The 72089-nt window shown below is 39.4% G+C and overlaps 1 long non-coding RNA gene across 1 annotated transcript; it reads right to left on the reverse strand.

Moving 5' to 3' along the window:
* Positions 1-2027: 2027 nt before the first annotated feature.
* LOC121254554 lies at positions 2028-26953 on the reverse strand. Its single transcript, XR_005938662.1, has 3 exons — positions 26943-26953; positions 17624-17634; positions 2028-2166 (listed from the first exon to the last, which is right to left on the reverse strand). It is a non-coding gene; the product is annotated as an uncharacterized LOC121254554 (long non-coding RNA).
* Positions 26954-72089: the final 45136 nt, after the last annotated feature.

Below are 72089 nucleotides of genomic sequence, written 5' to 3' on the forward strand. Positions count from 1 at the left end.
TAGTCGTATGGTCCATTTCAAAAATAACTCTATATTACTGTTCTGGAAAAGACTTTCAGGTCTAAAAGATTGAAGGGGTGACATTTTTTCCAAGCCCAACGTCACTGCACTTGACATTAGACTGCTTAAATATTAAGACATTTATTTGGCTAATTATTAGAGTAGTCGAGCAATAAATATATTTACAGGTTTATTTATTGATGTATTAAACATATCAGGATATATATTTCACATCAACTTGCATAAAAAGTTATCAATACTTTAACATTAATGGGATGAGATGAAAAATTATGAGAATTGTGAGAAATTGTGAGAGATGAGAACTTGCGAGAATTTTGTGAATAGTTATAAAATGATTTGAGTTAATATGTTTTATTGAATAATTTTTGGAAATAAGAGAGAAAAAATTAAATAATTTTGAATAATTTTGAGTTAATATGTTTTATTATAAAGTTAAAAAATTATTAGAATATAATTTTGAATATAATTTTTATTTTGAAACCGCCTGCTATTGTATGATTTTCGCCAAGCGGGGCTTGGTCCTAGTCTCGCCTTGGGCGGGGCGGAGTGGTTTCTCCCTTCCCTTTTTGGCTTCTGGTGCTTAGGTCTCTTGCTTCTTTTCCGTTCTTGCTAACGTCCCTCCCACGTTTGTGGTTTAATGTAGTCAGCTAACATTTTTTCTAACTCTCCACTACTTGTCATCTCATTGATTCGCCTTTTCAAAGCCAGCTACGTTTGGATAGCCAACATACCTCAACACTTTCCAAGTATTCTCGTATTATTGGAAATACTCCACATGCGAAACTTAATGAACCAACTTCATACCAAAATCTTTTAAAAAATCACTATAATATTTATCACTATTATATATAAATTAAAATTAAAATCTATAATATTTATCACTATTAAATATAAATAAAAAATAAAATCACTATAATATTTATCACTATTAAATATAAATAAAAAATAAAATCACTATAATATTTATTACTATTATATATAAAAAAATCATCATTAAAAAAAAATAAATCATTGATGGGACCCACATCTTTTTCAATTATCTATTTAAAAATCAACAACTCAACATACTTCATACATCCAAACAACTTAAAATATTCTCAATGAGACTCACAAACTCACTTCAATCTCTACTCATAACTATTCACAAATATTCTCAACACTTCTCAAATATTCTCACCATCTAAACGTAGTGAAAATACCTGTAGTTTGGTGATACCTATAGTAGCGTTGGTTCTTGCATGGGGGCAGCCCTCTTCCTTATATAAAAATAAAAATAAATATTACGTGAATGATATTAATAAATCTCAAAAATGGTACAGGGATGGATTATATAAAGATGCTGGAGTAGTGCTAGCCCGAATTTAGAGGAAGGTAATTTTTTTTTTTCGTTCATTTTTTATATCCCGACGTCATATTTAAGATGTAAAGTGTAAACAAATATATTATAAAATATTTCCTATTTAGTTTTGTTTACTTAATAAATATAGAGAAATGAGACAAAGCATTATTGTAGAGAAAATATATATCTTTTTTTCATAAATTAAGAAAAATGCTCTTTCGTTAAAATTACTTTTTGTGTATTTTATTTTATATTTTATTTCTATTTAATAGTTAAAGAAATGACTTCTAATGCAACTGTTTGTTCTTCTAATTCTTCTAATAATTAAAAATATTTAAAATAAAATATAAAAAATAAAAATATCAAATACCGTAAAAGGAATGCCCTAGCATTGTCCTTTTCTGTAATGGATCACACGGCCAACATGGTCTGCCTTTGGGTGAAAGTCATTTTAGAACTGTAGAATACACTAGATTTGTTTTTTGAGAATACCTGCAAATCGATCGATCTGCTCTTCTTCAATAAACAGCCTTCCAATAATTGAGCACCACGTATGCATTTTATTTTACTTAGTTTGGGTTTGCCTACACCCGATGAGACCCCATACACCCGTCCCTCACTTCTTCGTCTTCCCCTCATCCCCTTCATCCCATTCCAAAACGATCTCAACAACCCCCACACTCATCCCGGAGGTAACTCGACCCCATGACGGAACTCGAATCTCGACCCCACACTCATCTCATCGGCAACTCGACCCCCGACGAAGCTCGACCCAGACGGTGGCATGGAGGAAAATCGATTTACTTCTCCGCCGCGTCTCTTCCGGTCCTCTTCTTTCCCAACACCGTATACAATCCCATCACACCATCACAGCTCCCTCTCCATGAAATCGGCGACCTTGCTTGATTTCGTTGGACCCTTCGGCTTCATCTGTCTCTTCCAGAGTCGATAGGATCTTTTTTTTTTTTTTTGTCTTTGTTTCTCCTTACTTTTTGCGTGTGATTAAGTATTTGTTTTTGCTGCCTTAAGGTGGTGGACTGGTGGCAGCGGATGCTGGTGGTGGTGGTGGGTATTACTCTGTTTCGGGTATATTAAAACAGAGGCTTTTTCTTTTGGTTTACAGCGGTGGTGCACTGGCAGTGGCTGGGTTGTGCTGCGGAGGAGGAAGTGCTCGGTTTCAGTTTGCTTACTGGACGGCTGGTTGTTAGAAGAGCATCTGTGGCATTGTTAGACAGATGAAAGTTATTGCCGTCACTGGGTTGCCGTGTGGGTTGAAAACGTGGAGGAGAAGTGGTTGCAAAGGTGCAATTGGTGGCTGTGGACTGGAGCAACTAGATGGTTTTCCAATTGGTTTTGGTGCCACTGGTTGTTGGTAGTGAGGATGAGGTGTTTCGTGGTGGACTGTGCGACGAGAACCACTCAAATGCAATGGCTGGTCTCCATGGTGTAGGGCTGAGGTTTAGGCTGTGGGTTCGGTTTCGGTCTCGGTTGGGCGGGGTGATCTCGGCACGTTTGTTTCCGTCCGGGGTTGTTGTGCTGCCAGATGGGGGCGGCGTTGCTGTTTATAGAGGGGAACAAGGTGGTAGCAGTTTCTCGAGGGGCTGGGCATTTTGGTTTATGTTTCAGATTTGGTCGGATTTGGGCTCTATACAGTGATTCAAGTCGTGCGTAGATGAAGTGAACTATTTTGCTGTGTTTTGCAATTTCTGAGGTGGCATCCTATTATTGGAGGGTTGTTATTCTTTGAAAATCAGATCGACTGCTTAGAAGCGGCTCTGTTATTTTTTTAGTTCATCTCAATTAAATTAATTACATTATTATAATTATTTTAAATTTTTACATAAAATAAAAAAATAATTCAATTTTTTTATATCTTAAAATAAAAATAATATTAAATAAATATATTTTAATAATATTTTATTTAATTTTTAATTTTTACCTTAAATCAAGTACTCAATTCAAAAAAACAAATTAGGCACTATTCTCTAAAAGGACCAATATGAGACATGCGCACTAGAAATGACCACATGGTCTGTCTCGTTCGTACCGCTTGATGTGAAAAAGCTTACTCAGCCCTCTCCTTCTTGGATTCATCCGAATGAGAATAATGTCCAGATCCCATCATTCACCGTAAGACAGACCATGTTATAATCGTACGGTACATTTCGAAAAGAACAATGCTACAGTCCTGCCATAGTCGTACGGGAAATGCACGTGGTGAAAACAGCTGTATACTACTGTTCAGGAAAAGATTTTTAGATCAAGATTCGTTACGTTTTATGATTTTAATATGTATTGGAAGAAAATAGTAAAATAATATTTTGGGTCTGAATATTATTTTTTTAAATTTAAAAAAATATCATTTATAATTATTTAAAATTTTGAAGATACATAATCTAATGTAAACTAATTTAGAAAGTTATTATACAAATATGAAGATGTATAAGCCATAAGCTATTGCAATTGCAAAATTTTGAATCTGCATAATCTAATGTAAACTAATTTAGAGGGATATTATGTAAATATGAAAATGAATTTGAAGATTCTTAAGCTATATATTATCATGGTTGATATGACATGAACAAAATTAAAAATTAAGTTTAAATTTAAATTATATTACAAATCAAATTCAACGAAATAAATGATAATAGGGTCCAGAGTATATCTTCATATGACTCATAAATAAAGTTTTACTTTCACTTAACCCGACAGATTAACCTGCCTAAGTATTAGGTCATGGGCATTCAAGCCGATTGAGGGCACACTGCCTACTACATGTGCCAATTAAAATCATGCTACAATTGTAGTTTAAGCATTCGCATAACTATCTCACTTTCCATTATTACTTTTATATCCTAAATCCAACTTTGTGAGCCAAGTCCCATCTTATCATAAACTCAAGTTTGCAAGATAGAAGTTGCTTAAGGGTTCTTTTGGATTCTTGGAAGGGATATTTAATGCCCCAAGTGATCTGACTTGTGACCAAGGAACCAATCCACGTGGAAAATAAGCCATTGGAAGTTGGAGATAAATGCCAGCTGAAACAACCACGTCAGATAAGATAACTCCTACAAGACATAAACATTCAAAAAGGGATAACTCTAGGAATATAGGAGCTATCCGTCCCAATCATCTAGGGATCATAGATGATCCGTAGCGCTAGGAGAAGCAACCATTTTCTGTTACCAACAAATCCTTCTACAAGTAACCCTCAAAAGGTAACGAATTGGGCTCTCACTATTTACATACACTTACTCTCATATACTTCAAAGACTTTGTCATCGGAGTGTCCCCAGGGCATCCAGTGGTGCCTCTCTACTTATCGCAGGTCAACTGTGTGGTAAGTTGTACTAGTGTGAAATACATCGTTTATAGTGGCGTCGTCTGTAGGATCTTCTTTTCCAGACTTCATCGTGATTTTCATATGTCAACTACTCAATGACACATGAACCGCAATCCAGAATCAAGCATGAAGAATGTGGAAGCAAGACTGGTGGAGGCCGAAGAAAGGTTGAAACATGCATTGGAAGTCATGGAGCAACTACAAAAGGAGAACGAAGAGCTGAAGCAACAAATGGACAACCGCCTTCTCTTCAGAATGGACAGGCTGAAGGAGATGCGCACAGCGCAGGACGAGTAAACAATGATGAGTTGGAAAAGAAAAAGGCTGCATGACGAGCTGCGAAGTTTGGTTGACAAATATGAAGAAATGGCGAAGAAGATGGGATGTTCCTCGTCCGTGGAAAAACTATTGACTTGCACAGATCTTCTCGACAGTGAGGAAGTTATGGCCGTGCCTCTGTTGAAAATATTCAAAGTCCCACAAATCTACTTGTATGATGGTCCAAGGATCCTATCGACCACCTCGAGAACTTCAAAGCACACATGACCCTCCGTGGATTCTTTGGAGAAATGGCTTGTCGGGCTTTCCCGCTCACATTGAAAGGGTGGCATGTGGCTGGTTTGGGATGCTGCGCCCCAGGTCCATTGGCAATTTTGAGGAATTGGCAAAGCAGTTCCTCACGCAGTTCATGGCAATTAAGAGGCACTGCAGACCCGCAACCTTTTTGTTGACTATGAAGTAGAAAGAAGGGGAGAGCCTTAAATCCTATATGGCTCGTTTTAACAAAGAGCAACTGACCGCAGAAGATCAAGATGAGAAGCTCACCCTAGCTGCCCTCTTAGAAAGAATATGGCCTCAGAGACCCTTTATGGCATAGATAGATAGGAGGACTCCCTCCACCTTAAGAGAATTTATGGATCGAGCAGACGAAAAGGCATACAAAAGGAGCCATCGTGAGGAGAGGCATGAACGGTATGCCAATCAACGAGATCAACGCCCCCTGATCCATAATAAAACAATGTTCATGAGGGCAGCCGTACGTCCAAGGAAGAGGGATGCTCCCCAGGCAGGAACCAATGCTATTGCAGATACCACCAAACCAGCTCCCACACAACTGAAGATTGCTTTACTTTAAAGAAGCGGATGTAGGAAATGACTGGAAGTGGCGTGCTGGAAAAAATGTTTCCCGACTACATTAAACCACAAAGGGAAGAGGAACGTTGACAAGAACGGAAAAGAAGTAGGAGCCCCAAGCACAAGAAGCAAGAAAGGGAATGGAGAAACCATTCTCCCTGCCCAAGAAGAGACCAGGAGCAAGCCCCACTTGGTGAAATTCGTACAATAACAGGCAACTTTGCGGGGGCGGAGAAGAGCCCATGCCCGCAAGGCCAGATATCATGAAGTATATACAGTGGATAGGCCTTATAAATACCCCAGGCTGGGGACGACCCTGAATATTTCATTTGGGGATGAGGATTGTGAGGGAGTTTTGTACCCCCATGATGATGCCTTCACTAGGATGGGCATTAATCTGGATTGGTGAACGCCCATCACCTACTCCATAGAAAGGATTCTTAGGAGAAGCCGTCCAGCCCATGGGCACCGTCACGCTTCTAGTAACTCTAGGCCAAGGCAGCCATGCCACCACCACAATGATAGACTTCCTTGTGGTGAAGTCTTTGTCTTCCTACAATCCTATATTAGGGAGACCTTCCCTCAATGACTTGAAGGTGGTCACTTCGACTTATCACTTCAAGATGAAGTTCCCAACAAAAGCAGGAGTCGACGAAGTTTGGGGCAAACATATATTGGCATGGGAATGTTACATGCAGGAGTTGAAAACAGGGACACCTATAGTCTACTCGATGAGCAAAATGGGAGAACGCCACCACCCCAAGTCGAAGAGGGGCATGATGTGGAAGCCAAGGACGAAAAAAATTTATTACAAGTAGAAGCAAATGAACCATTGGAGATTAGAAAGTTGTATCTAGACTGTCCAAGCGCCACCACAAGAAACAGGACGTCTCTTGCGCTGGGACATTGGGAGGCCCTGAAGCAAGCAAGTCCGATAGAAAAAGGCAGTAGTTCAGCATGGAGAAGTACACGACCATAGCTGAAGAAATCGACAAACTCTTGGCAATTGGGTTTATAAGAGAAGCACATTACCCAGAATGGCTTTCCAACATTGTTCTCATAAAAAAGACCAAAGGAAAATTGCGAATGTGCATAGATTTCATCGACCTCAACAAATCGTGCCCTAAGGACAGCTTCCTGCTCCCTCAGTTTGACATTATAATACATGTCACAGCAGGACACAAAGTGCTGAGTTTCATGGATGCCTACTCTAGGTATAATCAGATCAAGATGAATAAGGCGGGTGAGGAAAAAATGGTTTTCATAACTGACAGGGGACTCTACAGCGATCGAGTCATGCCTTTCGGATTAAAGAATGCCAGAGCAACATACCAAAGGCTAGTCAGCAGAATGTTCAAGCAACAAATCGGGAAGACCATGGAGGTATATGTCAATGACCTCCTAGTTAAGAGCACGAAAGCTAGCCAACATCTGACAGACCTTAGATAATCCTTCGTCGTGCTACGCAAATACAAACTGCAATTAAATCTGGGAAAATGCGCGTTTGGGGTCAACTTGGGGAAATTCTTGGGAATCTTAGTATCAGAGAGAGGCATCGAAGCCAACACTGAAAAGATAAACGCTATTTTAATCATGGCCCCACCTCGAACCATTAATGACACTCGACAGCTAGCGGGGAAAGTAGCCACCTTAAACAAATTTGTGTTGAAATCATTGGAGAAGTGCCTCCCTTTCTTTCAAGTCTTGAGAAAGGCCCACCCATGGAATGAAGAGTGTGCCCAAACTTTTATGGAGTTGAAAAAGTACCTATCTAGCCCGCCTTTACTGAAGAACCCAACCAAGGCGACACCTTGTATGTGTATTTGGCAGTGTCACCCGATGCTGTCTCTGCTGTCCTGGTTAAAGAAGAAGAGGGGCCAGGCGCCAGTCTACTACACGAGCCGCACCCTAAGGGGCGTCGAGGCCCGATACCCATGAATGGAGATGTTGGCATTCGCACTGGTGGTTGAGCCAGAAGGCTACGACTATATTTCCAAGCCCACCCAGTCAAGGTGCTAACAGAACACCCTCTTGGAAAAATCGTACAAAATCCAATCCCTCAGGGCTTTAGTTGCTTGGTCAATTAAGCTAAGCGAGTTTGAAATCGGCTACATGTCCTAGACTGCATTTAAAGGGCAAGCCATTGTATATTTTATTGTTGAGTTTATGAAATTCCTAGAAGAATTAACACCAATGCCTAACCAACCGTAGACAATCTTCGTAGACAGATTTGCCTACCGAACAGGGGGCACCATTGTGATCCATATCATCAAAAGGAAAGGCCAAGAGTATCACTACATGGTGACACTCGCCTTCAAAACCACCAATAACTAAGTGGAGTACGAAGCCTTGATAGTAGGACTGTCAACAGCCAAAGTCCTGGGGGCCAATCAGGTTGAAGTCGAGGCTGATTTACAAATAGTGGTGAACCAGGTAACTGGAACTTATGCTACCAAGGGGGAGAATTTGAAAAAGTATCTCGAATAGGTCCTTGCGCTTCGCGACCAATTTGTATACTGTTCCATAAAACAAGTACTAAGGGCGGACAACCTAGTAGCGGATAGGCTGGCCAAGATGGCATCAGCAGGAGATGAAGTGAAGCTACCATGGCAAGTGCAAAAAAGGTAGTTGAAGTGCTCGCGATTGGGATCACAGTAAAATATGTAAGTCCTAGGGCACTAGGGTGGGCTAGCAAAATAGCTGATTACCTAGAAACGGGTAAGCTGCCAGAAGGGAAGGAAGCAACAAAAAAAATATGAAGAAAGGCAGCACGATGCACAAAAATCAATGGCATCTTGTACAAAAAGGGTTTCATGAACCCATTAATAAGCTGTATATCACCTGAGGAAGTGCAATACATTATTGCAGAAATACATGAAGGCATCTGCGGCAAACATTCGGGTGGAAAGGCTTTGGCAAGAAAAGCACTTAGAATGGGTTATTACTGGCCAAATTCCCTCAGGGACGCCGAACAGCTTGCTAAAAGGTGCACCTAATGTCAAGCCTATGCCCCAGTCCCACATTGTCCGCAGGAGGAATTGACCTCTATTACCGCTCCATGGCCTTTCGCCCAATCGGGGGTTGACCTAGTTTGTCCATTCTCGTCAGGAAAGGGTGGAGTGAAACATTTAGTAGTGGCAGTAGACAACTTTACTAAATGGGTGAAAGCAGAAGCCCTTACAACTATAACAGCTAAAGCCATCACTAGATTTTTATGGACAAGTATAGTGTGCAGGTTTGAGATCCCTAACACTATAATATCCGACAATGGGAAGCAGTTCGACTCTGAACATTACAGGAAGTGGTGTCAGAGCCTTGGGATCAAAGTGAAATACTCATCCCCAGGGCACCCCTAGGCAAACAGACAAGCCGAATCGACAAATAAGTCTGTACTCAGTATCTTGAAAAAGAAACTTGGCAATCAAAACAGTGAATGAGCAGAAGAACTCCCCGGGGTGTTGTGGGCTTATAGAAACACCCTTCACTCTAGCCTTCGGGAGGGAGGCGGTTGCCCCCGTGGAAGTTGGCTTGCCACATACCGGACAAGCCATTTCAAGCAAGCAGATAATGACAAAGCACTCTACGAGCAACTAGACTTGTTGGAAGAAGCAAGGGTAGAGGCAGAAGTTTAGAACGTCCTCAACAAAAGAAGAGCCAAGCATTACTTCAACAAGCGGGTAAAACCCCGATCATTCAAGGTTGGCGACTTGGTCTTGAGGGAAACAGGCGTCACCATTTAGGACGAAGGAGAACTTGGTCACAGTGGGAAAGGCCTTATGTGGTAGTCGCCAGCAACCGCCCAGGCTCGTAAAGGTTCAAGAACAGCAACAGAAAGGAACTGCAACATCCATGAAATGCTGAACATTTGAAAAGGTTTTACTCATAGAAAGTAGTTGGTTTATGCATTCTTTTTATTTCCAAGACAATTCGCTAGCTGTCAATCATTCCATTATCAAAGTATTTGGAAGCAAATTTTCCATTCTCGATACTTTCCCATTTTCAAACTCTATTTTGAGAAATATGGCATTATTTTCCAATATATGTTCACACAAAATGACAAAGGGCATGGAGGCCAGAAGACTCCACGACCCTCTCAATACTTAGTTGCCAGCAAGACAAGCCCATGCGAAACGATGCAAAATGAAAAAGGGCGTGGAGGCCAGAAGGCCCTAAAACCCTCTCAAATGCTAAGTCGCCAACAAGACAAGCTCTTACGAAATGGTGCAAAACGAAAAATGGGGTAGAGGTAAAAAGACCCCACGACCCTCTCAATACTTAGTTGCCAGTAAGACAAGCTCTTGAGAAACGGTGCGAAATGTGAAAGGGCGTGGAGGCTAGAAGGCCCCACAACCCTTTCAAATACTTAGTCGCCAACAAGAAAATCACTTGCGAAATGATGCGAAACGAAAAAGGGCTTGGAGGCCAGAAGGCCCAACGACCCTCTCAAACACTTAGTCGCCAGCAAGACAAGCTATTGCGAAACAGTACAAAATGTAAAAAGGACGTGGAGGTCAGAAGACCCCACGACCCTCTCAATACTTAGTCGCCAGCAAGATAAGCTCTTGAAACACGGCGTGAAATGAGAAAGGGCGTGGAGGCCAGAAGGTCCCACGACCCTTTCAAATACTTAGTCGCCAACAAGACAAGCTCTTGCGAAATGGTGCAAAACAAAAAATGGGGTAGAGGTAAAAGGACCCCACGACCCTCTCAATACTTAGTTGCCAGTAAGACAAGCTCTTGAGAAACGGTGCGAAATGTGAAAGGGCGTGGAGGCTAGAAGGCCCCACAACCTTTTCAAATACTTAGTCGCCAACAAGAAAATCACTTGCGAAACGATGCGAAACGAAAAAGGGCTTGGAGGCCAGAAGGCCCAACGACCCTCTCAAACACTTAGTTGCCAGCAAGACAAGCTATTACGAAATGGTACAAAATGTAAAAAGGATGTGGAGGTCAGAAGACCCCACGACCCTCTCAATACTTAGTCGCCAGCAAGATAAGCTCTTAGAACACGGCGTGAAATGAGAAAGGGCATGGAGGCCAGAAGGTCCCACGACCCTTTCAAATACTTAGTCGCCAACAAGACAAGCTCTTGCAAAATGATGCAAAACAAAAAATGGTATGGAGTTCATAAGACCCCACGACCCACTCAATTCTTAGTCGCCAGCAAGACAAGCTTTTGCAAAATGGCGCTAAGCGAAAAAGGGCGTGGAGGTTAGGAGACCCCACGACCCTCTCAATACTTAGTCCCCAACAAGACAAGCTCTTGCCAAATGGCGCAAAACGAAAAAGGGCGCAGAGGTCAGAAGACCTCACAACCCTCTCAATACTTAGTCGCCAGCAAGGCAAGCTCTTACAAAATGGTGCCAAAGGAAAAAGGGCGTGGAGGTTAGAATACCCCATGACCCTCTCAATACTTAGTCACTAGCAAGACAAGCTCTTGCGAAATGGTGCGAAACGAAACTGGCATGGTGGTCAGAAAACCCTACGACCTTCTCCATACTTAGTCGCCAGCAAGACAAGCTTTTGTAAAAGGTGCTTGAAACAAAAAGGGGCGGGCGGGCCAGAAGGCTCCACGACCGTCTTATAAGCATGAAATCACATCACAAGTACAAACATGCATGATGGCATAAAGGCAAAGGATGTCAACATCATAGATTCACAAGTCACGAAAATGGCTCAAAACACGAGCCACCTATTGTTTAAGTTAAATAAAAGTAAATGGCTCAAAACACGAGCCACCAATTGTTCAAGAGAAAGGAGAAAGAAGAAAGAAAAATAGGGGATCAAAACGTTGCGCATACAAGCATTTAATTCGCAGTAGGCGGCAGAAATGTGTCAGGCATCACATCCTGCCCCATCGCATCTACAAATTGGGACGTAACAACATTAGGGGTAAGCTTTTCTAAGTTTAACCCCCCTCAAATCTGTGCGAGGGTTGGCCAGTAAGTGCAATCGAAGCCGCATTAACCCGGCACCAAACCCATACCCAAATGCCCGGTCACAAACCACCAAGGCAGTAGCCAACTGGGGATGCAGGTGACAAATTTCTTCATTTGTAGCAGCCAATTGAGACTCAAGTCCCGTCTTCTCTTTCCTCAAGACTGCCACCTCCTCAGACAACCTCACCACCTCCTTTAAATTCCAATCTTGATGAGCATCGATGTCTTCCCACTCTTTTTGGTAAGCCAAGAACTTGGATTGGGAAGTCTTTAATTCACCTTGGAGATCGGTTATCTGAGTGTCCTTCTGCTTACGTTCATCCACAAGCATCTTCTTAACCCGAGATAACTCCGCCGTCAACTTTGCTCTCTCGCAAACGGAAGAGACTAAGGCATCGACTACTTCTTGGCATCTTTGCTCAGTGTCCTCCTGAGTCCACTGAAAGATCGCCGAGGATTCCCTCAAGTGAGTCACTTTAACATTAGCGAAAGCACGCTCCCTCTCCGCCAACTGCAAAGCAAAGTTGTCTTGAGCATGAAGAAATTGCATATGGCTCAATTCCCCGCGCAGCTTGCCAAGATCATCACAAAGGCCCTCAAGGTCAACCTCCAGGGAACGGATGCTCCCATACGCCTAATCTAGGTAACTTGACAATTTTTCTGCTTCTGACCTTAGGGCGGCAATTTGTTTCTTTGCAAGGAAGCAGGCCTTACGCCGCTCTCTCACCTCTTCCTCCAACTAGGCCCTGTCACCCACAATCTAGTTAACCACGTCATCAACACCCTACAAAAGGGGAGGCGATGAGGCATATACTCACAACAAGTGATAAGAAAAGAAAATAGAACGAAACAAAACAAAATTCAAACCTGAGATAAAATGCCCCGTAGGCATTCGACCATTTCCATAGCAGGCTCGAACAAGGGGATGGGGAAATGAAATGACTAAAGGGAAGGAATGGCCACCTCGAGTAACTGAAAGAAAAACCCAAGGGGTGGCAATCATTAACTATCTCGGAAGTTGAAGAGCACTCTTGGGAATCCGAACAGGTTCAGGCGGCAACGGTTGTTTTCCCTTTCCGCACGAAATTAAATGAGTGGGAACAATTACGACTAAGAGCATAGCCATTGCCAAGTCCAAAGTTTGGCTAGAATTCTAAATTTTGGCTATAGCTTTAAACTTTAGCTAGATGAATCCACATTAGACTAGCTATCTTAAAGTCAAAATAATAATATAATATTATATATTTTAATAATAGTTTACATTTTTTTTATTTTACAAATATACTTCATATATTATTTTTTATTTAAAATTATTTAAATGGTCAGGTCGGCTATTTCCACAATTAGTTTCAAATACTGAACCAACACCAAATCAAGAACTTCTAGAAACTGAACCAATCAGAATGAAAACTAAACAATACAATGAAAAGTTACATGCATGCACACATTTCATTGGACTCGGCGAATGCATCCTAAATTATAAATCAGAAGGTATTAGCTTCCTTCAAATGGAAGGGGGATGGACTTTACTTGATCAAAGGAAGACATCACAATATGCAACAGTGAAACAACAACAGAGGTGGCCTTTTATAATAAAAAGGGAAGGGGTAATTCTCTACTTTTTTCCAATGTTCCACTTCCATTCAATGTTTGTTCATTGTCTTGGAAAGAGTTACCAATAATTATAATAACAACATGCTAATAAAGTTGTACTCAATATCAACAACACCATCCAAGCATCATGATCACTTGAATTTTCAAATTTTATGTTGCTCAAAGTTAGAGAAGTCTTCCAAAATTTCAAGCTACCTCCACTATTTGGCATATGTGAAGGAGAGTACATCTCAGGATCATTGTCGTCAATGAAGTCTTCCTAATAGTCATCTTCAGAATCAAAGTCAAATGAATCCTTTGTCTGTGTTTCACCTATATCCTCAACGAGTCACCAATATCTTTAGAGATTGTAAACAACTACAATTAATAGATGAGAAAACATCATCTAAGGAAATGCAGCAATGCTATGTTGGAAAAACTAATGTCCAATAATGCTTTGTTGCAATGCTCTGTTTGTATAATTTCTCGATTACTTGAGGGAAGAACTAATGTCCAATAATGGACAAACAGGCTACTAGACTTCCATAAAAATGCACAAACACCGAAAACTCATTGAATAACTGAATTGAATTGAATTAAGAAGGGCATGCACAAACTTCCTGAAAAAGTGAAATTGTTCAACCACCCTAACAAAATAAAATAAAAAATGGCAATCAAGCATCTTTCTTCATCATTATCCCTCTAGAGCATTAACTATCAATCTTGTAACAGTAAGTGTGAAGAGAATCATCAAGAACCTAATGTTCTGTTGGAAAAGTAAACGAAGAATATATACTTCAGCCATCTCTTTAGCCTCAGCCAAGCACTACCTTTTGAGATCACTTTTATTGTCGACAACTAAATATGAGCGTGAAAACAAGACAAATTCAAATAGAATAAAACTTACACACACAAGAAGTTGTCAACAACCATTGGCTGTTAACAAATAGGTGTAAAAAATCACCCTCGTTCTCTCAGCCATTCACCCAAACATTAAATCTGCTTAGATTGTTGGAGACTTGGAAAGAAACCATTCCCCAACAAATCAAAACCAGAATCGACATGAAATCAAAACCAGGATCAAGAAAGTCATAGAAATCAACAAATCTCCAACAAACCAGAATGCATATAGAAAGAAAAGAAGAACCCATGGACAAGGAGTAATCAAAGTCTTGCAACCAAATATATATATATATATTTTTTATTACGAGAAAGATAAGGTAAGGCCATCTAGCCCATCTCTTTACTAATTTGGATTTGGAAAGCACCATGAAACTTCACTATTTTTTTGTGTTTTCTTGACAAACCAAGTAGGAGTAGTATTTGCAACAAAATGCATACAATCAAAACAAAACCCACAAATCAAAAACAAAAAACAAGAAGAAGGAATAGAGGGAATGGCAAAAAACGGAAATGAAATCAGAGAGAAGAGGGAGAGAAGAGCGAGGAAGAGGGACTTACCGTTTGGCCTGGAAGAAAACTAGGAAGAAGACGACCGAGGGAGAGAAGAGGGACGAACAAGGGAGAGAAGAGCGAGCAATCTTTCGGGTATGAAGAGAGAGAAAAGAACGGGGGAAAGAGAGAGGGGGAGGTTGATGAAAATTATAAATTAATCTGATGGCCTGTGAACAGTAACTCGCCAATGTTGGCTAGCTTTCTTGATTTACTGTAGCATAAGTCTTGAGCTTTGTACTTTTAGCTAGTTCAATGTAGATGTTTTTTCTTATATATAACTAAGTTATGAACTTGCGTTGACATTTGGCTAGCCCATTGCCAATGCTTTAATGTCGGGTACGTTACAAAAAGTGTATATGGGCAGTGTCACAAAAACGGACCTATGACCATATTCAGCAGAGTATAGGCCTCGTGGGGTAACGCAAAAGTGTATAACTAAGGCCCAATGGGGTAACACAAAATTGTATAACTAAGGCCTAGCGAGGTAGCACAAAAGTGTATAACTAAGGCCCAGTGGGGTAACCCAAAAGTACATTTAAGCCCAGTGGGGTAAGGTAAAAGAGGTGCGACTATGGCTCAGAAGGGTGAAATGTAGAAGGGCCAACCATTGCACAACCAGATAAAAATACGGACGCCCAACGATCGACAGAATAATAGGCGTAAAGAGTTCAAGATTTTAATTTCCTTTGTGCCAGTACAAAGGAAATTAGCGGGGTAGCTGGAAGGGATATTTAAAATCCCTAGTGATTCGACTTGTGATTAAGGAACCAATCCATGTGGAAAATAACCCCTCGAAAGTGGAGATAAATGCCACTTGAAATAACTACCTCAGAAAAGATAACTCCTACAAGACAAGAACATTCAAAAAGGGATAACTCCAGGAATATAGGAGCTATCCGTCTCGATCAGCTAGGGATCATGGATGATCCTTAGCATACGAGTAGCAACCATTTTCTGTTACCAATGGATCCTTCTATAAGTAACCCTCGAAATGTAATGAATTGGGTTCTCACTATTTACATACACTTACTCTCATATACTTCACTGACTTTGGCATCGGAGTGTCCCTAGGGTATCCTGTGCCGCCTCTCTACTTATTGCAGGTCAACCATGCGGTGAGTTGTAGCAGGGTGAAATACGTTCTTTACAACAGTTAAGTCTCGTTTGTTTTCACAACTTTTTTTAACCTATCTTATCTAATTATTACAAACTTTTTAAATTTCTACACAAAATAAAATAAACAACTCAACTTTTTCAAATTCAAAAACAAAAATAATATTGAAAAAATATAATTCTAATATTATTCTAATAATATTTTATTATTCTTTTAACTTTGATCTCAACTCATCTTATTTTATTTCAACTCAACCATTTTATGAATATTAGTAAAACAATTTGGGTTAAGATGTTTTATTGAGTTTTAGAGAAATAAGAGAGAAGAAATTGATTAAAAATAATATAACATTAAAAAATTGTTTTACTAAATTTCTTAATATTTTTTTCAACTTTGTAAAAGTTAAATTGATTTTTGTATTTCAACAATGATTAAGTATTGATTAGAAAAAAAAAATTAAAAAAAAGAATTGAAAGTGTTTAGTATTTAAATAATGTTTAGAAATAAAATTATAAGAAATTTTGATAATTCTGTGTCTCATCTCATGAATTGTCAACGGAGCCCTATAGGTCAAAATTTGAATCAAAGAGACTGATGTAGGTATGCCCTTTAGTTTCTTCCTCCGTCATTCCCTTTTTTACTTCTTTCATCCACCATTCTCTCTCTTTCTCTCTCATTGATTACAGTTTAATTTTCTAGTATCTTGGGGTATGCTGTATAATTTGTAAATTGTTGAGAAAACTCCCATCAGTTCGAGAAAGAAAAAAGCATTTTACATTAATCGTTTAGGCATTATTATCTTGTTTTGCTCCTTAATATTCATGACCTTTGAAGAATAACATGCAAGTTTAATTCAGCATCAAATTTCATTCGATCATACGTGCAAAAACAAACCTCAAATTTCACAAGTTTAATAGTATGTTTAGTAAATTTATAAAATGTGCATTAAGCATTTAGAAAAAAGATATAAATCCACTTTTTAAAAAAGTACCACTTTGTTATATATATATAAAAAAAGTATCACTTATGTTAAACCCATCATAACTAACTTTAAAATCGCTTTAAATGCTACACATGTTTAGAAAACCAAGGCTTGTTTCTCCGTTAATGAGCAGTCATTACTTTATATGGAGTAAATCAAATGAAGGGATTTGATATTTTTTTTTTTAAATTTTGAGAGATTTTGGCAGAGTATGTTGATTTCATTATATTTAATATTGAGACCATGTTATTTTTATACTACATGATTTTTTAAAGGTGATTGATGCGTCTTGTAACAGATATATATATATATATATATATTCTTTTGCATCACCACTTTTTTTCAGTGAAAAAATAAGAATAGTTATTTAAACATAACAAATGTATATTAGATAAATAGAGATTATGAAGGTAACGAAAAAAACATGCATTCCATATATAATACCCAATGTCGACTTGGAGTCGTGATATTCACACACCCACATAGAGCCTGTTTAATGAAACACTTGCACACACGCTGCTTGGATATAAATCAACACATTTTAACCCATAAACCCAACAACATTCCAGAATCAATTTACATGCTGAAAACAGTCCAAATATAGCAAATTCATCAAGCAGTTACATTTTCATAGACAATCCAATGGTAGGAAATCCAGCAAGCATTTACATGCTGAAAATTAGGCCAAAAAGATAATATAAACAGAAAAATCAACTCCACAAGAACAGGGAGAAAACATTCAAATTTCAGAAGCATTTACATGTTGAAAATCAGTCCAAATGACAAGAAATTCCAGCAACCATTACATCTTAACACAATATGTCAAGCATAATTCCACACGCACAGCTCAGAAATGGTATTTCCCTTTAATAATATATAGCAGGCATTACAACAAAAGTATGGCCACCTCACAGCCATGGTCCTAGTTTACATAAACTTTATACCGAACAAAAGAGGCAACGATGATCGAATCCAAAACATTACACTTTCATTTCAGAATTAAACAGAATAACTCTTCCAACATAAAATAGTGGAACACATGAGTCAAAGACACACCATATATAACTACAAAAAAAAAAAAAAAAAAAGGCTTGCTGGCGTTTGATAAGCATTGGCACTTGTCCAAAACAATGCCACTAAATAATTAGCAGCGGTTTTTTGCTGGTGTAACCATCCGCCGGTACTGGGTGGTCGCTATTTTCATTAGCGGCGTTTGTATAAAATTTAGCGGCATTTTCTAATTTAACAGCATTTAGCGAAATGCCGGCATTAATTCTTTGTCATCCCATTGCATACAATAGCAACGTTACAATAAATGCCGCTACTAGTACGTTGTCGGCGCATCGTATAAATTGATGGCATTTTTTTAAACACCAAAAAACTCAATAATTTACTAGTGTAAACTTGTTCAATTTAAGGCATTTTTTTAAACATTGCCAAAGCTATATGTTATTATCGGCGTAATTATATAAACGTCGGGATACGACTAAATTACCGGCGTATCATTAATATAGTTGCTGTGTTTGTTCAAACGCCGCCAAAGCTATCTATTATTACTGGCGCAACAATACAAACGCGAGGAAATTCAATTATTTACCTATGTAAAAATCAAGTGCCGACAATAATATAATTTTACTGGCGCATAAACAATCGCCGATAATATAAACGCTGGCAATTCTCAATTTTGTTGTAGCAGGCATTCACACCCAAAAAAAATCAAGATGCTACAATGAGAAGCATGGATGATTCTTCTCAACAAACAGACTCACCACCAGGTTTTAATCTCAATAAAGGTAGGATTTTTATATGGGTTAAATTCCCAAAATTCATTACGAGCTTGGTGGAGTTCTTAAATCCTAAGTACTACCGAGCAAGACACAGACCCAATATAATATAATGTTTCACATACAAGCTATGAAAAAAAGCATCCTACTAGCAATTCGGCTTGGCCTCTATTTATCTCAAACTCTGAAGACTCAGGTTGTGTTTGATCAAGCTCAACTTATCTCAAACCAATCATTGATGAGCTCTACTACATTTTTAACTTCTCATAAAAATATTAAACTGCTATATGTGAGTCTCAAACTCTACTACATTTATATGAGTCTCAAACTCTGAAGACTCAGGTATTGGCTTTTGATCTGATCAGGATACAGAAATTGCATATACCCTGTAATACCCTGCTCTTTCCTTCTTACGTATGCTTCTCTTTTCTGACATAAGTTCCCTCTTTATGACGTAAGCAAACTCCGAGAGTAGAAATTATGTGAATTGTCTGCCCCTTCCATCTAGCGATTGCGAGCCTCATCATGCATGCCGAACCACGATGGCGTGTCTCTCAAGATATTAGGTGACTTCTAGGGCACGCCTAGTATTTTAAATGTACTGAAAATATTTATAAGGAGTATTTCCAGTGTTATTGAACTAAGTTTGATTTTAAATACGACAATTATAATACTCTTGAAGAGCTCCAAAAATAATATAATTGTCAGAAATCATTTTAATATTATTATTAAAATGATTTCAACTATTTAAAATATTATGGGATTCAAATTATGTTGAAAGTTTTAATTAAATTAAATGGTTTCATCCTTTTAAATATATTAAAAAAATACTTCATCATTTATTAACGATGAAGAATATTATTTTATAAACTAAAGTTAGTTTAAATAATATTCTACCTTAATTCCTCTAAGTGCTTTTAATTAAGTTAACATTACGCATTTTCAAATCAGTATTTTAATCCTTCGTCGTTAGATCGCGTTGTAGACTCCAAGACGAAGGGACTGGATTAAATACCCAGATCCCCTCTCTCTTTCCCTCACTTTTTCCCCAGCCCTCTCTCTCCTCTCCCTTTCCCTCAAGCTTACGTTGTACGCGGTTCACCCCCACTGCTCAGCCCGACGCCACCGTGTGGCGCTAGACCTCACCGCCGGCACCACCAGCTCCACCTCACTCCGGTGAGCCTCTCTACACCATCCTCTCTCTTGCACGCTCTCCCATTCTCCCTTTCGGAAGTGCAAAGCCTGAATGGGCTTGATGCATGTAGCGCTGCCGTGCGCCGTCCTTCGGCGCCACCACCTTCACGGCAGCTTCCTCTACTGCCGGCCATCACTCTCCAGCGAACTCAGCTCCTCCCATGCAGCCACCTTCCTTGTAGCACGCACGGCTTCTCCCTCTCTCTAACGCATGGGTTGCACGTCCCCCACTGCCGTGCACCGCCACCCACGGTGGGTAACCACCCTCATGAGCCTCCTCAGGCCACCACCAAGCCAGCCTAACCACCCACGGCCCCGATCTGTCACCCATGCACTCATACTCTCTCTCACTCTCCCACGGCTTCTCCTCCACCGTGCGGCCAAATCCGCCATCGTGAGTCACCGTGGCGCCACCTCGATGCCACCACGAGTTCCACCGCACCTCCCTTAGCAGAGCCCTAGGTTCAAACCACCACTTTATGTGGTGGGTAACCACTGCATGTGATGGACAGTCACATCGCGTGGCTGACCGCCACTATACACGGCTAGATCCACCGTGTTACGCTCCTTACCACCATCACAAGGCCATCATGAGCCCTTCCAAGACCACACTTAGCTATCCAAACGCCCAAACAGTCACCGTACGTGGGTTAGCCTCCAAGTACAACCCTTCCGGCATCTTCGACCGTGACGATTAACGAGCAACGTACGGGTTATCCCATCGATGGTATAACCCTCTATCTCTCGTTATTTATATTAGATATTGATTAGTTGATTAGGTTGTGGACGCGCTGTTAGTATTAGTGGAGTTGCTATGAAGTGTTGGGCATTCTGTGTAGTGAAGTGTTGGGCATCCTGTGTAGCGAAGTGTTGGGCTTATCTGTATAGTGCGCTATGAAGTGTGGAGTGTAGTTGGGAATTGTGTTGTGCAATGTTGTGGACTGTGCAGTATAGTGTGGTTGTGGAGTATGTGTTGTATTGGTGACGTAGCATGTGGAGTGGGAACAGTACACGCTGAGTGTACTCTGTATGTGTGTGTGTGGCGTAATGTAGAATAAGGAGAGTATATGTAAAATATACCCTCCTCGCTTATGTGGAGTGGGAACAGTACACACTAAGTGTACTCTGTGTGTGGCGTAGTGTGGAATAATGAGAGTATATGTAAAATATACCCTCCTGGTGTAATGTGGAATGGAGAGAGTACACGTGGAGTGTACTCTGTGTGACATAACGTGTGTGAAGAGAGTACACAGGAAGTGTATCTATGTGGTGGAGAGATGCACCGTATGACGGGTATGCCATCAAGGTGATGCGGCGTAACTTGTGTGAAGAGAGTACACGAGAAGTGTATTCTATATGGTGGAGAGATACACCATATGGCAAGTATGCCATAATGGTGATGGGTCGTAGTGTACATGAAGGGAGTATACGAGAAGTGTACTCCATGTGGTGGAGTGATGTATCGTATGGCAGGTATGCCATATTGATGATAGGTTGTATCATGTGAAAAGGGAGTATACGTGAAGTGTACTCCATGTGGTGGAGTGATGCACCATATGGCGGGTATGCCATAATGGTGATGTGGCGTAGTGTGTGAATGGAGTACACGTGATGTGGTGGAGTAACACACCATATGGCAGGTATGCCATAATGGTGATGTGGCGTAGTGCGTGAATGGAGTATACGTGAAGTGTACTCCATGTAGTGGAGTAACGCACCACATGGCAGGTATGCAATAATAGTGATGTGATGTAGTGTGGAATAAGGAGAGTATATGTAAAATATACTCTCATGGCGTATTGTGGAATGGGAAGAGTACACGTGGAGGGTACTCTGTGTGGTATAACGTATGTGAAGAGAGTACATGTGAAGTGTACTCTAAGTGGTAGAGTGATGCACCATATGGCGGGTATGCCATAATGGTGATGTGGCATAACGTGTGTGAATGGAGTACACGTGAAGTGTACTCCATGTGGCAGAGTGATGCATCATATGGCGGGTATGCCATATTGATGATAGGTTGTAGCGTGTGAAAAGGGAGTATACGTGGAGTGTACTCCACGAGGCAGTGACACTCCGTGTGACGTGTCGAAGAGAAAAGGATGGTTGTGCGGTTGATGGGCGTAGAATGTGACGAGTAGTATCGGGAACTGTGGAACGTGGGGAATAGTGTCGGGAACTGTAGAATAGTGTCCCGAAGTAGTTATGGTGCAGCCTGTAGTCTGAAGTGACAAGTGTCATCGTGATGGACTTATGGCTAGGAGTATGCGGGAAGTAGCAGAATAAGTATAAGAGTACGCAACGGAAGCATGGCTGGGCAACGTCACAAAGTGATGTGGTTCCTGATAGTCATGCTTATGATGGGTGAGGAGTTAGTATAGAAATGGTATAGCAGGAACGTGACGAGATGTCACGATGTGATAGGAGTACATGGGGAACCATACTCGTGTTGAGTTAAGGGTTGTTGTAAGAATGACGTAGCGGGATGTTAGGTGACGTGACAAGGTCATGGTGTAGCTTGAGTATAGTCTCGAGCTATATGACGTTACATAAGACGTAATGATAAATGGAGCCTTGTCATGTTAAGTGTTGGGATGAACTGTCAAAAGGGACGGATAGCATGATGAGTCATGCTAGCTGGGTTAAGAGAAGGTTGATATCGGAGTATGGCCCTTATCCCTACGAGCAGGTGATCAACATATTATATGTTGATCTTAGGTGATAAAAGGGTGAGGTACATGTGTAATCTGGTTAGACACATGTGTCAGACGGATTCACTATAAGTAATGGGTAATTTATTCTGTGCACAGTTATACAGTGCTTAAGTCTCAGAGTTGGCTTAGAGCCGTGTAGCTTGTATGGATGGGAATCAGGATTTAGTACAGGCTAAGGTGCATGGAGGTAGTGATGGGTGTATTGTTAGGATTGAGATGTGTGATTCCATCGGTCAGAATCATGCGTCGAATGTGGTTAGTAAGAAGAGTAAGACTAAGGTCTTAGTGTCTTAATCCTATGGTGAATCATGGGTTCACTTTAGTGGATGAGCACTCGAGGCAAGACCTTGAGTTGGAAGATGTGGTGACTGTAGTAGTCCCCGAAGGGTTTAACATAGTTAAGGGCACGTAAGTGCACGGGATAGAAGGAGAGTGTTCTAAGTAAAGCGTAGTTCTATTTCTAGTTAAGTTAATTATGCATTAGATAGAGAATGACGTTAAGGTTATGTGTATGCATGTAGGTTGCCATCTGACACGCACATGAATGGACTGCATGATATGCAAGTAGCATGGAGTCCAGGTAAGTGTTACGTCCATACCCTTCCAGAGTCTTCCTAAAATGTAAAGAAACGAAATGAAACACTTGTCCTCACGATGCCCTATGAGAAGACACGAAAGACGTTTTACGAAAGAAAATGCTAAGTGTTCAATGGTATACGTATGTACGGCCCTCTTTGGCAGCCCCTTTTTACACAACGAAAGTATTAATTGTATGCATGTGAATGGATGACTATACGATGTATCTATTGTATGTATTTTCTAAGAAATCCATGAACTGCACGAAATGCATGAAGACGGATGCTTTTACGGATCCTACGAACTGAGGCTCTCATGCGCGCTATGAGGTGATGCTCGTGTATGTCGTGAGAGATGACGTTCAAGGTGACGCTTATGGTTGCCACGAAAGCCGACGTCTAAGCCCATGTACGTTTTAAAATGAAATTTTCCATGAACGAACTGTTAACGATGTTTTCTCACGAAAATGAATGTTTTCTCATGAACTGAACTGTTAAATGAAAGAAGGAACTGAATGAAAGCTCTAGCTCTTCAGAGCTGGCATGAACGAATGAAAAGCAAAAATGACATGAAAGCATGAAATGTATAAAGACACGTAACGGCCACATGAATGAATGAAAGGGTACCAAAGAACAGGCAGATTGTAATGCTAGGTAAGTAGTACTGGTAGTGCACCCAATGCTGCCCTATGAAAGGGATTTCCAACCCGTGGCCACGGGCGAGTTCCGGTCCAAAGGAAGACTGCTAACCCCAACACACGGGGCGCAACAGTGTGTACTGGCCTATGAAAGTGATAAGAAGGAATGTATGTATGTATGTATGCACGTAATGCACGAATGCACTAACTTTGCAGAAACGTTTTACTGAAAAAAAACCCCGTCCAGTGATGTTTTCGAATGAACGCACTTATACAAGAATGCACCGCATTCTTGCAGAAATGATAACACTGACGGGGGACACGTTTTACGAAAAGAAAGTCCATTTTCAAATGAAAACCCCGTCCAGTGATGTTTTCAAACGAACGCACGTATGCATGCACGCATGTACGTATAGTATGTACGAATGATGAATGCATGAATGAAAACTTATGTTGTTATATTTTAACTGTATAAAGTAATGCTTACGAGTCATCGACTCATTTTAGTTTTTATGCACGTCCCTCCCCTTCACAGGAACCGAACGATCAGGATGGACACGGCCCACGGGGAAGAGCACGGAAGGCTAGGCATGAGTTTTAATCGTACGAGGGACCCTTTTATTGTAAGATTAATGTTTTCCGCTGTAAACCTCTTTTATTCTAAAAGCACATTTTTATGTTATAAACGTAGAGTCTTGCACCCTGGGTATGCAAGTAAAAAGTTTTAAATCGAACGGTAATTCTCGTCATCCTTTATAAAAACATTTTATAAAAAGTCCCACTACAAGGACGGGCGTAACATACCCCTACGTTACAAATGTGAGAACTGCTATACGTGTCAATCTGGATGTAGATCGAATCATTATATTATTATACCATGTCCTATACATGTAACGGTGAAATCACCAATTCTGTGTGTAGTTATTTTGGTCATTTCCTTTGACTTAGGATGGATTTGTAATGCTGAGGCTGAGCACAAAGCTTGTGTTCAAATTTTTTTATGGAGTTAATATGTAATAAAGCCCGGATTAGATTTAATTAGTAATTTTGGAAATAGGTAACGGGTCTAATTTATTATGATAAATTATGGATTTTTATTGGACTTGCTAATTATGTTCAATTATGTTAATACTTTATAGACCAAGTGAAATTTATTTATTTGGTATTTGGTTTGAAAAATTTATGGGACAAATTAGGCTAATTGGAATTTGAGTTGAGGCTCGTTAATATTTATAAGATACTCAACCCATGAAAATACGAACAAGCCAATTAAAGAGATTATTTGGACCGCTTTTAACCTGTCAAACCCATTTTTGTTATGTTCATACACCGCCTAGATGTGACCAAAATATTTCAAAATGGACCCAAAGCCCACAAGTTAAAGCTGAAATGAATGCCTTAGACACGTGTATGATCCATGCATGTTGATCTCTCCCTTATCTTTCATTAGGGTTTCCAACAACGTGTATATAGGTAACCATACATTGAGATCACATTACGTGCACAACAGATTCTCCCACATCTCATGAATTTGCACCCACGGTTTCCCCTTAGAGAAATGATATTTGCAGTCGTGAGTGTGCAAGTGCCGTGCAATCGCTTTGAAAAAAGTGAATAAATACGGGACCCACATGAAAATAAATTAATTTTTTAATAGTGGACCCCACTCTTTTTCAAAGCGACTGCACTACTGTTGCACACTCCACGACTGTATATAGCATTACTCATCACCACCCCCATCTCATGACGTTGCACCCTCACAGTCTCCCCACAGCCCACAACTCTCAGTTACGTCCCGCAACATCGTTAACCTAGTACACCACCACTGTAACACACCTGCTCAGCCATCGTGAACCCACCAAGGTTAGCACAACAGAGAGCCACAACCCTCCGTTTAACACCCAAGAAACCACCTATGTTTTGCTTCTAAAAAATAGAGCAAGTGCTTGCTCAAGCCCTCTATTGAGCCCCCTTCCGTCGGCATCTCACTAGGTGTTGCACCTGGCTGTCGCCTCGGTGCTCCACCGTTGACCCCGGCCAACCCCTACCCGTAGCCGTTTCTACACGGGCCAAGCCCCCACGTTGCAAGGTGCATAACATCCTCTCCCATCTCTCGGACTCTCTCTCTCTCTCTCTCTCTCTCTCTCTCTCTCTCATAACTTTCTCTCTTTCTCCCAGTGCTTGATTTGTCATCAAGATAACCACTGTCCACTTGCCAGCTCAGTGGCGGCCCCTTCCCTCTTGATGAGTATGTACTCCTTGCCGCACGGTTTTGGATCTGGAAGTTTATAATTTCAAAATTCTTTTTGTGTCCATGCTTTCCCAAAGAGCACATGTTTATGATTTTATCTCCCAAAATGCCCTTGTCATCAGGATGGACCCATGGGGCATGATTTTTATATTAAACTTGCTTATGGCTCTATTTGAGGTATAAGTAATTATATAGAAAATACTTATGTATTCAAATTAAATTGTTATGTATTTTAAAACTAATTCTAGTAGCGAATAATAATATTTTAGTTTTATTTTAAATACTTAAAAACTAACTAAGCCTATTTAATTAAATGAAAATTTTCTTTTTCTACTTTAATAGATTATGCTATAATTATGTTAAAAGAATATTTTAAATTGGAGATGTATCTTATATGGGCATAGTGGTAATTAGCAAAAATTTTAGTCATGCATTTTAGAAATAATTTGGAGTTTAATAATCGAGAAATTAAGTGGATATTGATGAATTTGGAGAGTGATGGTATTTTAAGGTTATGAAAATTTTAGGTTTTAAGGAATTGAAATAGGTCAATTTAGCATTTGAGGTTTAAATATCAAAACATGTGTTCGATTAAGAATTTACAAAGTTTCGTGACTATTTTATAGGTGACGATTAATATTTGTTCGGCATTGCTACAAAAAATTTATGAAAAGTTAAAAAGTCCAAGTAAGCGAGGTTCCTATACTTGACTTTGCATAAAAAGAAAATAAATTGTTGTTGGTTTATAAAAATGTGCATGATATGTTTTGAAAAGAAAATGTGAAAACGACTTCAATTCTATGTTCTACATTACTTATGGATCTGTATGAAGGAGAAAAATATTTTCTGACATTACTAGTGTAGACTTGAGTAAAAAGTTTAGCATTCTGTTTCTAAACCATGCAAAAAGTGCTAATATGAATTTTGAAAATTTGTACTTGTTATTTGAAAATGCTATGAATCTATTTTGATATGTGAAAATGATATGAATATGATTAGTACTTTGTTTGATATGATATGGCATCTGAAAAACCTTTGGCACAACTTTTTGATTCTATGTCTGATTCTGTTTTTCGTGACGATTTTGCTTCTGTTTTGATTTGTTATATGTCCCTGTCACAGGTGATAATAGTGGCATCTGACCCTGTCACAGGTGATAGTAGTGACTTATGCCCTTGTCACAAGTGATAATAGTGATCTTTGGCCCTGTCATGGGACATAAAAGTGACATCTAGCCCTGCCATGGGATATAATAGTGGTCTTTGGCCCCGCCTTGGAATATAATTGTGGTCTCTGTTATGAGTGCAACCGTTTTAGTAACATGGTGATTTATGTTCTGATTCGCTATCCTCAGAATGCACAGCACTACCACAGGGATTAAACACGGTCTCTGTTATAATATGAAGCTCTAATATGATATGATTTGATATGATAAGATGACGATGTTCAATCATATTATGTCAAAGAAAATACATCTTGTACTGTCGCTCTGATATTTTGATAACATGTTTTTTTTATCTGCATTCTGAAACTAAAATGTTTTGTTATGCCATCTGAACTCTGTGAAAAGGCTCAAGTTTACATACTAGTATATGCTCTCTACTTACTGTGTTGGTGATAACTCACTCCTTATCTCCATAATAATTTCTTCAGATGAAGTGAATGTTTCAGCTGAGGATTGAGAATAGGAAGCGGGGACAAGATTGCTAAGTGTAGGGAATAAGTACCAAGATTACTGAAAAAGTTTTATTTTGTAGCTTGATTTGGTGGATATATATGAATATTTGACGAAATTCGATGAATTTATAATTATGGATTCTTTGAAAATAGATAAGGTTATGTTTATAGAGTCTTTTGGAATATTTATTTGTATTATGAAAGATAATTTTAGGCGACCATAAGTAATTCCCTAGACCTTCCGCTACCGGGGGTTATAGTTGGTATTAGAACTGGGTTTGAGATTGTGTAGACTATAATATTGAGGTTTTGGATATTTTGGGCTCCAGAAAATAGTTTTCAGATTTGAGGTATAGACATTTGTGGATTGTAAGCAATGATTATATTTGTATTTAAGGTTTTAGAATCTGGCAGGCTTTTTGGGATATGTACTAGGAAATCTGAGGTCTTAGATTTTGTGGATTTTAAGAACCGATCTTCATGACATTTGAGGTTTTAGAGTTGGTGAAATTTGGAGAATTGGTTCCGAGATATTTGAGGTTTTAGATAAGAATTTAAAGCTCAGATGTTAGAGCTATGCATAAGCTTAAGCGAATATTATGCTTTAGATTCAGTAGATTTTAATTTACAAACTGATCTGATTTGGTGCTTAGCTTCTGATCTAGTAGGGAAGTTTGCCTTGAGGTCAAGTTTAAGAGTAGTTGAGGTAAATCTTTACACGTAAGCTTTAATCAGAATGTTTTGGTTTAAATGGAATGAACTATTGATGAACATGGTTACTTTAAGTCAATTTAGTATATGAGACAGAACGAGTAAGACAATAAATTGTTGATTCATGATATATATATAACTTAATTGGTAGTTACATTTATGCTTAGTTATTGTTTTTATTTTTCCCTTTGTAACGTTGAACCAAGTATGAGTCTTCCTGGATGACTGCTCATCTTTGTGTTCGAAATCTTGGGACTTGAATGCGAGAAATGAAGAGGATGGATGCATCGTAGAGCAGTTCAACTGGATGCACTCTCCCACTTTTGATGGTCGTGGCGACCCAACCTTGGCTGAGGAGTGGATCCAGGACATTGAGGAGATACTTCGTGTCTTGAATTGTACTGACGAATATAAAGTATTGTACCCCACCTTCAAGCTGATAGGTGAGGCTAAAAGATGATGGATATCATAGAGAACCATCAGGGAAGCTGATGGTAGGGGAGTTGTTAGTTGGCCCTACTTCAAGCAGCTTTTCTTTGATCGTTTCTTTCCAAGACCGGTCATAGACACTAGGGCTAGTGGGTTTGCTAACTTAGTGCAGGGGATTATGATAGTACAACAATATGCGACTAGATTTGTTGAACTGTTGTGCTTTGCCTCATACCTGATCCGTGATGAGGAAAGAAGAGTCAAAAGTTTGAGGAGGAACTAAATAACTAGATATATGAACGAGTGGTGGCCCTTCAGATTCAGAATTTCTTTGAGTTAGTACATAAGGCCATAATTCTTGAGCGAAGTCTCAAGAGAAGTGCTGAATTTCAGGAGCAGAGAATGAGGTTGACGCCATTGAGGTTTTCCTTGAGTGAGAACCAAGAACCATGGAAACAAAGGAAAGTAAAGAACAACTTGGGCCAGAGGCAGGTTCAGGATAATCAAAGAAATAAACCCTACAAGTCATGCAATATAGTACACTTAAGGAAATGCAGAATAGAAACTGGACGATGTTTTCAATGTGGTAATCAAAGCCACCTCGTCAAAGATTGTCCAAGGGAATTAGATGGGAGTATGAATCCCAACCCACCTCAGAGGACTAATTTAGTGGCACGAGGCAAGAATCAACACAATATAGTGTTGGCCCGAGTTCAACATGATATAGGTACTCTACTCCTTTCTCCTTGAAGGCAATTGTTTTAGTTAGGTTGGGGTTTACCATCCTTTTATTTTAATACATTTTTGCTAAGTTTTATGGCTTAGAATATTGAGGATTGGATTGCAGACGTTGTGCATGTTTTTTTTAAAAAAATGAAGTGTTAATAGGTTTTTAACTCCATTGTTGAGATTTATATTTTAGACTTAATCTAGATCCCAAAATTTATGAAGAAGGAAACTATGTGCATGAATGGGTATACCAAGAGGATTATGAGATATTTAAAGCACCAAGTGAAATATTGGAAAGTTAGAATTTTGGAATATTAGATTTGACGTAAGTATCAAGGATTAAAATAGGCATGGATTATAAAGGGTGAGTATTGTAGACTTTGCTTTAGGGGGAGTATGTAACGCCCAAGCCTAGCACAAAGCTCGCGTTCAATTTGTTTTATTGGGTTAATATGTATTAAAAGTTCAAATTAGATTTAACTAGTAATTTTGGGAATAGGCTACGAGCCCAACTTATTATGACCGAATATGGATTTTTATTGGGCTTGACAATTAGGTTAAATTCTGTTAATACTTTATGAACCAAGTGAAATTTATATATTTGCTATTTGGCCAGAGAAATTTATAGAACGAGTTAGGCTAGTTGGACTTTGAGTCAAGGCCCATTAATATAAGATACTTGACAGATGGAAATACGAACAAGCCAAAGAGACTATTTGGACTGCTTTAACTTGTCAAAACCATTTTTGTCAAGTTCATACACCGCTTGATGTGGCCCAAATATTTCGAAATGGACCCAAAACCCTCAAGTTAAAGCTGAAAGCACTACCTTAGACACGGGCATGACCGATGCACGTTGATATCTCTCTTATCGACACCTCCGTTGCGCAGTTGTCGACCACCCCTCATCACAGATCTTCCTCTCTCATCCCCGAAGTCACGCCGAAGCTCTCTCTCTCTCTCTCTCTCTCTCGGATCTCATTAGATCCTGGTATTGACACCGCGCACGGCCCACAGGAGCTTAGCCCTGCCACACCCACAACCACCCAACAACGCTGCACAACCCTCATCCTCGGCCATGGCTAGCCCCACGAAATAGCCTATAATGGACCCAAACTGACATATTCGAGAGAGTCACTCTCCAGAAATTGTGGAGTGAAGAGAAGAATGGAAGTCGAGAGAGAAGAGGGAGTTCTGTAGAATGAATCAACTTCAGTTGAGGACTTTCCCTCCAAATTTCTTTATTTATACTTAATGTTTTAACAAAATGCAGTGTTTTACAATCATCTATTAACACTTTAGTAAGTAAAACGACCTCGTTACATTTAATAAGAAGAAAAAGATATTAAACAACAACGTTCCATTAAGAGATGACCCACTAATTCTGTAACAACACGACATCGTTCCAAGCTTTCCTCTCTTCGTGTATAACTTCCAACAACCACCTTTCCCTTTCCGTCTTCAAGCACAACACAACAGCCTGAACAACACAGCACCTTGCCCACTGCAATCTTCCCACTCCAGCACGACAACCCTTCCACTTCAGCACCTTCTCAACCCATAACATACCCTCCCCCTTTAAAGCACCTTGCCCACAAGATGAGGAAACTGCTACCGAAGCTTCCAATAAGGTTCCCATGTGGAATGTTCCACTCTAGCACCTTCCCATTGAATCAAAACTTCCATCGCAACCCTGTTGTCCTTCTTGACAATCCTATGTTCCAAAATCTTCTCAGGTTGAGGCCTTAGCTCCCCTTGCAAATCAATTGGGGGTAAGGTAGATAGAGGTGTGATGACTTGCATAATTTAATATATTTTATCACTTCTTAACTTTAAACTTTAGTCTAATTTTATTTATTTTTCTTGATTTTAGGCTTCATTGTTCTCATTTAAATTTATTTCAAATTTGAAGAAAAAAGGAGATCCAAATTTTAGAAGCCCAGTCTAGGACTCAAGAGTGAAAAACCAAGGTGAAAGTTCAAGATTCCTCCTGACTGCCACAAATTGCTGCCTATAGGGTTGGAGTTTAAGATAAACTCAATCCCCCACTGAAAATTCCCAATCAGGCTTGTGCTTGTCATAATAATACTTCATTCTATCTTGAGCAATAGATAAATTGGACTTGAGTGTAACCAGAATCCATTCTTGAGTCTGCAATAATTGATTCAATGACTGATTTGAAGTGAGACTAGGAATGTAGGCTTGAAGCCTAATTGGAGGAACCCCATAAACATCTTCAAATGGAATTAGATTTGTGAAAGTTTGGAATGTGGAGTTATACCACCATTCAGCCAATGAAAGCCAATCCACCCATAACTTTGGTTTGTCACTAGAAAAAGATCTTAGAAAGTGTTCAAGACACTTATTGACAACATTTGTTTGTCCATCACTTTGAGGGTGATGGGCTGAAGAATAGAAAAGATTAACTCCCTGCAATCTAAAAGTTCTCTCCAAATCGAACTAGTAAATGCTGAGCCACGATGAGAAACAATGGTTTTAGGTAAACCATGCACCTAAAACCATTGTTGAAGAACAGTGAGGCCACTTGAGCAGCTGTAAATGGATGTTTCAAGGGCATAAAATGGACATACTTTGACAACCTGTCCACTATAACCATTATAACAGAATACCCCTTGGAAATAAGCAAACCCTCAACAAAATCCATTGAGAGGTCAGTCCATATTTGCGCAGGAATAGGTAAGGGTTGTAAAAACCCAGCTGGAAAGAAATTTTGAATCTTATTCCTTTGGCAGGTTTCACATTCACGAATAAACTTCTTGACATCATTCTTGAGACCAGGCCAATAAAAATCCACCCTAGCTCTGTGTAAACACTTGTGGAAATCAGAATGACCAGTAGTAGGGCTAGAGTGTAAGTAATTCAAAATCTATTGCTTCAAGGATAGAGAATTAGACACATAAATTATGTCCTTCTTAAACAAAATGACATGCCTTAGTTTAAATGAAGTGTTAGAAGTGGGGTCAACCTGTAATGCAGAAATCAATTTCTACACATCCTGATCTGCATCATAGGCTAACTTCAATTCTGTGAGCCATGTTGGTGTAGGAAATGATAAGGCTGCCAATTCTCCAAGTTCATCAAACTTGATCTTTGAGAGATAATGCATCAACCACCTTGTTCTCCACACCCTTCTTATACTCAATTGTAAACTCATAGCCAAGGAGTTTAGAAAGCCAACTCTGCTGTGTAATAGTGCCAATCTTTTGCTCAAACAAATATTTAAGGCTATGGTGGTTAGTTTTGACCACAAATACATTTCCTAAAAGATATGACCTCCATTTCTTAACAGCTAGCAAATCTTTCTCATAAGTGGAAAGAGCTAAATTTTTACCCTTCAAAGCCTAACTTAGGAAGGCTAAGGGCCTTTGGTCTTTCATCAAGACTACTCCTACACCAGTTGCACAAGCCTCACATTCAATGACAAAGGCTTTGGTGAAATCAGGCAACGCAAGAACATGAGGGCTTGTGACAACAACTTTCAAGTCATTAAAAGACTTAGTAGCAGAATCTATCCAAACAAAAGCATCTTTTTTTAACAAAGATGTCAAAGGGGTAGCAGTCTTACCATAGCCCCTAATGAATTTTTTATAGTAACCTGTCAAGCCTTAAAAACCCCTTAATGACTTCAGGTTTTTAGGTATTGGCCAAGTAACCATAGACTCCAACTTTTTAGGATCTACCGTCACTCATTTTGAAATCAAATGCCCCAAATTCTCTATTTCTTTGCATGCAAATTTACACTTCGACTGCTTAACATAGAGTTGATGATATTGTAATGTTTGCAACACAGTAGAGAGATGAGCTAAATGAGATGGCATGTCCTTGCTGTTGACTAGTACTTGATCAAAAAAGACAATGACAAACTATCTAACGAATGGTTTGAAAACTTTATTCATGGGGCCTTGAAATGTTGAAGGGGCATTAGTGGGCCAAAGGGCATGGCAAGGAACTCATAATGCTCGTCATGAGTTCTGAATGCAGTCTTATAAACATCCTCATCTCTCATACGTATTTGATGATATCCTGCCCTAAGATCCAATTTAGAAAAAATTGTAGAACCTAAAAGTTCATCCAAGAGCTCATCCACAACAGGGATGGGGTATTTATATTTAAAAGTGGCTTCATTTAAGGTTCTATAATCAATGCACATTCTCCATGTGCCAGAAGACTTCCTGACTAGCAAAACAGGAGAGGAGAAAGGTGATTTACTAGGCCTAATAACGCTAGAATTTAAGAGCTCTTTAACAATTTTCTCAATTTTTGTTTTCTGATAAAATGGATATTTATAGGGCCTAACACTGATAGGAGAAGTTTCCTGCTTCAAATTAATCTTGTGATCATGGGACCTATTGGGTGGTAACCCAGTAGGTTCATTAAAAACATCATTGTATTGCTGTAAAAGCTGATGCACTTGTTCATCTTGCAGAGATGAAGGCTCAATGGAATTACAAGCATCCAACTGTAGAAAGAATCCCTTGCTACCACAACCAAAGGTCTTAAAAGACTCATCATCATCAATAAGATCTGACTGAGATGTTGTCAAACCTTTTAAAGAGACCGTCTCACCAGGACACTGAAATTGCATTTGCATATTCACAAAGTCTTAGAGAATAGGACTCAATATAGATAACCAATGTATGCCAAGAACTACATCACACCCTCTCAAAGGAGGAGTGAAAAAATCAACTGTAAAGGGTATACCTTGAATCAAGAAAGGCACAACTATACATTTTCCAGTACTATTAATGAGCTAACCATTAGCCACTTTAACACGAATACTCTGGCTCAATTGCACATGCAATTTACATTGAGCAGCCACTGCAATATCCAAAAAATTATGTTTACTACCAGTGTCAATCAAAATCACCAACTTTTTCTTGCCAATATAAGCAATAAGTCTCATCGTCTTAGGTCCTCCACCTTTTACCATAGACTGTAATGAGATAGAAGCTATCTTAGCTTCAACTACCATAGGCTCAACAACCACTTCACCACTAACATCAGTATCCACTTCACAACTAGAATCACCAAATTCCATACCTTCCAATAGAAATAGCTTTGGCCTTGTACACTTATGACCTGGTTGCCATTTGTCATCACATAAATAACAAAGGCCTTTTTTACGCCTTTCCACCATTTGAGGCTCAGAAACCTTATGATAAGGAAGCTTAGCTAAAGGTGGAACTCTTGGTGCTCCTAAAATGGAAGGAGATTATCCAAACTTCAATAGACTTGACTCTAGACTAAACTTACTCGAATCAATAAGTGAATTTTTCCAAGGCTTCCGAATGCTCACAACATATTTTCTTGAATTTTGGCTAAGCCAAATGCATCATTCAAAGATGAAGGATTCATCATCTCACAGCAACCTAATCTCTTCACAAAAGCCACTTTAAACTACTCAATTTATTCTTCTCAGATAGGCCTTTAAATGAATTTGGAAAGAATCTCAAATTGAGCTCTATACTCATTAACTGTACTAACCAGCTTGAGGCGAGTAATTGACTCCATTGGATCATTGATGGAGTAGAACCAAATCGAATCTAAACAAATTTGATGAAATCCTTCCAAGAGTGAAAAGTGCCTGCTTCACTGGCATCCTAGAACCAAACCAAGGCTTCTTCATCCATATGAAAGGAAGCAATGAAAATACGTTGACCAGGAGGGACCTAGTGATACAAAAAATATTGATTCGCATGATAAATCCATGGTGATGGATTACCGCCATGAAATCGAGGAAACTCGAGCTTAATTCCGTTGACAAAGCCTTTGTCTACAAGTTCTCTGTGATGCACTTCTCTCATGCCTTCCTCCATATCTTCATTTATGTGCAGCAATTGTGGATCTTGATAATTTTGATGAATTAAACCAAGATCATCAGAATCATGACAAGAAATCCTTGAGATTTGTTGTAAAACCTCCTGGAACTTCTTATCTTGTGCTTCTCTTTCCAATTTCGTAGCCTCTTGCTGCTTCAACAATAAACCAATCGCATCTTCAATTTATTTTTGTTGCTGATCTTGTTGTTGTCATAAGTGATTCATTGAATCAACTATTTGAGCATATGAACGTGTTCCTTCTGCCATGGTTGATACCAACTGTAATGGACCCAAACTGACGTATTCGAGAGTCACTCTCCAAAAATTGTGGAATGAAGAGAAGAATGGAAGTCGAGAGAGAAGAGGGAATTATGCCGAATGAATCAACTTCAGTTGATGACTTTCCCTCCAACTTTCTTTATTTATACTGAATGTTTTAACAAAACACAATGTTTTACAATCATCTATTAACACTTCAATAAGTAAAACGACCTCGTTATATTTAATAAAAAGAAATAGATATTAAATGACAACGTTCCATTAAGAGATGACCCATTAATTCTGTAACAACACGACATCATTCCAAGCTTTCGTCTTCGTGTATAACTGCCAGCAACCACCTTTCCCTTTCCATCTTCAAGCGCAGCACAACAGCCTCAACAGCACAGCACCTTGCCCACTGCAATCTTCCCACTCCAACACAGAAACCCTTCCACTCCAGAACCTTCTCAACCCATAACACAATCCCTATTTTTGCCCCTCCACCGAAGCACTCCTTCTCGACTTCTCTCGACCCGCATTGCCACGGTCCACCTTAGACTGCCATGGAGCCCTACCCAACCATAAACCACCGCTTATGGTACCAACCCACGAAGCCCACTACCACAAACCACCAGCCTCATGCCCAAACTCGAGAGCCACCACCGCTCAGCTCCACCTTAGATCCTTGAAGCCGCTGCTCAGCCCCTTACCTTGCGGTATAAATTCCATCCCTATGTCTTAAGATATATTATGTTCTGGTAGTTAGTATGAATGTTGGTGTTGGGTTATATTATTGGTAGATTTGATGTGTATAATGGTTGTGTTGGTTGTGGTAAGCTGAAAAGGAGCGGGATGTGGTTTGTAATGTGATTGTGTGTTGCGAAGTGATGGGGTTAAATGTGGAGTGTGCTTGGGTTGTGATGCGACTGTGTGTAGTGTGAAGTGCTGTGACGCTGTGAATTGTGTGAAGTGCTGGGATTTTGTGTGTGGTTGTGTTGTGGTGTTGGACTTTATGCATCAAGGGAGGCCATGGTTGAGGTTATGAAGTTGTGTGGTTGTGTTTGTGAATGCGTGGTGTAGGTGTATAATTGATATGGGCGGAACTAGATATATTGATTGTGTTGGTTGTAGTTTTGTGGAGTCATGATTTGTAACTCATAAAGAGTTGTAAATGTGTTCTGTAGATGTATATATGGTATAGGCAGATTTCATGTATTGGGTTGGATTGCAAGGGAGTGGATGGTATGTATTTGGATAGAGTATATAGTTTGAGTGTATGGATGATGATTGTTGATCTTAATTGGATTATATGTTGATCTTAGGTGATAAAGGGGTGTGACACATGTATGATGGGTGGATTGCATATGTATGTTTGATGGGTTGTATGGGTATGCTTGGTTGACTTGTGCTATGCATTTAGATTTAAGGAAATGAATTGGGACTTAGGATTGGTGTTGGATTGGATCATGTACGGGGGAAGGGTATTATTTAAAGACTGATATTGTGACTGCGATTGGGTCGTATGGTGAAGTGAGGTTAAGCTGTAAGCTCATGAATAATGGTTGGAGATTAAAGTAAAGCATGTAAGCTCATTTTGTTAATTAGAAAATGAAGTTGGGATTTCTAGATTACAGTCTAGGCCTAAGATGTATGGTAAGGTTTATACCTCAAGGATTAGATGATGATATGTGTAAGAGAAATGAATGGATATTCGGAATACCTAGAGGTGTAAGTTTGTACTAATAGGGATATCATGAAGGAGCATGCGTTTTAAATGGTTAAATGATGATTAATTGGACGATGACTAGTCTAAGTGGAGGAAGTCTAAGTAAAGAACCAATTGGAGGTTAAAGCCATGAGGGAGAGAATGGATTAAGAGTTAGAGAAAGTTTTCTTATGCAAGTTTTATGCCTAGCGTTGTTTAAATGAAAAGGAAGTGACGTGAGGTTGTGAATGCATGTAGGTTGTCATGTGTCATGCACATGAACGGACTGGATGAAATGTGCATAGCATGGAGTCTAGGTAAGTATTACGTTCATGCTCCTTTAGAGTTTTCTAAAAGTATGAAAATGAAAATGAACACTTTATGAAATGCTTTCATGAAAAATCTTCTTTTATGAAATGAAAAGAAAGAAATGTTTTCTTAAAATGAAAATATTTTATGGATCTATGCTAAGGTATTAAGGTTTAAGTATATGTATGTACTGACTCTCTTTGGCATCCCCTTTTTACACACCCCAAAGAATAGTTGTATGCATGTGATTAGATGTTATACGTAGTATGTATAGTATGTTATTTCATGAAATGAATGAGGAGGTTTTATGCTTTATGTTACGAAAATATGTTTTACGAAATAAACTGACGAAAAGGAAAGGAATGAATGAAAGGAAATGAAAGAGCTGGAAAGAAATGAATGTTTTAGTGTATGAAACTACGTAACGGCCATGACTGATGAATGAATAATGGTACCAAAGGACTAGGCATATCGCAATGCCGGCTAAGTAGTACTGGTAGTGCACCCAGTACTGCCCCTTGACTGAGGGATTCCTAACCCGCAGCCACAGACATAATCAGGTCCAAAAAACTCCTAATCCCAACACACGGGGCGTAACAATGTGTATCGGTCAAAGGAAAGTGATAAGAATAATTGTATGCTTAAAAGGTCTTAGTTTTATGAAGGAAAGTAAAAGGTGAGAATGTTTTGAGGAAAGAAAACCATTTTTAAAAGAAAAAGTCCACCTTGTAATGTTTAAAGAAAATAAAACGATTTATATAAAGTACGTATATTAGTGAGAATGCATGAATGAAACTTATGTCTTATATTTTTACAAGTATAAATTGATGCTTATTGAGCATTCGACTCATTTTGTTTTCATGAGTACCCCATCTAGGAATGAAATGAGGACGAAATGTCAGGACAAACGAGACCCAAGGAAAAGGTGATGGAAACCTAGGCATTTTGTATAGCACATGAAATCATATTTTGTAAAAAAACTTATATTTTAGTTTAATGATTTTTGCTGCAAAACTCTCTCCTAGATTTATAAATGCAAGTTTTAAATTTTAACTGTAGAATCTTTTATATCCTGGAAAGGGAAGGAAAAAATTTTAAAAAAGTCAGTAATTCTCATCTCGTTTTTTCTAAAAATCATTTTCTAAAATCCTACCACAATGATGGACGTTACAATTTGAGACCTATATGAAAAATCTCACCTTTTAATAGTAGGCATTACTATTTTTTAAAAAGAGTACATGAGATTATACACCTTAAAATTATATCTAACATTAGTCAAAATTTATTTTATTTTATTTTTTAAGTTCTGAACTTTTGTATAGTTCGTTTGAAAATTTGAGAAAACAGAGTGAAAAGATAAAAATATGGTTCGTTGGCCCATGACCCGAAATATGTTAATTTCAAATACATATATCATGACCTACGAGATGTTGAAGTTTCAACCTATACTAGTTGCACACCGACACTGGAAGTGTATAAATAATATAAAATACTTGATCAAAAATAATATTTTTTTGAAATTTCTAAAACATCTAAAATATGTGTACCACATTCATTTTATACCTTCCATCGCAAAATAAAAATAATAACTTTTATTATAATAAAATAAAATTTGAGAAACCCATCTTAGTAAACTCATTCTTTTTGGGCAATATCAATATTATCATATAATGAAATCAGTCACATCTATATAATCTTTCACAGGTTAATTTTTCTATTTAAAAGATTTGCATTTTGAAAACTTAATGACTTCTAGTTTTAAATAAAAATTAGTAACTTAATTAATAAAAATTATTTATCTAATTAGATCTTTTACTGTTTCAATAAACTCAACTTATAAGTTAGAGCCTTGAATACGAAAGGAAAATTAACTAATTATTTCTTCTTGATGGGAGTTTCAAATCGGAAATTTGGTCAACTGGGAAATGAGTCTCATACTAATGTGAGTAAAGAACCGGATTAAAAACATCCATAATTTTAATAAGATGGTTTAGTTGTGTTTACATTCATCGTGGTAGGTTGTAATAAGAAAATATATATGGGAAGGGGAATTGGCCAAGTTGGTCAGGTAGATTTTGACTTGATCAAAGCGATTTAAACTAGTTAATTAACTAATTCCCATTTTAATATATAGATGATTCTGCTACAATTATATTATACACATCACTTGCAATTATGATAATTTGTATTAGCGAACTATCATAATTGGTTAGGTAGAGTTCTTTTATTATTATTATTGTTGTTGTTGTTGTTGTTAAGTCTTGTTTTGCACACCTTTGGACTCAACTCCGATAACTCAGGTATTTCGAAATGGGCCTACAAAAGATGGAGAATGGTGCAACTACAAGAGAGAGGCTTTTGGGCTGGGAAACCTCTGATGTGAAAGTTAGTAAGTATTCTTGAAAGTTTATAAATAAGTAAAAGAGTCTATGGATTAGAGAGCCTCCTTCGTACCTGAAGCTGGCTACTTTTACCGTGGGTTGGGGGGTGTAGATCGTCTTTGTCTCCACAAAGTTCATGCCTTCCCTTCTGTTTACGTTGTCAAAGTTCTTTAATGCGGCGTGGCTCTGTAACGGTACCATAAATGTAGCATGTAGCTCGGTAGTCGCGTCATTAATGCGGCATGGTTTCCTAGCTTTCCGTCTATACCTTGTGAGCCATTGATGGTCTGATGTTGACGGATCGAGAATCGTCTGCATTTCCCGCCACGCTATCTATAGGTTTTTGTTCTCTGAATGTGGCCACAGGTTGTTAGGCCGACCTATCTTGTTGACTACTCGCTCCCTTTTCTGGTAGAGCTTTTGCCCCCTAGGGTGGCTTAGTTGCCTTTGAGCTAGGTATCGGGTCGAGGCCCAATGGGCATTATGAAGTAAGGGAAAAATCCCATTACAAGTCCGAGGGGATTCTTTCTTTATTCCTTAACCCTTTGCATTGCAAGTCCACCTGGCCTTCTTTGCTACAAGACAAACAACGGTTTGCCTCACACCCATGTGGCTATATGTGGTTGGTTACGTTTCCACATTGAATAGCGTCCCTTTGGTTTCTGTGTTGTGACTAGGTGTTACACAACCATTTATTATGCACATCGCATGAACAAATATACTCTGTTGGAGTTGCGACAATTGAGGGATTCTGGTACATTGAGGGACATGTGGTGCTACATTGAGTTATGGCGCCTTGGGAGTTCAAACGTCAACCCCGCCTATATAAGGACCCTTCCTCTCTGTTGGGAAATCCATTATACTCATTCTACCTTTCATTGTACTTCATGTGCTCCTTCCCCACTATTTGAGTTCTTCATTCCTATGCTTTCCTTCATTTCTCTCCGGAAACTTCCTTTTCCTTCTATCTCTCATCGCTCCAAAGGAAATCTTCACGCCCTGCTAGAAGGGTTGGGTCCTCTGGTGGTGCCCAGGCCATTGCTGGCCACGGTTGTTCCACCCTGGATTATTTCACCGAGTTTTCATAGGGATCGGTGGTGACCCCCGTCGAACTGGAGGAGTTCAATGTGACTTACAGGGTCCCTTCAAAGGTGGAGTTCGTGGTGCCCTCCCTAGCCGAAGGAGCAGTGGATTTCGTGATGGCACCAAAGTAGTTGTGCCTGCTCAGTGCAAGAAGTCTTGGCTTCTTTGAGTTGGCGCCTGCTCAGCTTCCTCCCCTTGCGTGGAGGACTCTTATTTCGTGTTGTGTCATCTGGCACAGCGCGTTGGAGGAGGCCGGGTCAGATTTCCTAGATATTACAACCGTGAGTATTTCATTACTCATAATGTTGTGCGGAAGGGCCGGCACCTCTACAGTTTCCAGTTGGTTCATGAACTGGTCCGGGTGGAGGCGTAGCATACTGTCGTGAAGGGATACAACCGCAAATTCGTCTTCTTGTCAGGCGATGGATGGGAGTTCTCGGTCGGGTAGACCCACTCAAGTGTCGGTTTCACGTGCATGCTATATGGGGTACCTTAGACGGGGACACAAATCACCACCCTAAACCGACCTCGGAGGAGGAATTAAGGGTTAGGGTTGTTCAGGCCTGGGTGAAGGCGCATCCAGATGATATTTCTTCAGAGACTCTATTGACAGAGTGTGGCGCCCCCGATCCCCATGTAAGGAGACACGAGAATCGAGACGCCAGGATGGTGACAACACGGTTACACATCCCAACGATAGTGTCAAGTATGTGCATTTGCAACAATGTACAATAAACAACGCAGCGGATAATATACATAAATCTACTAAGTACCAGAATTTTAAATACAAATATTCAAAACAAATCATCTTTAAAAAGTTATACAGTCATCCCAAATAAAATATATACAAGCCTCAAACCAGAATACGAGTGATCCTAATCACTCCTCGGGCGAAGCCGATTCCTCAGGCTCACCCTCATCCTCCTCTGTATCAAAATCTGCGTTACTATAGAACGGTACCGCAGGTAAGTATAAACCAAACAACCACGAGATAAAAACATATTAGGGCAACTAACATGCATGAATATGATGAAATATGCATCAGATTCAAAAATATCATTTTCCCCGAAAATAGATATTTTCCAGCACACGCCAAAATCCCATTTGGCCAAAAAATAACAATCTGTCATTTTCCCAGAAAATGACCCAAGTCTATAAAACATCATTTTCCCAGAAAATGAATCACATAAAATCCTTTTATTCAACACACGCTATTTTCCCAAAAAACAGCTCATTAATCCATTAACCAATGCATCATGATCTCCCCTAGGGATCATCGGCATTCCCTGACTTCGTAGCGATGCTCAGTTCTGTACCCAAAAATCCTTTAACACATGAAAACCCAGTTTTCAATCAACACATGAACATGAATGCATTTACACGAAAACCCAGTTTCCTTTACAAACATGATCATGCGTGCAATATGCCATGTACATGAACAACACCATAACCAACAACCAACAACTCACAATGCAAACCAAACACACAACAACTCTGTCCACAATCCATCCAACTCCTGTGCTCCTCGGACTCAGTCCGGCATATAACCAACCAGATCACAACAATATGAGTTAGTGCAAAAATATATTTAAATCACGATAGTTCTTTAGAAAAATACTTACAGTGCTATATAATAATTTCTGAAGGATCATGGAGCTACAAGAAGTAGCAACACAGCTGCAGAACAGTGCAAAATGCACTGTGGCCGTGGGTCTCAAATACCCATTTTTGAACAGAGACAAACCAAGGCCCGAAATTGATAGGGTAGGGCTTAGAGAGGTCGGTGAAGCTAGTGGTGGTGGTGGTTTGCCATGGGTGGTGGCGCAAAGGGTGGTTTTAGGCCAAAAATGTCGAAATCGGAGATGGAGATAAATAGGCTTCACTGGTGACGGATCGGAGCTAGGGTTGGGTCCATTGGGTTGCTAGGAGGTTGAGGGTGAATTGGTGAAGTAATGGTGGCCGGTGGTGGCGCGACGGCGGCACTGGAACGAAGAGAAGGCTGCGGCTTTGGGTGGTTCGTGGAGGCTAACGACGGCGAGATAAGGGCTGGGATTTAAGGGGAATGGTCGCCGGCTAGTGGAGGAGCGAACGGGAGGGGCAGTGTTGCACACGGCGGCGCGACAGCGGTGGGCTGGGAGAGGCGACGTGAACACACGGGGAAGGGAGAGGGAAAGAGATGAGCGCACGCGGGAAGCAGGGGAAGAAAGAAAAGAAAGAGGAAAGAAAAAGAGAAAAAGAAAAGTGGGGAAAAGAAGTGAGGTCCAATCCTCACATCTTGGGTCACAAAAAATTGATCCAATGAAAATGATTTTAAAACAGCAAATCAATTAAAATAATTTAAACGTAATGATACAATAAAAATAAAATAATTAAATCCAACAATCAATTAATTTAAAAAGAAGAACAATTTAAATGTACAATAATAAATAAATATTAAGAAAACATAACAAATTAATTTTCACAATTTAAAGATCATAAAATAAACCATTTAAAAATATCCGATAATTTTAAAACAAGAGAATAAATTTTTGAATTATTAAAATAATCCTTCAGTAAAAATACACTAAAATACGGGGTGTTACACAGAGGACAGCCTTTGCCAGTGTTTGGCCCCCCTGGCCAACTTGCGCTCTGATGTGGGCTTTCCCATAAACCTAGTTAGGTGGCCACCTCGCGGTCACTCCCCTAGTCCACCAATATAGGGGAGAGGGAAGAAGCCCCGTAGGATCTCACCCGCCCATTCTGATTTTGATAATGTCGCCATCCCTCCAGGGGGACCATCTGTAATGGCCCCGGTAGCCACAAGGGCTCTGGAGGAGATGGTGACGATAACTAATATTTCTCGCGTTGCGCTGCCGGTCGAAGCCCCAAAAGGTGACGTCGAAGTGGCGAGGATTGCTGTTCTGGCCGAGGAGGCAACAACACCCGGAGTTCCCAACGAGGGGATAGGTGAGGAGGTCGTCGAAGAAGTCTGAAGGGGTCTTCGGATGATTGCTTTGCCCGGTGATGCCAACCGACTCCACGAGATGGTGGGTAGACTCCGAAGGCTATTCGCAGGGGTAAACTTTTCAACTTGCAAACTCTTCAAACTTTTCGTTCGGTTCTTTCCTTGATCTTGACTTTGACTTTGTGGATAGGGACTGGAGCATCTGGCGGCCTTCATTGTGGACCACCAAGAGGAGTTGAGGAATGAGAACTAGAATCTTCGCTTGTTGGCTCAATTGGTAAAATCCCAGGGGGAAGTCGGTGAGCTCCGTATTGAGGCCTCACTTGCTTCCGAGGCAGGGGAGCGTTAGGGCAGTCCCTCAACAAATGCCAGTCGGAGCTCGAGCGGCTACAGATCAATATCTGGGAGCTGCACCAGCAACAGGACACAGACAGCTGGTAAATCAAGTGGCTTAGAACTCAAGTTGAAAATGCCAATGAGTCATTGTCGATGAAAAGAAAGGCCCTGGAGGAGGAAAGCTAGTGAAGGAAAGATGCAGAGGTCACCCAGGAGGAAACCAGGCAGGTTCTTGAAGCTCGTGAAGCTTCCATCTGTGGTCTGCAGGAGGAGTTGTCTTATGTCCGTGGTATTCGCAATGATGCATGGCGCTTTGGCTATAATGACGACTTAGAGCGGATGAAGACCCACCTTCTTCAGAAACCCTAGTGCGATCTCAAGGTCACAGACGTGGGGGAGTTTCCTCCACACGAAGAATCTTTGAGGCAGCGCGATCTCCTTAGGAAGAGTTTGGTTGCAAGCAGCCTTGGTGATGACCCTGCGGGGAACAATCCCACTTGTTGGGGGTGGACTTTTTGGGTAGATTTTCTTGCTCTCCAATGCTGTTGTTGTTGCCCCAAGCCTCCATGGCACTTTCCTGGTAGATCTCCTAGCCATTCCTCTATTGTTGGGGTCCCGAGCCCTTCTTCTCGTTATCGCCCTTTGCTTATTTTGCTTCACTCGTCCAAGCCCTTTTGCTTACATGGCTCGACTTGAAAGCCATTCCCACCCAACGTCTTCACTTTCTTCAACAGTTTCTTCTCTCTCTCCACAACTAGTAGATGGTTTCAGGTTGCTACCGGACGATGGGCATCACCGTACGACTCAATTAGTTACCTCATTACATCCTTGTTATTCTTAGATGTAACTTTGAGCGTTATCGATACGTCGTAGTGATGGAGATCTCAGACTACTGCTCGCATGAAATATATAATTTGATTGAGCTCCGTTGCGATGATCTCCAGCATTCGTTTGGTAAGTGGTTCACAAAGTAGAAATCAACTTCAAGATGTTCTGATTCTTGGCAGTACCTTCATCGTCGTTAGAGATTTTTAGCTGATCCTGTTTCAGAAGGGTCCGAGAACAATGCAGACTTTTGGTCCCTTGGATTATATCTGGCCGCTTTATGGTCTAGGTCTACAGTCGAGCACTAAAACTTCTTTCTTGCAACTCTACAATTTTATTTTGTAACTTGTTCCTTGTAGCTCTACGGCTTTATGTTGTAACTTGTTCCTTGTAGCTCTTTTGTTGACCGTATCTAACTATGCCTTTTTCGCATCCTTTTCCACTATTCTTGCTTTTCTCTTCTCTTTTTTATTTTTGTGGGTCGGCCCTGGGAGGAGTTCAGCCGCGAGGACTGCTGCACGACATCTTTTGTGGTCCACCCGCCAGTGCCCGGCCAATACATGATGACCCCGCCTACTGGCGATCTTCAGGCTTACGCTTTTTTTGTCACCCTTCACCATGTATTCATTTTTCTTGGCCTTAAGGACTTTGTTTACGGGGGCGGACATTTTTCACATTTTCCTTTAGCATAGCTTCTCTCTTCAGGTAGTCATGAGGCTGATTCCGCTTTCCATTGTGGGGAATCAAGACGGCCTTAGGCTCGACTTGCCTCCTTGGCCCTCGGGGAGGTAACATAGTCTAGACAATTTGAAACTTTACCTATCCTCCTCCATTAGCATAGATTTGCTATTCGGAAAGTCATGAGGCTGGTCCCGCTCTCCGTCGCGGGGAGCCAAAATGGCCTTAGGCCCGACTTGCTTCCTTGGCCCATGGGGAGGTAAAATAGTCTAGGTAGGTTGAAACTTTACCTCTCTTCCTCAATTAGGGTAACAACATCCATCCTGGGTTCTCCAGTCTATAACGTACTATGCTTGTTGACGATGCCCGTACTGATATTCTATGTTGCTATCGTCCGTGTTGATGATGGCCACATTTTTTGCTTCATTATTCGAGCAGTCTGTGGACTTGACCCTCTCTCCGCTGGGGATAGGTCGGAATGCCTCATGCCAATTCTCATTTTTTTTCTCCTCGGGAGGTAATTCAGATAGCGATGTGGCTGGTCTGCTCCTTCGTCACAGTGGGGGTCGGGGCAAGCGTTTGGGCAGCCTTAAGGTTGAACCCGCTCTCCTTTATGGGAGGACGGCCTTTGGCTCATCTCGTCCCTTTGTCCCTCGTGGGAGGTATGTTATTCGGGTTGTCTGTTCTTGACCCACTCTCGTCTGTTGACACCACAAGAAAGGATAAGTTTGGGTTAGGGTAGGGCTGATGTGGCTGATCCATTCCTTCGTCATGATGGGGGCCAGGGTAAATTATTCAGCCACCTCAAGGCTGGTCCTGCTCTCCCGAACGAGGAGGTTAAGCCACCTGCTCACCTATCATCCTTTCTGGGGAGGTAGGTTGTTCGAGCAGTTTGTTCTCGAAGCGCTCCCGCCCTTTGACATCATAGGGAAGGGTAAATTTGGGTCAGGCTGGCGTTGATCCCACTCTTAGTTGTAGTAGGGGCCGAGGTAAGTCATCCGGGCAGTCTGTTACTGAACCCGCTCCCTCTCATTGACGCTTATGAGGAAGGTAAGCCTTTGTCTTCGGGTTGTCAAAGACAGACTCGCACTCATCCGCAAGAGGAATAAGGCAACCTTTTTAGGCCTAGCGTTTCCTTTTTATCTTGCAGAGAGGTAAACTGTTGATGAAGTTCCCATTTAGTGGAGTTGACTTTGCTGATGGAGTGTGTCGATTTGTTCGATGGGGATTTCGCTTGGCAGGTTATGTTATGTTCCTGAAATTAGCCATTGAAATACAAAAATTTCTTTTATTAGGGCCCACAAGGGTGCATGGGAACATATAAATTTATAATATTAAACCGGCTTAGCAATAATATTTTCGTAGATGCTCGGCGTTCCACAGGTGCAGCAACTCATTTCGTAACACCCCGTATTTTAGTGTATTTTTATTGAAGGATTATTTTTATTAATTCAAAAATTTATTCTCTTGTTTTAAAATTGTCGGATTTTTAAATGGTTTAATTTTTATGATCTTTAAATTATGTAAATTAAATTTGATATGTTTCCTTAATATTAATTATTGTTATGCATTTAAATTGTTTTTTATTTTAAATTAGTTTATTGTTAGATTTAATTATTTTAATTTCATTTAAGCACTACGTTTAAATTATTTTAATTGATTTGCTGTTTTAAAATATTTTTCGTTAGATCATTTTTGTGACCCAAGATGTGAGAATTGGATCTCATTTCTTTCCCTCTATTTTTCTTTTTCCTCTTTTTCTTTTCTTCTTCTTTTTTCTTTTTCCTTCACTTTCTTTTCTCCTCTCTCTCTCATTTCTCCCGCGAGCGCACAACCCTCCCTCCCCGTCCGTGCGTCGTCCTCCAGCCTCCACCGTTGTGCGCCGCCGTGCACCTCACCGCCCAGCCCACGACCTTCCCCACCCACCGGCGACCACCTCCCTCCAATCTCAACCTTCCTCGCTCCGCCATTGTCCCCACAGTCAACGCGAAGCCGTGGCCTCCATTTGCTCCAGCTCCGCCGTCGCGCCACCTCCGGCCACCATTTTTTCACCACATCATCCTCGACGTCCTAACAACGTAAACCACCCATCCCCAGCTCTGATCCGCCACCGGTGAAGTCCATCCAACTCTATTTCTGTTTTGGACTTCAACCGCCCTCTATGCCGCCACTCACGGCCAACCACCACCACCATTAGCTTCACCAACATCCCTAAGCCCTACCCTATCAATTTCGGGTCTTGGTTTGTCCCCGTTCAAAAGTGAGTTTTTGAGACCCACGGCCACAGTGCATTTTGCACTGTTCTATAGCCGTGTTGCCACTTTTTGTACCTCCGTGATCCTTCGAAAACTATATTATAGCGCTGTAAGTATTTTTCCAAAGAACTTTCATGATTTAAATGTATTTTTGCACTAACTCATTTTATCTGTGAAATGGTTGGTTATGCTGGACTGAGTCCGAGGAGTACGAGGGTTGGATGGAATGAGGACGGAGTTGTTGGTGTGTTTGGTTTGTGTTGTGAGTTGTTGGTTAAGGCGTCGTTTCATGTACATGGCATATTTGCACGCATGATCATATTTGTAAATGTAACTAGGTTTTCGTGTAATTGCATTCATATTCATGTGTTTATTGAAAATTGAGTTTTCATGTGTTAAAGGATTTTTGGGTGCGTGTGTATCAAGACCCCAAGCCGAGATGGAGCATTATCTCAGTGGAGCTCCTCTGGTCACTCAGGAGCGGAATATACTGAGTGACGTTCCCTGGATTGTCGCTGGGCGACAATGGGATCGGACGGGATGGTCTCGTGCAGACTTCGTGGCCCCTCTGCTGGCGAGGGCTAGAGGATGCTTGGCCATGAACTCGCTGGGCGCGAAACTGGACATCACTCATTGCATAGAGGATGCTTGGCCATGAATGCGCTGGGTGCGGAACTGGGCATCGCTATGAAGCCAGGACGTGCGGATGGTCCCTAGGGGAGATCATGGTGCATATGGTAAAATGGATTAATGGGCTATTTTCCGGAAAAATAGTATGTGTTGAATAAAAAGATTTTTATGTGATTCATTTTCTAGGAAAATGATATTTTATTGATTTGGGTCGTTTTTTGGGAAAATGACGGATTATTATTCTTGGGCCAAAATGGGATTTTGGCGTATGTTAGAAAATATACATTTTCGGAGAAAATGATATTTTGAGTCTATCGCATATTTCTTCATATGCATGCATGTTGGTTGCATTAATATATTTTTATCCCGTGGTTATTTGGTTTATACTTACCTGCGGTATCGTTTTATGGTAATGCAGATTTTGTAGCAGAGGAAAATGGGGGTGAGCCTGAGGATTCGGCTCCGCCCAAGGAGTGATTGAGATCACTTGTATTTGTTTTGGGACTTGTTTTTATATTTTATTTGGGATGACTGTATAACTCTTTTAATCATTTTACTTATGTTAGTTTGTATTAAAAAAATTATGGTACTTAGTTGACTTAATTATATTTATCCGCTGCGTTGTTTTATGTACACTGTTGCATGTTACACACACTTGATCACTTATCGTTGGGATGCGTGGCCGTGTTGTCATCATCTCGGTGTCTCGATTCTCGTGTTTTCTTGCATGGGGGTTGGGGGCGCCACACATTTCCTTGGGAGTCCATAAGGCGGTAAGAGCCTGGGCGATTTGTGGCGATGACCACGTATGGGCCTTCCCATCGGGGGCCTAGCTTTCCCTCATCCCGTGTTGTTGTCCTTGTCTCTTTGAGTGCAAGATCTCCAACCTTGAATGTTCTCATCCTCACATGCTTGTTAAAGCATCTCTCGACCCTTCCTTTATCAGCTTTGGTCCTTATCTTGGCTTCTAGTTGGACTTCTTCTAGTAGGTCTAGTTGTTCCTCTAGCCGCCTATCATTGGACTCTTGCTCGAAGTGCTGGACTCTGTAGGTGGGGATTCCAATCTCTACAGGCGGCATTGCCTTATTGCCGTATGTGAGGGTGAAGGGGGTTTGACCTAGTTGGCCCATAAAATGGCGGGGAGTTCTTCTGCCCACACTCCCTTTCTATCGTCAAGCCGCTTCTTGAGCATTCCCATCAGCGTTTTGTTGGTCACCTCGACTTGCCTATTAGACTAGGGATGTCCCAAGGATGAGTATCGGAACTCGACACCCAATTCCCGGCACTAGTTGCTATAGGCGTCAGAATCAAATTGCCTCTTGTTATCCAATATGATGGTGCATGGTATGCCAAACTTGCAAACTACTAATCTCCATAGAAACCGTGTGATGTTGCTTGTCGTGATGGTTGCTAGGGCTTCGGCTTCAACCTACTTGGTGAAATAGTTCATGACTACTGCCACAAATTTGACTCCCCCTTTGCCTGGGGGGAGTGATCTGACCAAGTTGATTCCCCATTGGCCAAAAGGTCATGGTGACATGATTGATGTCAATTCCTCCGGTAGGCAATGGGGCATCCTGGCGCAGGACTTGAGGCTAGTAATAGCTCGCTCTCGTTACCTTTCCAGCTAATGCTTGTCCCCCTGAGTGATTCCCGCAGATCCCTTCATGTATTTTTGCTCACATGTACTGTGATTCATCTAAGAAGATGCACCTTAAGAGAGGCGTCGAGTGACCCCTTGGGTATAGGACCCCCTCAATCATGGTGTAGCGTGCTGCTTTATTTCTGATCTTCCTTGCCTCCTGTCGATCCTTGGGTACATCGTTGGTTTCCAAATATCTGATTATGTCTCCTGTCCAATCTAATGCCCCAGGCAGTATTTCCGCTACCTCAATTCCCATAGTTCAAATCACTGTACTTTCTGGTAAGGGGAGTCCTCCTGTCCAGACGCAACACGCGCCAACTTGTCCGCCTTTTGAGTTTCTATCCTTGGCACTTGCTAAATTTGGAAGTACTTGAAATGGGGGTGTTCAACCTCTATCAGTGCCAAGTATTTCTTTAATTTTTTTATTTTTACAGCAAACTTCCCTCGCACTTGATTCACCACTAGCTGAGAGTCGGCCCACACTTCGATCTCGGTGCCGCCTAGAGACCTATCCACAATTAATCCTGAAAGTAGCGCTTCATACTTTGCCTTGTTATTCGTCGTTTTGAACGCCAATTTGATGGCGTAATTATATTCTTCTACTTCGGATGCAATGATATGCATCGCCACTCCGCTTTCAGCTCGGCAAGATGAGCCATCCACGAATACTTGTCAAGGCTTTACAGGAGGTGCATCATCGCTCTTTGTTGGGAACCGGCAAAATCAGTGACCAAATCTGCCAATACTTGCCCCTTGATGGTGTTTCGTGGCTCATAGTTGATGTCGAACTCGCTAAACACCACTGTCCAATTCATGAGCAGACTTGAGGCATTCGATCGTTCCAACACCTTTTTTAGAGGGGTTTCTGTAAGGACCCACACTGGATGAGCTTGAAAGTATGGATGTAGCTTGCACGTAGTTACTACTAGAGCAAAGGCTAGCTGCTCTATACGGGGATATCTGGCTTCGCCCCCCGATACGCCTGGTTGGTGTAGTAGACAGGCCTCTGGATTTCCTCCTCCTCGCGTACTAGGGCTGAGGAGATTGCCTAAAGGGAGACCGCTAAGTACAGAGTCAGCGTTTCCCCACGCTGTGGTTGGCTGAGGAGTGGTGGGCTTAAGGTATTTCTTGAGGGCTTCAAATGCCGATCGCTTACCTTCCACAAGACTTTAAAGAAAGGCAGGCATTTGTTAGTTGAGAGTGGCTATTCGCCTAGCCAACCTTTGTACTTCGTTTATGTTTTGAGGTGGGGTCATGCTGAGGATGGCTTTCACCTTCTTGGGTTTGGCCTCGATTTTGAACTCGGACACCATGAATCCTAAGAATTTTCCCGATCTGACACCAAAGGCGCATTTTGCCAGATTTAGCTTCATTCGGTACTGTCGTCGTATCGCGAAAGCCTCCCTCAAGTCGTTCAAGTGCTGTTCTAAGGTTCCACTTTTAACCAATAGGTCGTCCGAAATGGGCCTGCAAAAGATGGAGAATGGTGCAACTAGGAGAGGGTGACCTTGGGGCCGGGGAACCTCCAATGCCAAAGTTAGTAAGTATTTTTAGAAGTTTGTAAATAACTAAATGAGTCTAGGGATTAGAGAGCCTTTTTCGTACCTGGAGCTGGCTATTTATACTGCGGGTTGGGGGTGTAGATAGTCTTTGTCTCCACAAAGTTCATGCCTTCCCTTCTATTTACACTGTCAGAGTCATTTAATGTGGTGTAGCTCTACGATGATAGCATTAATGTGGCATGTAGCTTGATAGTGGTCATTAATGCGGCGTGGTTTCCTAGCTTTCCATCTATACCTTGTGAGCTCTTGATGGTTTGATGTCGAAAGATCGAGGGTCGTCCACATTTGCCGTCGTGCTATGTACAGGTTCCTATGCTCTGAATGCGGTTGTAGGTTGTCAGGCTGACCTATCTTGTCGACTACTCGTCTCCCTATTCTGCTAGTGGTTTTGTCCCCTAGGGGGCTTAGTGGCTTTTGAGCCGAGTATCGGGTCGAGGCCCATTGGGCCTTATAAAGTAGGGAAAATTCCCTTATAATTATTATTATAGGTTCACATTGTTCCAAGTGGCTATATAAATTAGAGCCTTGAATATGAAAGGAAAATTAACTAATTATTTTAATTTGATAGGAGTTTCAAATTCGAAATTTGGTTAGGTGAGACACGTGTCTCACACAAGTGGGACTAAAGAACCGGGTTAAGAATATTAATAATTTTAATAAGATGGTTTAATTGTGTTTAAATTCATCGTGGTAGGTTGTAATAAGAGAATATACATGGGAAGCGGAATTATTCAAGTTGGTTAGGTAGAGTTAAATAATTCCCATTTAATATATAGATGATGCTACAGTTATATTATAAACTTAAATGCAATTACGATAGTTAGGTAGACTCCAACATAATTGATTGGGAGATTGATTAGTATTTTATCATCTGGTAGATAATGTCTCTTCTAATGATGTCATTATTAATCATGTGAAAAGGAGTATAAAAGATAAGGAGTTTACGATTATGGGGTGAGGTTCTCTACATGTGGTGTGCTACACATGTTTTAAATCTTAGTGTATATGATGGTTTAAAAGATATATATGATGTAGTAAAAAATATTAGAAATGAAGTTAAATTTGTGAAGTCTTCACCAGAGGGACTTGCATGTTTAAAAATTTTGCAAAGAGGCTGAATATTGAGTGTGAAAAAATAGTGTCTTGATATTCTTACTACATGGAACCCAATATATCTAATGTTGTGTTGTTGAATATATGAAAGAACTTTTGTGCTCATGAACATGGACGATTCACTACTTTTAACGCCTAAGTTTGAGGATTGACTAAGTGCTCGAATATTTATCGAGTTTCTCAAAGTTTTGTATGATACCACATTGAAGATCTTTAGTTCATTGTACATGACTACAAATATACTATTTCAACAACTCTGTGCGACTGAGCACACTTTGAACAAAATGTGTAAGAGTGATGGTGCTAAGTTGATGAGCATGGTGTTTAATATGACTGTTAAGTTTGAGAAATATTGGGAGAGCACAATTAGGATGAACTTGATTATTTATGTAGGTTTTGTCCTTGACCCTCGATACAAGATTAAGTCCATAGAATTGAGGCCAAAGTGAGATTGCGCTAGAATCGTTTGATTGAGCAATAGCATAAGTTTCATGGGCTAGGTAGTGAAAGAACAAATGAGGCTCAAAGAAGTTCCAATGTTATTGTGATGCCCTCAAACTCCTGCTTGCGATGGAATGAAGACTTGGAGCGTCGGGACATACAAAACATGGTTACATACCCGTGTTCATGACAGTTAATATGCAATTCATCTTAGTATGCAACTAGCAGTATGAAATAATCGCAGTGGATTAAGGGTGACGTAAATAACTGGGCCAATAATTCTAAGGTCGGGATATTGATAAATTTATTGGGCCTAAATTATATTTAATGGGCCATATTGGATAAGCTCACTAGCGATAAATTATTGAAGTTGATTATAAGTTTTAATTAGGCTCAATAACTAGGTTAAATCTCATTTATTATTTATTAAACGAGTTACGCTCCTTTTAGAGTTTAAAGACAAGCCATTAGAAATTTATTTCAATTTAAAATCATCACTAGTGGAAGTCCCCAACACAGTCTCAATAACTGCCAATACTACATTGAATGAATTACTAGATCATATTTTTAAATTCAAATTCTCTTCTTGAATGATCGTGACTGAGTCCAACTCGAACTTGAACTCAAGCTCGTCGGCATCCTTTTCCAATAGGGATACAACTCTACAAGTCATCTTCACGTTAAAACTATTTAACTGAGTCCAGCTCAAACTAGTTGTCAGCGTCTCCCAAATCTCTCAATAAATATCTCAATTCCGTGTGTTATTTGGAAAAAAAACAAAAAAACCATAAACCTCCTAGTCCAGCACCGTGATCGATTTTGTGTCGAAAATCTTAAGAAGCAATACTACAATGTAAGCAGCTTGATCATAAATTAGGATTAGCATACGTTTGCTAGTTATATATATTATTATTAAAGCTAGTGTTTACGTACCACGCATGTCATGATATTTGCAAGCACGTCATTAATCATGTTTCATTCTGCATATTATAGTTATGTATGTATTATGCATCTCACGTTGCATAAGATACATAAGCTATCTTAAGTTAAAGTGTAAGATAATATCATATCAGTATAATCAGATGGACATTCAAAAGCATGGTACCAATGCAGTTTCAGGGTGGGCGTGCAAGCCATGGACTCAAGCGCAGTCCACCATAGTATGCCAAAGTACTACACAGTCAACTTCTCTTGATGAGGCAAGGGAAGTTAGTGCACAACCTTGCACATAGGGTTAAGTGTGCTGGCTAGCCAGATAAGTCAGATCATTTAATTAATTCAGATAAATCAGTCATGCATAGAATAAGCATCAGTGTGATCAATCATAATTTTAAGTTCTCAACATGAAATACTTTATGAAATATCTTATGTTAAGTATGTTTATGTTATGATGAGTTTTTTACTAAGTCATTCACTCATTTTAGTTAGTTTTTATGGCTTTAAACCACCCAAGGTCAGGATAATTATGACGATAGAGTTGCAGGATGGGGCGTGACAGTAGCCTAAATCATGTACAAAGATTTTAAGTTATGATTTTTATTGCATATACTTTGAGAAATCTTAATAAATATTTCCACACACTCTCTCATTTATGATTTCAGTATTTTAATACAAAACGACTATATTTATTATATAGAATCTTTGTATCTGGCACAAGTATGAGAAAATATTTTTAAGTCAAGGTCAATAGTAGCAGTCCGGCTTCCTCGAAAATTTCTAAAAGTGATTTTATTCTTAAACTTTTGTTGGGGGGGGGGGTGTTACATGTGACTTATAAAAAATTTATACCAAAATGAACTAATATCCTAGGGGATCAATTAACCATCAATAGATAGTGCCTTACTTGAGAGATCCACATAGTAAGACATAAGTTTAGAATTATTGTGAGAGATAGAATCTCAATTCCAGCCTCTTGAAGTTCAATGGCATAAGGTATTGTTATCCGATTGCAAATCTCAATACATTATCCATAAATTTCTTTGACATATTGAATTCAACTCTACCCTCCTAAAACTCTTAACTATACAGAATTGATTCCGAGTCTTCAATCTCTGCGATATTGACTTGGAATCTAGGTTACTGAAATTCGCTGGTGTAAGAAATTGCCTTCCTCATATAACTTGATGGTTAATCTTTTCGTTTGAATTATAACTTGATGCATTGACATGCCATTGAAATGGTAAAAAGCCAGATAAAAAATTAAGGGAAATATCATTAACCTTGTTTGTTTTCACAACTCCTCTCATCTCATCTCATCTAATCATTACAACTTTCTCAAATTTTCACACAAAATAAAATAAACAATTCAACTTTTTCAAATCCCAAAACAAAAATAATATTAAAAACATATATTCTAACAATATTTTATTCAATTTTTAACTTTAATCTCAACTCAAATCATCTCATCTCTTCTGTAAAAGCAAACAAGGCAGTCGTGTCAGGATAATCTGAGCTATGGAGGTTGAGCTTTCAACACTAGTTCCACCTTTCTCCTCATCAATATCGACAACGTGTTCTCCTAAATTTTTGGATCTGTTATGAAGTAGTGTGTTGTTACTCTCACTAATCCCGAACAATTTAGCTAGAACAAAGAATGGAAGTTGATTTTCAAATAATAATAGATCACGAGCTATTCTAGGAAGCATCCACTTCATTTGAAAGATTGGGTCATCTTGATAATCTCCTGTTTTACAATAGATTGCATACTTGTGGAACTCTCAATAATAAAACACCCATTAAGTACTATCATTTCTACAAACTCTTCTGAGGTTTGGCTAATGTGTTCTCCATAGCATTTAAGAGCTCTTTCTTCCAATTTTTTCAAGGTGGTAATGTATGTTTCTACACTTCCTTTCATTCTTTTAAGCATTTGTTGTAGATAGTGCAATTTATGCTCTTCCACAAACCCCTGGCCAACCTTGCTTTGGCCGTTGAAGGGACTGATGGAAGGCAGCATAGGCTTGTAAGCCTTCTCGTTTATGTTTTTTTTTCTAAGCAAATAAATTTCATTAGAAAAGGAAAAGATAATACATGAGGAGGGGGTGGGGTTCCCAACAAACACCCCAGTACAATAGCCAGAGTGCAAAAATGATGGAAAAAAGAAAAATTACAATGGGTTTTGGGATCAATTTCTTGGTCTCCGCCCATGCCCTATAAAGAGTGCACCATCTTAAAAGATGGTTTTTAAGTTAGCCATCGCTAGAGGCGGTGTAAGCTGTGGATGCACTGTAGTTTGTTGCCTTGAGATATTTTTTGAAGAAATCCTTATTCCCTTTTTCAAGATTATCGGTTAGAGAAAGCGATAACATAGTAGTCCCTTTTCAAGACCAGCATCCGATGGACAGATTTGCGGCCTGCGCCTCTATGGTGGCACATTGAGGCCACATGCTGATGGTTGGGAAGTGAGGTGGGGAACCTGCTGGTGTGGCGCGTGTAACCAGTGGAGTCATCAGGGCATGGCGGCGCGTGTGTGCCATGTGCGGAAGCCACCTACATTTTCTCTGTGGTTCCACGTTGTTCCAATAGATTGGCGACTGTATTGCTATGTGGTGGGGTGCGTGTCAATAGGTGGTCACCAGAGAGCAGTAGATTTGACCAAAACCGAACCAGTGGGGAGGAGGAAAAAAAAACATTACCATAAAAGCATATACACTAAACTGTTTCAGAAAGGGAATGAAGAAGAGGGCGAGAAGGCATCTCGTTTATGTTACGTAACTGCTCATGCACCTTATACATACAATGCTCATGTTTAGAAATTCAAGTCAAGCTAGCATGCTTTTTCTCAATTGCCTCAATACAAGTAGAGAGTTTATCCCAGCTCATATTGTAAAAAAGTAGTACAAACCTCTGCTCCTAATACAAAGCATACAAATTCTAATTAATTTTAACGAAAATTTCTCCTAGAAAAATGCAAGCCTTTTAATTGTTAATACGAATAGAGAGAGCATACCTCATATTCTAGAGAAATAGTACAAATTCACAATGCTTCAAGTATTTGCATACAAATTGTCACTAAATTTATACTATTTTTCGTTAAAAAATAACATGTATAGACTAAGACAAATTAAGCTTTCCACTAAACTAACAACTGTAGGTTTTTCTAAGTCTCTTCTCTAGTTTTTATCTCGAGAGTTTTTTCTTTCACGCAAAACTAGAGGTTGAGTAAAGGAGTCAAGTTTGGGTTGTTTGTGGTACGAAGCCATCAATGGAAGGATATGATGGAGGAACTAGAAAAGCAATGGGAAACAAATAACCCTCACGGAGGAAGAGATGTTGACAATTGATTTGGATGCAGGAGAAGCAGAGGTTGTTCAGTGAAAGGGTGAGGAGTGCTTGATTGGAAAGGTCTGTGTTGACAAGGCTATAAGTAAGATAGTGATAACTTCAACAATGGCGAGAGTATGGCGATTGAGTAAATCGGCTACTTTTATGGAAGTAGGCCCGAATCTATTCATCATTGCTTTTAGTACTCATGCTGATAAACAGAAGACAGAGGAGGGGCAACCTTGGCTGTTCGATAATAGCCTATTCATATTCCATGAGTTTGATGGGGAGTCCCAGCCAAATAAAATGGTTTTTGATCATGAAGCTTTTTAGATGCAAATGTATAATTTTCCATTGGCTAATATGAACCGGAATACTGGTTTGAAGATTGGCAATTCAAAAGGGAAGGTGGTGGAGGTTGATGTCGATGATGACGAAATTGGGTTGGGAAAATCTTTCCGGATCAAAGTGGATTTGGATCTAACAAAGCTAGTTGCAAGAGGAAGAATAGTGTGTGTTAATGGTGTTAAGGCTTGGATACCCTTAAAGTATGAGAAGTTACCATGTTTATGTTTCACTTCTGGTTGTAATTTGCATAACACTTTGCTGTGTCAAAGTCTGAAGGAAAAGGGTGATGGTGATACTACTTAGTTTGGGACATGGCTTCAAGCAGAAGCTGGTGGGCATCGTATGTTTTCTGATTTTGATGGAATTTCAGGGAAACCCAGTGTTGTTGTAGAGTCCAGTAATAGGAATTCCGATGTTATAAAGGTGGTTCACGGTCAGGCTGCTACGGTGGAGACTGGGGTTAAGGAAGCAGTTAGGGTGGTTACTTCTCTAGAATCAGTTATGGGTAAGAATTAGGATGCAGTTACCAAAAAACAAGGAGGGGTGACAGAGATAAGAGCGAAATGAATAAATTGCTCAAAAGTTTCAAATAGTGGAGCAGCTATCACAGATAAGGATGGAAGCAAATTACGAGGGAAGGGTTTAGTTGCTGATATGGTTTCTGGTGGTGAAAAGGCTCTGATATGTGATGATGGGCTAGATATGGAGTGAAGGCCCATTCAACATGGGCTAGCTATGCTGAAAGTCGATAGTAAGCCCATTGAGGGAATGGATAAAGTATGTGATGTGAAACCAACTACCAGGAAGGCAATGCTTGTACAAGACAGACTATAAGATCAACGAAACTTGAGAAAAGGGGGTTGGAAACTGAAGGCACACGAGAAAGGTATACACCCAGTCACATGTTCTGTCCAGCTAAGGAAGAAATGTAATCTGAGAGAAGGGGAGGAAGATGACAGTGACAAGTCTCAATTTAAGAAATTGAGAGATGCAAAGGTGGTCTCAATTCTTGATAATATTGATGAATTAGCGGAGGTTGCTCAGCACCCCGCCAACAGCAATGAAAATCTTAAATTGGAACTGCCGAGGGCTTGGGAACCCCCAGACAGTTCAAGAGCTTTACCTCATGGTAAAGTACAAGAAACTCTTTTTGTTCCTTTTGATGGAGACCAAACTTACTACTAGTAGGTTTAATTTCTTAAAAGTCAAGTTGGGATATGAAGGATGCTTTGTGGTTGACTCAGTTGGAAGGAGTGGGGGATTAGTTCTTTTGTGGAAGGAAGAGGCAGATGTGAAGATCATTAATTACTCACAAAGTCATATTAGTGGCTGGGTTTTTGACAAAGAAGATAATACTAGATGGATGCTCACTGGGTTTTATTGTATTCCAAAGGTGAGTATGAGAAAGGAGAGTTGGATCTTGTTGGAGACCCTTCGACCCCTAGATGATCATCTTTGGTGTGTTGTAAGGGACTTTAATGAAATTATTTCCCAAGAAGAGAAGGTTAGAGGCAGAATGAGGACTGAAAATTAGATGGAAGCTTTCAAAATGACATTGTTTAACTGCAATTTGTGTGATCTGGGGTGGAAAGGCTGCGTATACACATGGTGTAATAATCATGCTCATGAATCTTTCATAAAAGAAAGGCTTGACAGGGTAGTAGCTAACCCAAAATGGTCTGAAATATTCTCTAATTCTGTAGTTGAGGTATTAGCAGTTTGTAATTCATACCATAATCCTCTTTTATTACATTGCAGTAAGAGTCATGAACAGATTTTTGTTCATGAAGGCAAGTTCAAAAATGAAAATTGTTGGGCTCTAGAGGAAGACTGTGTTCAAGTTGTGGATGAAGAATGGAATCGAGATGATGGAAGTGGAGATGTAGTTGGCAGGGCTTGCAGAACAGCTTTAAGTAGACGGAGCAAGCATGTTTTCAGGGGGAGAGAAAAACTGATTCAAGACAAGACTGAGCAGATTAGAAGATTGCAATTGGAAGAGGATAAGTATAAGGTGGAGGAATTAAGAGAAGTAAGAAAGGAATTGGGGATAATGTTAAAACATGAAGATCAAAACTGGAGATAGAGCTAAATTATAATGGCATCAAAAGGGGGATGAGAATATGAAATATTTCCATGCCTGTGCAACAGAAAGGAAGAGAAGGGGTTTCATTACCAAGATCAGAGATCAAAATCAGGTTTTGAGGTATGGAAAAGTTGGTATCGAGCAAGCCTTCACAAATTATTTTCAAGGCATTTATTCTTTAACAAGTCCAACATCTAGAGCCATCAATGCAGTAGTGGGAAATGTGCAGACAAAGGTGACTTTGTAGATGAAAGAGGATTTTGGCAGAGTATATACAGTTGAAGAAGTGGAACTTGCCCTTAATCAAATGTCCCCTTTAAAGTCACTAGGACTAGATGGATTCAGTGCAGGCTTTTTCCAGCAGCATTGGCATATAGTTAAGGATGATGTGTGTGCTGTAGCTTTCAACTTTTTAAATAATGGCTCTTTTTCATCCTCTTTGAATTATACATACATTGCTTTGATTCAAAAGGTCTCCAAACCTGAAGCAATGCAAGAGTTTCGACCTATTAGTCTTTGTAACGTTCTCTATAAAATTGTTTTTAGGACTATATCAAATAGATTGAAGAGAATTCAACCTGACTTAATAGCATGCAACCAAAGTGCTTTTATACCAGGTGGATTAATCTCTGGTAATATAATGGTGGCTTTTGAGGTTTTTCATTCTATGAGAACTAAACGAAAAGGTAAAGTGGGGAGTATGGCTTGGAAACTGGATATCTCAAAAGCTTATGATAGGGTCGAGTGAATTATCTGGAGGCTATAATGGTTAAGTTGGGTTTTGAGCATAAACTTATTTCTTTGGTAATGATGTGTGTGAACTTGGTGAAGTATTCTATTCTGGTGAAAGGGAACCCTACTGGAGAGATTGTACCAAGTTGTGGTTTGAGGTAGAGAGATCCCCTATCTCCCTACCTATTTATAATTTGTGCTAAAGGTTTGACTTCCCTAATCAATATGGCTGAGTTTAAGGGTGTGAGTGTTGCTATGGGGAGTCCAAGAATTAGTCATCTGCTCTTTACAGATGATTGTGTCTTATTCTCTAGAGCTAGGAGATCAGATTGGGATAATTTACAGATTCTTTTAAGGACCTATGAGTTAGCATCTGGTCAGAAGTTAAATAGGAACAAGACTTCAGTATTTTTCAGTACAAACACAACTGCAAGTTTTAAGCAACAAATTGTGAATGAAGTAGGGACAATAGCATGTGGAAGCTATGAAAGGTACTTGGGATTGCCATCATTGATTGGTAAGTCTAAGTATAATTCTTTTAGAAGTATTAAAGATAGAATATGGAACAAAATTTCTTGCTGGAAGAATAGTTTTTTAACAACAGCTGGTAAGGAAGTTTTAATAAAAGCTGTCTTACAAGCCATTCCCACTTATACAATGAATGTTTTCAAGCTTCCTAAGAGGCTTTGTCATGAGATTTCAGCTATGTTTGCTAACTTCTGGTTGGGGAAGAAATATAGGAGAGGGGTGCATTGGAAAAGCTATCGTTTTATGGGAAAGACCAAGAATTTGGGTGGGATGGGATTTAGAGATTTAGAAGACTTTGGATTAGCACTACTTGCTAAAAACAGTTGGAGGTTTCTGCAGGATCCAACCTCTTTAGTTGCCAAGGTTTATAAAAGGAAATACTTCAGCAAAGGCAGTATTCTTGATGCTAAGTTAGGCAGTTCCCCATCATTCATTTGGAGAAGTAAATGGATGGCAAGAGAGGTGTTACAAGAAGACTTAATTTGGCATGTTGGTAATGGCAAACATATTAAAATATGGGGACATAAGTGGTTGCCAAAGCCCTCAAATTTTAGTGTTCAATCTCCAATTTCATCTCTTGGAGTTGAGGCTAAAGTTTGCGAGTTAATTGAAGAGGATGAAGATACTATCTGAGCTCATTTTAATGAAGAAGAGGCTGCAATGATCTGTAATTACCTATCAGTATCAGAGGTGGGGAGGACAACTTATCTGCAATTGGAGTAAGGAGGGGAAATTTTTTGTTCGAAGTGTCTATTATATGTTACAAGAAAAAAGAAGAAAGGACAAGGGAGAGTGCACCGACAGAGGAAAAATAGATGAAAAATGGAGTAAGATTTGGAATTTGCAGGTTCCAAATATGATAAAACAATTTCTGTGGAGAGCTAACAATGATGCTTTACCTACTAAAGCTTCTCTTTGTAAGAGGCAGATTTGTGATGAATCTAACTGTTCAATATATGGCAATGCTGAAGAGACTATCATGCATGTTTTATGGCAATGTCCAGCAACTAATGATGTTTGGACAGAATCTAGTAATGTTCTGCAGAAATGGACAGTCACTGGAAATGATTTCCAGGAATTATGGGATAAGCTGTGCAGTCATTTAGATAAAGAAAAGCTGGAGGAAACTTCTTCAATATTGAGGGGTATATGGCATCGAAGGAATAAGTACTTATTTGATAACATGTTTCTTAACCCTTCACAAGTAATCAAATGGGCTTTATCACAGCTAAAGGAATATAAGGAGGCACAAGAGAGATTAGGTGGGAGACATGCTGATGAAGGAGGGGGAGGGACAGACCTGCAGAGGTGGAGGAAGCTAGCAGAAGGGATTTTTAAAGCTAATTTCGATGATGCTATTGATGATCAAAAGAAGACAGTTGGATTAGGAGTTATTATCCGAGACTGAGAAGGTCAGATTGTGGTAGCCTTTTGTGATCAAGTGAAGATGGCAGCTGATTCTGCAATGGCAGAGAGTTTAGCTTTGAGGAAAGCTGTGAAACTGTGTTCTGATTAAGGCCTTAATAAGGTGATATAAGGAGATGCTCAAGTGATTATGAATGCAGTAAACAAAGATGAAGAACTCTGGACTTGGTATGGGCAAGTCTTAGAGGATGTAAAGTAGTTTTTCAAAATTATGTTACATTGGAAAGTAGCTTTTATTCGTAGATCTGGTAATGGGGTTGCTCACCTATTAGCCAAGCAAGCTTTATCTATGGATGGTTGTAAAGTTTGGTTAGAAGAGGGTCCTTTGTGATAGAGGACTTGGTGTCTTCCGATATGCTATCTATCTGATTGTTTTATTAATGAAATGTTATGCAGTTTCAAAAAAAAAAAAAAAAAAAAAGCTTTCCACTAAACTAGATTGGAGGATTCTATTTAGATTATCTTGTGTCATTAAGAATTCTAAAATAGTACGACTTTTGGATAAAAAGAAAGCAAAAAATAAAGAAAGCTAAAAATGGCCTTACTGTTTAGTAGGCATTTCTTTCCAATATGCGATAATGGACTTGCTTAATCCTTCGCCGTAGATCCTTCCCGCTGATTCATTCTTTTGCTTTTAGGAAAAAAAAAGAAAACCCACTGGAGATGAGAGTTACCAAACACGGAAAATTGTAGTAACCCAAGGAAGCGTTGACTTGTAATTCACAATGGCTTCTTTATATTTCTATACATAATATCTCATTAAAACTTACTTTATTTATTTTAACTAATAGCTTTTATAATGCATTATACATCAATTTATCTATTTTCTCTCTATATTAATTAAATGTTATTTTTTTCTATATTTATTTTTTTAAATATTTATTCTAAATTCTAATAAAGTTGTAATATTCCCAAATCTTTCAGTATTAACAATATCTCACCATATAGTATTGTGATTGCAATATTTATTTACACAAAATTAAAAAAAAATAATCCAAACAAAAATTAAAAATAAACCAAAAGATAAAAGACGAAATGGGCTTTATAATATAAGATAATATAATATATGGTTAGTACATGGGTTTTACGTTTCTGCAATTTGAGATTTTGATTTTCAACTTTTGCAAAATTGATATATGAATTTTAAGAAACTTATAATTCAATACCTCTTGTTAATTTTACAGTCAGAACCTTAATAGCGTGATTAACACGTGGCATCCATATGCCATATGCGAGTCTCTGATCTGAGAATGACGCCTGTTTTTAATTTACTAATGTAAAACTATTTGAAGTTCCTATTTGAAAATGGGAGCTACTACAGTCACCGATGCTGGGCACAAAGGTTTTTTACAGGACTGATATGTCCCTCTTGAGCGGCATGCCACATGAATTTAAAAAAAAAAAGCAAAAAAAAATGAAAACAGACCCAGCCTCATCCCTCTCCTCTCATTGCTAATATTGCTACAGGTGCCTCTCCTGCCTTCCTCCTCCAGTCCTCACCAGCATGGCATTCCTCTATTTCTGGCATCGTCTTCTAGTTCCAAACCACCTTCCGCAGGCCTCGCTTTCCCCTCTTCCGAGCGGTAGTTTTTCCTCCATCTTTTTCTCTATTTTTACTCAAATGTTAGGATTTTTTTCTACAAATATTAGGGAAAATCAAGTGTTCAAAAACATAAAATATTTTTGGAAATACAAACTCACCAGGAATTAAATAAAAAAAAGGGACAATTTTCTCATTGTTGACAATAGCCTGTTCAGCTTCTTTACTTTGTTTCACAACAGGTTGTTCACATTGTCACTTGACTTTGAAAAGAAAAAGTCTGTGGGTTGAGTTTTGAACACTTCTTCACCAGTCCCAAATATGCAGTTTTGTGAAGTAAATGAATAGGAATTTGACCATTTCACTCTTCGTTTTTGGTGACTGGTCTTCTTGGTCACTCGCCGGCATTGACCCGTATACCATTGCTCATCTAATTTGCTTATAGTTTATTATTGTATTATTTGTATATATTTGTATTATTTGTATATATTATTTCCTTTGTATAAATACTCACAAGCATTAATAATGAACTTCAAAAAGCTCGGGGAGATGGAGGCCACGGGCAAGGGTTCGTGGTTCAGGGAGATGGGTTCGTGTGCTTCTGTGGGAGATGAGGGTTCATGTCGTTCAAGGAGATGAGCAAGATGAGGGTTTGTGTGGTTCAAGGAGATGTGCTCGAGATTCTTAGGGAGATGAGGGTTCGTAGGGAGATGAGGGAGATGAAAAAGACGAGGGTTCATAGGTGGTGATGAGGGAGATTTTTTATTTTCTTATTATTTTTTTCTAAATCCTCCTGGCAGGAGCCAAGTCAGTCGATGGAGGGTTTCGGTAAAAAAATTCTATGGGCATAGCATTTTCCTTTGAAAATACCTTAAAATTCATGTATTAATTTTATAGAAATTGAAAATTAAGGCCTCGAATTGCAAGAAGTGAAAATTCAATTACTGATTTTGTAATAACCCTAAAATTTATTTAAGCTTTTTGAGACCTATGTAAATTATTATAAAAACACGTCATCTCCCCATCATTACTTGTTATATAGAATGAAAAGGCTAAAAGAAAAAAGAAAGAAAAAATGATACTTATCATTCTCATACCACATATCATGTGATTTGTCATTTTTGTCTTTTTATTTAAAAATATATATTTACACATTAATGTGTATGTATTTAAATAAAAGGATAAAAATGAAAAATAAAAAATTAATGTGTAGTATAGGTGATGATAAGTAGAATTTTTCAAAAGAAAAATAGAGGGAAGAAAAAAAGGGCTACTCACGTGGCCAAAGCTAGATGTAGTGTCTGTTTGGGATTGACGTAGATAATATAATTTTCAATTGTAGAGCTTTATAAAAAAAATTTACATTTAGTAAATTTTATAAATTTACCATATAAACCACGTACAACTTTATCGCCTTGTTTTGCAGGAGAGGGGTGGATCCCCCTTTCATCTTCTCGTTACTGAGGATGGGTTGGATTTGCTGATCCCTTGGTCATGTGGGAGCCTTTTCCTATTTTTTCAATTGTTGCTTTTTATTAAAAGATTAGATATTTTATTTTAAACGATTTTAAACGTTTTATAATAACTTGGAAAAATTTAGGAATTTACAAAACCCAAAAAAGGGAGAATAAAAGGTGAGGGATACTGGCTAGCACTTGATTGTCAGTGACCTCCTAAAGTTTAATTCAGTACAGCTTATTCCCTTAGATTGAAGTCTTTTTCTTTATCAGTTACCGCCCTCCATTAAATTGAAATATTAAATTGGAAGTAACAGAAACTTATTTTTTAGAAAAAAAATATATAATTCGAACCATTTAAGCAAGAGTATAAGAGATATTGAGCCATTCAAAAATTTGGCCGTAAAGTTAATCTACAAAACTAGCGAGATTGCTAATTTTGACTTTCACTAAACCTTTTGCTTTAGGTAAAATGCTGTGTAATTGTAATAACAACTCAATTATATGTAACTCAAAGGATTTTACAGAATAATGACTCTTTGCTCCAAAGAATATACAAAGCTAAATACTTTCCACATGTTTCTTTCTTTCAAGCAAAGTTGGGTCCTAACCCTTCTTACGCTTGGAGAGGGATAATTGAGGCTAAAGAGTGGTTAAGGGCAGGTTGTCAGTGGAGAGTTGGGACGGGGGAGAGTATTAAAATCTGGAAAGATTTTTGGGTGCCAAGACACAGCTATTTACAGCCAGCTCTAGATGGAATTTCGGTTAATGAGGCACATGTGGAAGCAACGGTGGATTCACTAATTGACCAGGTACCAAATTGTGGAATATAAGTCAAGTTAGATCTCTCTTCAATCCAAATGTGGCTGATAGGATTCTTCAGATCAGGTTGTCAAGTACTGAGTATATGGATAAATGGCTTTGGAATGAAGAATCAAGTGGGAACTTTACTGTGAACAGTGCCTATCGGTTGATAGAGAATTTGAACTCTGAAGGGAATGGAGATAGCTCCTCTTATGGCTGATAAGAAACTTGGAAGGGTATATGGCAAATGAAAGTTACTTGTAAAATCAAGATTTTTGCATAGCGGGCTTGTAAAGATATTCTACCAACGCTGACTAATTTGAGACATAAAAGAATAGATGTGGCTAATGTTTGTTGCTTCTGTCGGGAAAGTGGGGAGGATGTAGAACATGCTATTCTTTTTTGCTCTCATGTTAGACTGGTATGGATGCATTGTCTCCTTTATTGTTGTGACGTCCCGACTCCCACGTATAGGGACGCGAGAATCGTGATATCGGGATGATGACAACATGGGTCACGCATCCCAACGAAATGTGCCCAAGTGTGTGCAACATGCAAAAGTGCACAACAAAAATCGCAGCGGATAATATAATAAGTCAACTAAGTACCAGAAATTTAAATACAGGTATCCAAAATAATTTATCTTTAAAAAAAAATTATAAAGTCATCCCAAATATATTACAAAAGGTAAATACATAAAAGACTAGGATAATAAATATCGATGCACGAGAGAAATCCCAGATCGCTCTCCCAATGGAGCCAAAGCCTAAGACTCATCATCCTCATCTGCATCAAAATCTGCGATACCATAAAACGGTTCCGCAGGTAAGTAATAATCCAAACAACCCTCGAGATAAAAACGCATTAAAGCAACCAACTAACAAATCCCAAAACCTCATTTTTTTTCCTGAAAACAAGTACTTTTCCAACACACGCTAAAAATCCCATTTTTAGCCAAAACATATAATCCAACATTTTTCCAAAAAAATGATTTACACAAAACTCAACAATTTATTGGACACTGTAGGCGGGAATCACAGGCGGGACTATACCACCATCCCTGCTTACCACCATCCCTACCGCGTGCACCGTAGGCGGGAATCACAGGAGGGACACAACCACCATCCCTGCTTACCACCATCCCTATCGCGTGCACCATAGGTGGGAATCACAGGCGGGACTCTACCACCGTCCCTGCTTACCACCATCCCTACAGTCTCTTTTCCTTTTTCTCAAACCAGTCAATCCAGTCGTTTCAAACACACCCAAAAATCATTTCTCACATGAAAACCCAGTTTTCAAATAAGCACATGAACATGTATGCAATCATGCGAAAACCCAATTTTCAGTTACAAACATGAACATGCGTGCAAATGCAGTGAACAAGACACGACACCAATATCCAACAAATGTCAACACAATCCAATCACAAACCAAATATACAATCAACTCCGTCCGCAATCCATCCGACCCCCGAACTCCTCGGACTCAGTCCGGCATAACCAACCAGTTCACAGTTAAAAATTAATTAGTGCAAAAATACATTTAAATCACGAAAGTTCTTTGAGAAAATACTTACAGTGCTATAAAGCAATTTCCGAAGGATCACGAAGCTGCAAGAAGTGACGTCTGAGCAACGCAACAATGTAAAATACACTGTGGCCGTGGGTCACAAATACCTACTTTCAAATGGAGGCAAACGAAGACCCAAGATTGATAGGGCAGGGCCTAGGGAGGTCGGTGAAGCTAGTGGTAGTGAAGGTTGGCCGTAGGTGGCGGCGCAATGGGCGGTAGAAGACCAAAATACCCACATCGAAAATGTAGATGGTGGAGCTTCACCGGTGGCAGATCGGAGGTGGGGTTGGGTCCAATGGGTTGCCAAGAGGTTGGGGATGAAGTGGTGTGAAGATGGTGGCCGGAGGTGGCACGACGGCGGCGCTGGAGCGAAAGTGGCCCGCTGCTTTGAAGAGCTGGTGGTGGTTAACGGCGGCGCGGATGGAGGTGAGGTTGGTGGGGTAAGGTCGCCGGCCGGTGGGGAACCAAATGGGGTGGGCGGTGACGGTCACGGCGGCGCGACGGCTGCGGGTTGGGTATGGGCGACGGACGCACGGGAGAGAGGGAGAGCGGGCTGGGCTTCGCGCGGGAGAGAAGGAGAAATAAGGAGGAAAAAGAAAAGAAAGAAAAGAAAAGGAGAGGAAAGAAAAATGGAGGGAAAAGAAATGAGGTCCAATCCTCATAACTTGGGTCACAAAAATGATCCAACGGAGACGATTTTAAAACCATAAGTTCAATAAAATAATTCAAACGCAATGGTAAAGTCAAATTGAAATAATTAAATAACACAGTAATTAATTTAAATATTAAAAGCAATTTAAATGCATAACAATAAATAAATATTAGGAAAGCACATAAAAATAATTTTCACCAAATTAAAATCATAGAAATAAACTCACTAAAAAAATCCAACCAATTTTAAAATAAGAGGATAAATTTTTGAACAATAAAAAATAATCCTTCAGTAAAAAATACACTAAAATACGGGGTGTTACAATTGTAGCAAGTTCAGCAGCAGACAACTTTCTTGGACCAGGTTCGGCTTGTTTTAGACAGAGGAAATGAGGAAGATTTTACTCTGTTTTTCCTGATTGGTTGGAGTTTTTGGTATAGACAAAATAAGATGATGATGGAGAAAATTGTGATTGAACCTTTGGCTGCTGTGAACCATGCTCTATCTCTACATAAAACCTTTATACAATTGAGAGCCTCTAGTGCTATGGAAAGAGGAAAAATCTGTAAATGGAAACCACCTCCACAAGTTTCTTAAAATTAAATGTTGACGAAGCAATGTTTGTAGATGTGGGGAAAGCTGGAATAGGTGTCGCTCTACGAGATGATGTTGGGCAAGTGGTCATGGCAGCAACCAAAAAGGAGGATTTTGTTAACGAGCCTGCTATAATCGAGTTGTTAGCTGTGCTGAGAGAACTACAATTTTGTCTTCCACTTGGGATACTTAACTTGGTGGTCGAATCTGATTGTTTAGTTTTGGTATAGGAACTGAAAGCTAGTCATGAGCCTTCATCATCAAATGGAAATCTGATACAGGATGTTAAAGAGCTAATGAAGCTTTTTAGAGATTCGCATATTCAACATGTTTATAGGGAAGGAAATGGGGTAGCTCATACCTTGGCACGATTTGCATGGAATGTAGTTGATGTTCAGATATGGTGGGACCAGGTCCCAGCGTTTGTAAATCATGCTCTCTAGTTTGATCAGATTGATATATAATGTTTCTTATGAATGAAAGTTTGTTGATTATAAAAATAAAATAAAATAAAAAAGCTTGAAAAAACAGAATTGGGTTCGGAATAGGTGAATGGTCTATTTAATAAAGAGTAATGTTATACACCATACTCTCATATCACTTTTATCATACAATGTAAGATGCGGCATATTTATCAGCATTAGATGATTCTTTATTGGATAATTCTTTATCATCCAATGATAATAAGTGTGCTACATCTTATAAGGTAGGATGAAAGTGTGATTGAATGTGGTGTATAGAATTTCTTTTAATAAAGTGGGTGATTCAACAAATTGAATCAAGCGAATCATGAAAATTTTGAATTAGTTATTTCAGTTATATTTAATGCAACTCAAACATTTAGTATCATGTATAAAAAAGTTTAAAATATGAATTCATTAACTAGGTTTAAAAAATATGATATGAATTTAAATAGTTTAAATAAAAATATGCAATTTATATATTTTACTTTAATTGTCTACATTTTCTTTCCACAAGTATTCTCATATACAAGGAAAATAAATACCATTAAGTTATAAATACATCAAAATGATGGTATTTGGTGCATAACCACAAATTTAATACAAAGAAACCATTCATGTCTGAATTTTTTGATGTCCAATTAAAGAGAATAAAAACACTATGTTTTAACTTTCAATTTTTCTAGCATTTTTATTAAATACAATAATGAAAAAGATAACATATGTTGAGTTCTATTATATTTTCATACAAGAAATAAAAGATTTCATTTATTAAACATAATTTAAACAAAAAAAAAAAGGATAAAAACAGTTTTGAATCGATCGACGATCAAAATTATCAGCTCAAATCGATCTGAAATCAATTAATCGGTTGGATGAACAATTTAAAATACGCTAAAATCGATACAGTTTCTGACCAATTAAATTTTGATTCGTGAATTAAATTGCTTTTTCGAGCATTCGATACAAGTTCATACTGTTGCACATAAAAAACATTCATAATAGTTCATTACTGATTTGATCTAAAAATCACCCAATGGTGATTTATAGAATCTTGGCTTCACTCCAATAGAAATATGGGATCAACTTTTTCCAGCCATCCGTAACAGCATGCCTGGGCTTCTTGTCACTGCAAATTAAACCCAGCTGAGTGGGAACGTATTGCAGATGTGAGGGGAACTCTTAACGCCAAAAATTGAACAACAGGCCTGAGAGAAAGAAAGAGTCATTCCCAACCCATATTGGTGATTCGGGCTTTGATACAGTGCTCATCACGTTCATCCATAATATAAATAATAAATAAGCGAATAAAAGTAAATAAAAGAGAGACACATGAATTTACGTGTTTCAGCATAAAGGCCTATATCCATAGATTGTTGGGGCGAAATCCACTATTTCAAGTGATATTTTATAATGTTTCATGGCCTCACATATCGCTCAATACAATGTGAGAATTTAATCTCATGCGAGTCCCTTTAGAGATAGAGTCCAACTTGACTTGTGATATCTTTTCATTTTAAAAGTCTGAGCCAACTTCTTTGTCTTATCTCTTGGCTTTATCTCTTCCCTTAGTGATAGGCTTCCAAAGGGTTTGACTCAATCAATTTAGTCTCTAACAGAAACTTTCATAGACAACCAACAAAACTATTAGTTATTAAAATTGAGTAATTCTACATATATACAACCGTGAAGTATGTAAACGCTGCGTAATCGCTTTGAAAAAGAGTGTAATTCACTATTAAAAAAATTATTTTTTCATATGGATCTAATGTTTTATTCACTTTTTTCAAAATGAGTACGCGATGGTTGCAGAATTTATGGTTGCAAATACATTTTCTCATTAAAATTTTAATTAACTATATAAGAAAGTATGTAGATTAAAAAGTCTCCACACTTCCATATATGGAAACAAAAAATGACACATAACAGGGCTGGCTGAGATGTTTGCTCTCGCTTCCAAATAATATTGGACACATTTCAACCGAAATTAGGAG

This window comes from Juglans microcarpa x Juglans regia, chromosome 1D (genome assembly GCF_004785595.1).
Source record: "Juglans microcarpa x Juglans regia isolate MS1-56 chromosome 1D, Jm3101_v1.0, whole genome shotgun sequence".
Taxonomy (NCBI): domain Eukaryota; kingdom Viridiplantae; phylum Streptophyta; class Magnoliopsida; order Fagales; family Juglandaceae; genus Juglans; species Juglans microcarpa x Juglans regia.